The 72,089-nt window shown below is 36.1% G+C and overlaps 1 protein-coding gene across 2 annotated transcripts; it reads left to right on the top strand.

The window, feature by feature from the left end:
• Positions 1–6,900: 6,900 nt before the first annotated feature.
• LOC149575758 (uncharacterized) lies at positions 6,901–53,298 on the top strand. Of its 2 annotated transcripts, none has more exons than XM_089815546.1 (4): positions 6,901–7,068; positions 7,182–7,275; positions 17,776–17,991; positions 52,738–53,298. In XM_089815546.1, the coding sequence occupies exons 3-4, from the start codon at positions 17,804–17,806 to the stop codon at positions 53,267–53,269; spliced, it is 720 nt and encodes a 239-aa protein (XP_089671672.1). In that variant the 5' UTR covers positions 6,901–7,068; positions 7,182–7,275; positions 17,776–17,803; the 3' UTR covers positions 53,270–53,298. The 2 variants fall into 2 exon arrangements, with proteins under 2 accessions (XP_089671672.1, XP_089671673.1); XM_089815547.1 differs by having other exon boundaries at positions 17,788–17,991.
• The last annotated feature ends 18,791 nt before the right edge of the window (positions 53,299–72,089 follow it).

The raw sequence follows: 72,089 nt of genomic DNA on the forward strand, positions 1-72,089 counted from the left end.
ATCTCTCATCTAGGCAAACTAGATCAGAAGAGATAGGAGGAGGAATACCCTCCTCTAGAACCATACTATCCAGCACCTCAAAGCGGTTAAAAACTGAATCAGATAATCTTTCTTTCAAAGGCCTCTTTTGACCACGTCCCTTAGCTCGAGGGCGAACAGGGTAAATCCATCCTTATCCTGCATTTGAGCCTTACCCTTACCTGTAGCATCTTGCGGATTCATCCCCTTGGTAGTATTAGATATTTGAGATTGTCCTTTCCCTGTAGTATCTGCCAAACCACCAGCATTGCCAGCTGTAGAACCATCCACTCCTTTGAAACTCGAGTTACGGGGGCACTGACGCTGTAAATGACCATACTCATGACAAATCCGACAACGGAAAGGGAGGGATTCATAATCTAACTGTTGCACCCAAGAAGAATCCCCCATACAAATTTCCAAAGAATCTGGTAATGGGTTATTCAAATTAATTTCAACACAAATTCTAGCATAAGAAATAACCTTTTTATCGAGGGATTGATGTGCGATCGCAGCCGGCTTTTCCAACAAAGCAGCAATTTGTCAAAGGATGTCTTCACGCCAAAATTCCAAGGGAAGACGAGGCAAGCGAACCCAAACTGGCACTATTGAAGGGAGATCCTTAGCAGAATTAAAACCTGAATGCCAAGGTTTGACAAATAACCACACATGGTTGTAGAAATAAGGGCCTCCTTCAAAAACGCGATCCCGATCAGACATGCAAGAGAATACAACAAAAAAAAAACTATTCCCTGCCAACATAATCTCCATATCGCCTTCCACCTGCCATGAGTGGCAGATCCATGCCTCAAGAGCGGATAGAGAAATCCAGATTCCAAGAAATTTGCATATCAAAGCATGCTTGGTCCAATAATCAATGTCCTCCATTACAGCCGTTGGAGGAATAACCAGAACAGGGCAATCATGGCTACGCGGAAAACAACCATTAACTTTTTTCAGCTTGGAGCTCTCCCCTGAATAAAATGATTCAGATCGCATTGCATGCATAGTTGGAGAAGAACCATTTGTTCTCACCAACGGAGAAGAAATCCCAGGCCCTGCCATGCAAACAATAAAACCCGAATCCAAAATTGACTGCAGAAGATTTCCAAAAACACCGACACAAATTATGTCTAGTAGCTAGCAATCCAAACAGAATAGAAAAATAGTAAAGATCAAACACCAAGAACAGGCTAGGAGAAAAACCCTAGCCCAGCCGGTAGCCAACCCAACAAGATTTTCATATTTCTTATTTTAAATACATTTATTATTTAAGATAGTTTATGGAGAACAAGTCATATGAATTTATAGAGTTAAATATTTTTAAAGTTGTATAATTTAGATATTTTAATCAAATATAGAGTTAAATGTTTTATATTTCTTATTTTAAATATATTTATTATTAATTTTACATTGATGTTTATATATATATATATATATATATATATATATATATATATATATATATATATTTCTTATTAGTTTTACATTGATGTTTATTTTTGACAATTGTAAATTGTTATTTTAAAAATGTTTACACTATGTTTTACTAGCTACTATTTTACAATTTGCTTAAATTTTTTTTTTTTTTTATACCATTAATACTACCCCTCAAACTTTTTTTTTTTTGATCTGTAAATGGCCAAGGCCTTGATAAATTTTATTAATTAAAAGAATAAATTACAATAGCTTTACTCCGTTCAAACGGGCATTGGTAGGAAAGAACGGAGAAGAAAACCTCCAGTCTAGCCCGGGATAAATGTCCTATACTATTACATTTTTAAAAGGGGCATACCCCAACAAACTCATTAACTTTTTTTTATTATAATCAAAACAGGGGCATACCCCTGATTATTACATCATCTCAGTATATTTCATAACCTCTGCCAAATAATGCATGTTCAAGAGTCAAAAACCATCTACTAGTTGACAATTCTTCCTTGTTGACGACTTCCATCCATTAAACTTATCACTCAAAGAGGTTAGTAAACATAAAGAACATGAAAACATAGGCCATCCAACCATGGGTCTTAGAATGATTATAATTCCATGCTTAATAATTTAATTAAATAATATTAACGAAATCCAGATGTAATAAACTAAAATGATAGAAGTCCTTAATTAATCCTAAGAGAATCGAAGGAAAATGCCAATTGGATAATTAACTAAGATATCCTTAAATTAGCTAAACCACTAAAACTCCATCTTGAAATAATAGGAGCACTTATAAAATACTAAACAACGTCAATTACACCTAGCTTGCTAAAAATGCATAAAACATAAAGAAATTGGCAGCGAGAAATATAATTAATAGGGTAAATCACCAGAAAAACCATTCTAATAGAGCTATATTGCTATAAAATTTTTTGAATAGAAGATCCCAAAAACAACTCTAGACATGTTCAACTACTGAAAACTGCTCATCAATGCCTTTTAAACGACGACCATATGATAACAGAACAAAGGAAAAACCTACATTAAAAATCAGTACTATATTCCGTCAGAACCCTAGGAACATAGAGATCAATCTTGATCCAAATAAGTAATTTGCTTGAACTCTCATAAAGGGGAAGCGGTAACCATTACGAATCATTATAGAAAACAAAACCATTGAAACCAAATAACTTAAACCTAATCTATAGAAACCAAAAGAAACGGGCCCAAAACCACATACAAAATCTTCCAAGGCCATACCAACTTATAAAAAGACATAACACATATTTTAAGCACGGTCAATCTGATCCAAACCAAAATCATTAATATTAATCAGATTATATTATATTATAATTTCATTGAAACTAGAACAGAGTAGATAATAGTCTAGACTTACAAAAACTAAATAAGTGCACTATATCCATCCCGATCCTACCTATATATCAAATGTTTAATCAAAATTTACAATTATACATTCAAGATAGCCTAGTATATACATAATAAACACTATACTAGAACTATAGTAAATAAGCCTTGAACCCTAATTACAAAGGCTTATAGTAAATAAGCCTCGAACCAAAACAACATATCTGGCCCATTCTTCCAATTGCGCAATAGAAAACACCAAAAACGAAGACTGCTAACTGACCAACCTTGTAGGAGCTACCTTCACTTTTTCCAGTAAATCATGATTACTTCAGCGATATCACTAGGACTTTCTGCCTTAAAGAGCAGGGGAAACTCAAAAGAAGACATCTCTCTGTCGGTCTTCTCAATGTTTGGAGTGCAAAAATTCACTTTGTCAATATCTTCGAAGGTAACCCTGAGGTGAACATATGCCTTATGTATTTTAAGGTAATTTGTCAGTCACCCTTGCCCTATCATCGGAGCTATCTTCCTCCATCCCATTAGAAAATGGAATCATGGTTCCATCTTGGGCCAGGCCATATTAAAGGCAAACCTATCCCGAATGACTAAGGCAAGGCGGCTAGGAATTTTTGCAATGCTCAAACTCCCGGGTGCATACTCCATGTACATTTATGGTAGTGACAAACACAAGTTCTCATCCAATCCCATAACAACCTCCTCAATGCCCTTGCACCAATTCTTGCCATGCAGCCTATAAAAATCCCAATAACGTTACTGTTAGTACGCCATGAGTGATCGTATTTAAAAACTCCTTCTCCTATTGCTTGGTTGACATCAATTCTTGTCATGCCATCAACTTTTCTAAGAATGTTGTTCTACTGTTCTGGCTTAACATTCCCAATGAAGGCCATTGTTCTTACTTCCGAAGTGTGGAATACACAAATATTGGTATCCATAATCACAGAAGCAAACCCTACTAGAAAGAGGCCGAGTGAGTAGAAGGAGACAAAAAATTGGATTGGAAGTATCTCGAAAACACTCGAAGCTAGGTTAAAACAACACTTTCCATCAACGCCTAATAATGAGGCGACAGGCTATCATTAGCTTAGACTTAATGCACACTAAAGCTAATGAGTACTCTGTAATGGGTCATGGATGTGAGTCCACTTATAGCAGATTAATAAGGAGGGTGAGGATTCCTAATACCAAACTCAAAATGAAACATCTTCGACACCCACCTATCTTATCACAACAAATAGATAAAAACATAAGCACTAGCTAAACTAAAACTCCAAGAGTATTATGAAATCGAGATTAGAATATGAGAGTAGCTATGATTCCCCCTAGGATATTTTGCTTAAAATATTCAAATATGAAAAACTTAAAAGAAATATAAACCTAAGAACGAAACTTGGATAAATACAAACCATTAGCCCCATAATTTGCTAAAGAATTAGCCTTCGAGTTACCTTCTCTAAATATGTGACAAAATCTTAACTCTTCGAATTTTTCAAGTAGGAGGATTACTTCTTGTAATCTAGAGTTAAGAACCCAATTAGGAGTAGAACGCTTCCTAATGGAGTTAAGAATGATTTGTGAATCACCCTCAATAATAAGTTTAGAGATGCCCATCTATAGACAAGTACACGATCCTTCTTCCAGTGCTAAAAATTTTGCCATGTTATTTGAGGTAGGATTAATGGGTTTAGCCTTCTTGGCTAGCCAATATCCTGAATCATTGTTAACAATACATCCAATGCCAGCCTTCCCTGGGTTGCCTTTGGCAGCTCCATTAAAATTTAGCTTAGTCCATCCTTTCGGAGGTGGAGACCACTTGCAATTTCTTCGAGCCTCCTTATTTTCTTTAGAGTATACTAGTGGAGGATTAATCAATTTAGGCCAGAGCTTCTTGATAGAACCATCCCAATAGGAAAAGGATCCTTCTACCATCCTTGATTTCCCGAGGAAGGAGTTAACATTCTCAACGATGCTGGCTTCTATCTTAAGGATCAATTCTTCAGCTTTTGACTCTTTATTGCAGAAAATTCTTCTATTCCTCTGTTTCCAAATCTCCCACATGAGAACAAATAGACTTATATTCTAGATTTTTCTATAAACACTCTTTCAGATGTTTGTAGGCCATCTAATGAGAAAATCCTTAAAATTCCCAAGGAATGGAGAAGACCATCCAAGTTTATGGATGAGCCATTCCCAACATTTACGTGCGTAGGGGCACTTATAAAGGAGATGTTCCACATCCTTGTTATCGCTTTTACAAGGAAAACATCTAGATGGACCTATTATACCAATTCTCTTAAGTCTATTTGCCGTAATAATCTTATTTTGGGATGCTAGCCATAAGAAAAAACTTGCTTTTGGTAAGCCGACATAATCTCAACACAGACAGAGGGGGATCTCCACTTCCTTCCACCTTTTGGAGTTGATAAGAGCTTTGTATCCATTTTTTACATTATGTTTGCCATCACCATATGCAGCCCAATCAGCTTATCCTCCCTCTCCGATTGTTTAATCACCCTTGTTGAGATAATCTTTTTGTATGCCATTACCTCCTCATGGTCCAAGTTAATTCCATCCAAGGATTTCCAACTCCAGGTAGAATTGTTATCTGAAAATGACTTCGTCTTATAATCTTTGACTTTCCTACCCCATAAATTGCTAAGTTTTTGTTTGAGACTTGTAGGAATGAGGCAATTGTCAATTGGAGGAAGTCCATCCCAAGAGTCATCCCAAAAAAGAGCATCTTCCCCATTTTCGACATCCCAAGTTAAAAATTTACATACTAAATGTCGACATTTAATCATAAAGTTCCAGCTCTCTGAACCCTTCGAAAGAGACTTCATTCTGAAAATCGAACTTGGATCTTTTATACAAAATTTTAGCCCATTTGTGATCTCTTTCAGAATATTGGTGCCAAACCAATTTAGCTCCTAGTGCTTCATTTTGCCATAAAAGGTTTTTAATACCTAAACCGCCAAGCTCCTTTGGTATACTACCCCTCAAACTTACTTCATATTTTGATTCTTTGATTTAAGTAATCAATTTTTTTTTAAAATTAAATATTTCAACTTATAATTGAATTAGTAGAAATGAGTAGTTCATTCATATAATATAATTTTATTGTTATTTATATATTTCTTAAAATAATAAAATTATTAATATTTTGCAAATTCTTTTCACCTCTTTCTATTATTCTACCGTTACTTGTCCTTATAATAACATATCATTCTCTCTTTTACCTCTCTCTTCGTATAACATTATATCCCATGGGTCATAGGCATCCTTGATATCAACACTAGCTTAGTTGTACATATACATAAAAATGTTATGAACGTTTCCATTTTAAAAGACACTTCAACATTTTCCATTAGTTCCTCACTAAACACAAGAAACTTATCTTGAGCCATAAGTTTCCATTAGTAAAACATAGAGGCGTTGACAAAATAGAGATCATTGCAAAAGCTACTTCAATCAACCATAAAAACATGAAGGCAGCAACTTTGGCGCATGTGCCCCTTGTTTAATATTAGGTCTAGATTGTTAGTGAAGACATTCAAAATTATAATTGAGTCTCACTAATAGATGATTTTCAAAGAGGTTTGGAAAGAGAAAGAATGAATGCGTACTTTCTATAACAATAAAGTAAAAACTCTGTACTTTCTATAACAATAAAGTAAAAGTAGAAATTAAATGACACTATATCTTTGGAAGTGCTCCCTACCAAGATATTCATTAAGAATTATCTAAGCTGACTTTAACAAGACTTCATAAAATTGTGGGTTGAAATTATGTAATGAAAAAAATTAACATTAACATCAAATCATAAAGATAATTTAGAATTTAATTCTCCATTCTATAAACATTTGTTCTTATAGACACCATTAAAATTCATTTACTCATCGAATTTTTATTATTTATTTAAGAAACAGATATTATAGAGATCTTTTAAATTCATTCATTTATGAAAGAAATTTTCAAAAAAAAATTATATTTTGAAAATCAAAAGCTCCTCCAATCATACCGTCATTACATAATGCAATTTTTGTTAATAATTAGAAATTTGAGTGATTCGTATAGAAAGGCTATCCATCGTTTCGTCAGGGGGAAGTCGAAGGTCCAATTTCAATTCAATTTTTTTCGCCCTCGTAGAATTTGGGGCAATTTATTATTTCTTCGTCCCCTTAAAAAATTAGAAAATCAGGGCTGCCATGGCCGTTGGCTGTTACTCAGGTCTGTTCTTTTCCATCACATCTACCAGGACTGCGTTTCAACTACGATCAATTTAGGGATGGTGAAAATAAAAATTGTATGCGGTTTAATAACCTACAGTTTTGTGTTTCTAGCGGCATCCAAGTGAAAAGATCGGTGGGATTTTCTCTCTCCTAGAAGCAGCATTTGTTAGTAGGCCATGTGCTTGAGTTCCTAAAATTGTGTCTGGTAAGATGCAGTTTCTAAGCTGACTTTAATCACACCATTGCCACATTTTAATTGGAGGAGGCTTGTTTGTATAGTGGATTTTCAATTGTCAAAATCTGCACCGCTGTTTTCTTTATACCGCCATTATCTTGTTTGTTTGTTTGTTTGTTTCAATCTTAATGTTTTGGAGACGAGAAGTTACTTTTCTGGCATTGAGTAATGCTGAAACTAATTAAAATGTCAGAAACTTATATGTTCAGAAATAGTTTATTCCTGTTACACGTCCATTTGATATGAATACTGTAAAACTCAGGATGTCAGATGTTATTTGAAGGAATTTTTTTCCATGTGTGAAACATCCAGCTTGCTTGTTTTAAGGAAATGCACTCCGATGTTGTGCAACAAATCCACAGCTTTAACTCCTAGGATTTAATTTTCAAGACAGTTTTTGGCGGCATCCTTAACTACAATACGTTATGGTGTTATTTTCTGCAATTTTATTGACATTTGGTAATGAGTAAAGAAAGGCAGATAAGGAGTGCTTCTTTCTTGAATAAAAATTTCTGGGAAGGTAAATCTTTCTAACTTTATTCATCTCATTTGTATTGTATGCTGCTATTTCAAGATTTACGATAGGGTAAAATTGCAGCTTGAATTTGGTCATTTGGAGGCTTTTATTCAGGTAATCATTGCACAGTGCGTTGTTTCTTTGTACCATTTGTGTTTGTTAAAGTTTAAGTACAACCCATCATTTTGTGCCACTGCTGAACTTCAAGCAATAAAATCAAATCTCAGTTGGATACTGCAACATATCAAGATAAATGCAAGAGTTCTATCATTATGCCATAGCTGTCAATCCTATCTGGTCTCAAAGTCATTATGAACGTTATGAACGTGTAAATTATTATCTATAACCTTTGGCATTTTTAATTTGCAATTTTTTTGATAATTTAAGTACAACCCATCATTTTGTGCCGCTGCTGAACTTCAAGCAATAAAATCAAATCTCACTTGGATACTGCAACAAATCAAGATAAATGCAAGAGTTCTATCATTATGCCACAGTTGTCAATCCTATCTGGTCTCAAAGTCATTATGAACTTGTAAATTATTATCTAGAACCTTTGACATTTTTAATTTGCAATTTATTTGATAAATCGTTCGCCATATAGAAGTTAAAAGAACATGCCAGGTATATAGTGTAATTCAAGTGAGCTACTGCACAAATCTGTTTTTCCATCATTTGTGTAAAATGGGTTATTACTTAGGAAAGTGGAAACCTAATTAACAAGAGGTTTCCTGTACAGGTTTTGTGTGCGAATCTGTTTTACCTTGATCAGATAGTGTCTTTACTGTCAAACCTTTATTATGTTTGGAAAATTGGAACTGTGATTTCAAAAGACCATTAAATCACAAACCAGTAGCCAAATTGAAAATGAGGCTTTATAATGCCAACAGTACACATGGTAAAATAGCTGCATAATGTCATGATATGCACATCAGAAACAGAGAAGACTGAAAAACTGAACACAATGAAAACCCTCTACCTCTCTCTATTAGGCTCCATATTGAGATGCAGAACTTATATATTAAGTTGAACGCATGGATGGATGAGATGGACTGGAGGTACTTTGTAGAAGTTGAGTGGAAGTGGGTTTTCTTCTTGATGGCTAAATACGGGGCATATCAGTGCTTCAAGAGTTTCAACTCAAGGGCACAGTGGAGAACGAGACTGGACATTGCATGGAACTTGTAAATTAAATTGAACATATCGATGGATGAGGATGGCTGCAGGTACTTCGAATAAATGGAGTGGACATGGAAGTGGAAGTGGGTCTTCTTCTTGATGACATATTAACATTCCTAGAATTTCAATGGTACATTGGAGAATGAGACTCTGCTTTGCATTGAAATAATCCTCATGAAATTGTTGGAGATTGTGTGGGGTATCTCAAAATATTTTTTGCAGTTTCACTCAAAAGTTGGTGAAGTGACCACTGATTCTTACAATCTGCAACAAAATGTGTCACAAAAGGGAGATTGTTAATATACTTAAGGTCCAAGATTACTTGGGGGGGTGTGAATCATTAATCTGTCAGATTCAAAACTTTCACCAACTTATCAAATAAACATCAACCAAAACAGATCTTAACCATTTAACCGTTCACCACATGCATGCAATGTAAACTTTTGAAACTATCATTAAGACAACTAATAAAACATCCACACAAGTAACACAAAGACACCAATATTTTTCACGTGGAAACCCTTGGTCAGAGGGAAAAACCACAGTGGGAATTAGTACCCACAAGTATTTTGCACTCTTTTGAAATGTGCTTAGTTAAAGGCTTAGCCCTGTTAGGAGCTTGCAATAATGCCCTGCTAAGAGCAAACCCTATTAGGAGTCACATGGTTAAGGGATTTGCCTCTAGCCCTTTTAGGAGCTTTACGTTGTTAGGATTAACCTCGTAGGAGGATTTCTAACTCAAGCTAATGAGCCACCAGGTTAAAGGAATTAATCTTCATACCTGTTAGAATCCTGCTCACCACCTAGTTAAGAGATTCAGACATGATAACTTGTTAGGATTCAACAAGGTAAGTGATCTGGGAATAACATGTCTAAATTGATTGTACAGATCCAATTCAGCTCAACATTTGCCTCTGACTGCAAGAATTCATCCACTGGCTTGATCTCACACACCATTCACGATCATTACGCTTGCAACTAAAACATTGTGTCATATAAATACACGCCTCAATCTCCATGGCGATCATTGCCTTAACCAAAACGTGTTACATTTGAATTTTGCCTCAGGCCTGCCAATGTTACTAAACCCTAATTTGTCTTTTACCAGATAATTTCAATCACCAATTTGAACTGCACAATGATTCAACAAAGAACATATGGTTTTATACATATTTTCCAATGAACATGCATAAATTCAAGAATTTCGATCACAATGACCAATGTATGACCAATTCAACATAACCCATTAGTGCCAAATCATAACTTAACTTTACATCACGGAAGATCTACTAGAGTTGGCCTTAATCCTACTGGTTGAGGATCAAATATAAATTGTACTAAGTGTTTCTACTTTTTCTCGTGAACATGCTTGAATTGATCCAAAACATGTCTTTTTGTAAATCAAATCATACAAAACTGTACCAATGATCACATAACAGAGTATAGATCATAAATCTTGAATAACAACATCTAGATCATTATAGATTTGATACACCAATCAAATTATTCTCTATCTGTCACAAACTATTGAACCCGGTAAAGCTGTGACACTTCAGTCAATCATAACTTTCTCCATACTTGTGTGCAGTACATGAAATTGCACATTATAATCTTGAGACATCTCTGAGCCTCCATATCAACCTAACTCAACACACAAATCAACCATACACTGGATTTGTATTTTGTAGAGTCTAGAATAATGCTCCCCAGTAAACAGTTAGTAGACAACCTTCAAGTTGACATCAATGACAACAAAAACACTGATCAATTGACCATCAAACATGCACTATATCATCTAGTTATGCCAACAAATAGATATATTAGCAAGCTCACATAGTGAATGGACTTGCAGTAGTGGGTGTAAGCAATAAATACAACTTTCCTTTTGTTAATTTGAGCATCAAATAAATTTTTGGATGGTTTAAGCCCTGAAGAAGCTTGATCTGGAAGCTTGATCTGGTTAGAATGGCATTGTGAAGAAATTGAGAATGTTTATGATCAATTCATATGTTTGTGTTCTCAAACTGAAGTAGCAGAAGTCCGATGCCAAGACATGAGGTGTATGTTGAAGAAGCAATTAAAATAACTCTTGGAAATGGCTTGAACAAATTTGATTTGAGATCTTCAACAGTTTAAGAAATCATAGGTATAGCTGAAATACACTTCATGTCAGAGCTTTTGTGTTTGCTTGAACATATCACAGAATTCAGTGGTTTGAAAGCCCACCAAACCCCTGACACTATTCTTAATAAACACTTTTACAAGTTGAAGAACAATTAAATATCTTGAAACACACTTTGTTGGAGCGTTTTTGGTTTTTTGTAGCTCCAAATCCCCAAAATGACATTTTGTAGGCATTTTCTACAAGTTTTGAATTTTTTGAGGAATTAGATGGTTCATGAACTCCTTGAACCCTAAAAAGAGTTTACGTGGAAAATCATTGCAACTTCGTGCCCTTGTGAGTATTCTCCTTTTGCACATGTAGGGCAATTTAAACTTTGAAGCAACATATAATGATCACACACCAATTAACACAATACCTTGAAGAAATGCAATCTTAGGTCAGCATGATTGAAGGATATGCAGGCAAATGATTCAGTGGACAAGCATTAGAAATTTTAAAGCAAGTGCGATCAGCAAGTATAAAGTTGAGCTCCAGAACCATTGTCATCATCTTTGTAACTTGTTAAAACAAGAGCTTTGCAATGGTGTTTGGGCATCCATCAGACCATAATGGAAATGAGGATCTTTATCAAAATTATGCTTGTAAATGCTCTGGTTAGCATGTATACAACATGTGTAATCATAGACAAGGAACGTTAGATGTTTGATCAAATATCTCTTAATTAACGTGGTTGATATAAATGGTTGCAAGTTACATACAAATTGGGATTTGTTGAGAACACTTAAGAATTCTTTGAATAAATGCAACTGATAGGCTTAAAGCCCAATTCACTACTTATAGCCCATCCCAATATCCTCCTAGTCCATGCCAAAGCATTGTAGCAATAAGAATGCATGTCATGAAAGTGTAGACTAAGCCTTAGTTTGTTAAATTCCTTAATGAGATGCGATTTCATGGAATGTGATGGTTACATGATATAGATACCATGTCATTATATTATTGCACTTAATATGCTCGAACAAATGAAAAGGATAGGCACATAGCATATTGATAGCACTAGACAGTAGATAGTAATGTAACAATGTATGATCTGCTATGAATTTTGTAAAGCTAATCTTGCTCACTATGAGATTCATGGTCTTGATTTTGCAGTCTGTGCTTTCATTTACCTAGTAGAGACATGGAGTGTCACAAATTTCTTCCTAAGTTTGAAACCCAAGATTATGGATACAAATTTGGCCTAAACATGTGTTGAGGTTTTGGTTAGAAAATAAAAAACTTATAGAGAGAGAAAAGGTTTTTGTTCAGCTTTTTGACATTTTTCTTAAACATAACTACACAAGTTATGAATCATTGCTAGTCATTCCTCAAACGGAGTTTTTTAAGAGAGATGACTTCAATTAGTAAACTTTTGAAAATGGATGTTTTCTATAGGGGATATTGAAAGGTGATCACCAATGCAAAGAGGAAGCCTTTCAAATTGAACATATTCATGCATGATTCAGACACATTCGAGTGTGTTGATAAAACCACGAAATTAATTGAACTCCACATGTCAGATTTATAGTTGTGAATCATTGATCTCTTAGTTACTGAGTTTGGACCTTGCTGCCCAGATTTGGGTTTGGGTTCACGTGGGTTCGGCTTTGCGCCCGAGTTTGCTATGGGCTCAGGTAGGGTCCTTATTTTGGACTGTGGGTCCGCCCGGGTTCATGCCCACCGGGTGGACCCATAGTCCAAAACAAGGACCTTGCTTGGACCCACCCAGGAGGACATGTGGTGAACCCAGGAGGACTTGTGGCCAACTCGAAAGGACTTGTAGCAAACTTGGGAGGACCCACGATGAATCTAGGACTTGCGGGTTTCTTTTATATATATACTCACGAACCCACCCACGAACCCAAATGGGAATTTTTTTTTGCACGAACCCACGAACTCGAACTCGCACTCGAATCCGTCCTTGAACCCAAATCGGTAACTTAGATTGATTTCATTTTCTAATCTTAAGACTACAATGAATTTGTTTAGAGTGGACTCACAGTCCAAAGTAAGGATCTTGCCCAAACTTGTAGCAAAATCGGGAGGACCCATGGCGAACCCAGGAGGACCCGTGGCGAACCCGAGAGGACCCACGATGAACCCAGGAGGACCCATGGGTTTCTTTTATTTTTTTGTATATATATATATTCACGAATCCACCCACGAACCCAAATGGGAAAAAAAATTGCTTGAACCCACGAACCCGAACTCGAACTCGAATCCGTCCCCGAACCCGAATTAGTAACTTAGATTGATTTCATTTTCTAATGTTAAGACTACAATGAATTTGTTTAGGATCTCTTTTCACTTGGGCAACTTATATCTTCACAAAAGATCACTCAATATAGGCTCTTTCAATTAAAGAGGATTGCACTTTATATTTATAATGGGTCAGCCTGACATTCAATTGAAAGTTTGTTCTCAACCTTATTTGAAGACCACAAAAAGTATAAAATTCCATTCTTTTATCTCCATGAGCTGCTAAAAAGAGCACTTCTTGATGCACAACAACATAAGGGAAGAGGTAGTGAATGCTAGAAGAATAAAGTTGAATATGGAAATATTAGCTATAGACAACTAGTTTCTGAGAACTTAGCTATTTCAGAGACCATTAGGATGCAACATCAAACCAATGAAAGTGATTGATTTATTAAACACCACAAAGCAACCCAATTATATGTGTTGAAGTAGGGTTGAGTTGAAATAATCCACTATTCTCAAATATCAGCAGAAGTTAAGCAGTCATAGATAATCTTCTGAAGCAGATTTGGAATTGATGAAAATCAAGATCTGATGTCTCAAAAGGGGTTTCAAAGTGAGGAGAAATTAATATTGTTTTTAGAAATGAATACATACAACCCACAAATCCAAATTTTTTGACATAATGTCTTGACATTTGAATTCTTATGGGCTTAACCGTGGAGGTTGCAAATGCAAATGGGGTTGCAACCAAAGTGGGCTTGAACTTGGAGGAAACTTCGTGGTTAACCATGCTAGAGCTGGAATAGCACTGAGATGGGTGACTTGGTGGGAAGTCATGGTGCTTTATCTCTGCAAGTATCACCAAGATGCAATGAGTGCTAGTGTTCCATTCATTCTCATGAGAGATGGGTTTTTGTGAACCACTACTCATGAAACATGGGTTGATGAGTTTGACTCAAAAAATTACATAGTAGAATTCTGATAGTGATATCACAAGTTGACTTGGCATGGAAAATATCTCCTACTTATCATTTGAATACTTGTCAATGTTGAGAGGCAGCTAACATTTTATTGTGTCAATTAATTAATATTTTAACTCATTTTGTATTAATGAGTAACATATACATTTATTAAAAGGGCTTTGTAAAATTATGTTAGAGGGTTTAATAGGTCTGAAATATAAGTCAAATATGGGAGAGTTACAAGGGATAAATCATAAAACTATAAATGAAATTATTACCAAATAAAAGGTTTATTTCTGTTTTTTATGGAAATAAGGGATTCTCATGCAGTGTACATAAGCAAAGGAGTTGGGGAGGCCTCCTTTTTGGATTGATTAAAGAATAATGGGCTGGCCATAGAGCCAGCATACTGTTCCTTTATATTGTAAGATTACTTGTGTGTCTATCATGTAGCCTTTTCCTATATATTTTCTGTTTTGTTTGACATTCAGTTGTTTTCCTTTATACAATTGCCATAAAATTATACGCAGGTTTTTAATAAACGAGTCTGAAACTTCTGGTAAATGTGTCTTTCGCATGTTAGATGTCATTTCTTATTTGAAACCCTAGTTGTATCTTTCATTATTAATCAGAATCATATTCGAGTGTTCCTCCTTGAAGTTGGATCATGGTATTGGTTCCCTTTCCTAGTTTAACCTTAAATTCTCCTTTTATTCATTTATATATCAATTTTTATTAGTTTCCTTTTCTACCATTGCTAAAAGCATACCTTGAAAGACCTAAAACCATGAAGGAGCTGTCTTTTTTAAGTGTAGAAGAAAGTCAATCCCTAACAACTTCTCCAACTGTTGGAAGTTCTTCCTATCTCTTGTTTGTGTTCTCTTAATATGATGAATGCTGCTCCTTACCCTGAATGGTGTCCATCTAAATTGAACATAAGAACAGATATGCTCCTCTGATAAATTCTTTGTATTATCCATGGCTTAATTCATGTTTGATATACTCTATATGACAAACTCTTTTAGTGGAGTTGTGAACACCAAATTAGACATTGTCACCACTGATTTGGATATGTATATATGGCATGTTTTGATCTCCTCCCAATCGCTATTTAGTACTTCTGTGTGAACTGTTTTTCCTGTTATGTTATGTACTCCTCCCTTTCATATAAGAACATGATACATGGTTTTTATATAGGTGGTGACAGAGTTTGAAGGGTTGCGACTAGGGTCACGACCTTTGTTCATTGCTTGGTTTAATAAAATGTATTCTTTCTTTTATTTATTATTATTATCACTAACAGTGTTATAAATTGTTATTTCTCTGACCATTTTTTTATTAATTTAACAAGATCTTTATAATACATTATTACTTTATCATATTGATAAGAGATTAGATTATGTTATTTATCAATTATAGTATTTTTCTAATATTATTATTCATAATCATTACATTCCTATATAATATTAATACCTTATATTGTTATTATAATGATTTAGATTATAATATACTAAATTATTTATTTAATTTAATCAACGTAATTGTAATAAATATAATTATTCTATTATTTTATTTGTTTAATTCTATATTTAAACTCTATTGTTATTAAAAGTTCATCTGGGAAGTGGGGACATTACAATCATTGACTTCATTTAGACACCAATCACAATTAACCTTTAGTTGTACCGGTAATTGATGTGTAATGTGTTCACTGTCTATGCAAAGTCTCACACGGCATTGTGATCAAGAATCTGCAAAAGCTTCTTAAATACTTAAAATATAGAATGCAAATAGATACACAAATGGATACTTTTACACAGCTTGGGTTTATAGTGGATTTTTTATCTGTTTATTGAATAATTTCTGCGGACCTCTAAAGATTAAATTCCAAAAGGCAGTAATATTATACAGTGTACAATATACAATATATTATCTGTACGCTATCAGTATAATTTTCAACAGTAAATTTAGACTGACAATATATATAATAACGATGCAGGACAATAGATTTTTTTTAGTTTTAGAGCTATTTTATTTTAATATAAATTTTTAACAGTATAATATACAGTTTAACATTAAATTACATTTCTTTCTCTTATCAGCATTATCTACAGTTTATTGTATATTACACAGTATAATATACTATATATTATATATTATTAGGATTCAGTATAATATATATTATCAGGATTCAGTATGATGTACAGTTGTTGTATATTATCAGTATAATATACAATATAAAGAGTAGTAAGTTGCTAAATTATACTCAAGGGACAACAATTATTTTACAAAATACAGAAAACATCGCTCTATACAAACATTATATACAGAAGAATCACAATATCAACATAAAGAAGCTGTTTTTAGTAAATGGATATCAACTTAAGAAAGCTGGATACAAACACAATATACATGCAGGATCTATCTACTATCGACTATACTGAAGAATTGAAGATCAATATAGAAGCAAATTTTTAAACAGATGTAAAAACTTGGACTTCTCAACTCTTTGTAATCCTCTTTTTATTCCTGCGCCGGCGAATCCTCTGCTCTGCAAGCCATTCTCTGTAAATCGTTGCCACTTTTATAAGAAATGATTGCCTGAAGTCATCTTATAAGAAAAAGTTGTGCATTTTAGGGTTTTATGGTGCATTTTTTTGCAGATTAATCCTGTTTTTTTGCGATTTCTAACCAGTTTAATCATGTTTTTTTTGGAAAAATTGTTGACTAACGATTGACTGATTTTATGTAATTTTTGGGGGAAAACATCGGGGCAGGACCTGATTCCTGATTAATTGGATATATTCGGGATTTTTTCCCCAATTTCTGCTTCTATGGGAATTTCAAAATAGTGTCTTTGTCCTGTACCATTGCTTCTTAAGCCTAAATATGTTGGCATTTTAAATTTTAATAATTTAAGATTGCATCAATGAATTAGACATTATTAATGATTTAAGATTACATATGAATTAGATGACCAAAAGTCAAATGCAAGACATTTCTAGATTTGCTGTTGTGCAATCATAGCTTTCATTGAATTATGCAATGTAAGATTTCTATTGTTGAATAGAATGTGATCTGGAGTATTCTCAGATATGCTAAGTGCCTGTTTACGTCTTGGATTATCTTCTAGTTTTCCAGCTTTCTGGGTTGCTAATTGTGTTTCTAGTTTTTTTCTCTTGGTTAAAACATTCATCCTTTTTGGCCAGTCAGGTTCATATAATGAGATGGCATTGGAACTCTTTTTCACAATAAAACTTAATGTCGATTACTGTTATGAAGGGACCATGGTGTGAAATATTGTTTTTCCATATAACTGTTACTGATTTTAGTTTTCTTGTATTGTATTTGACTTACGTGATTTGCAAAGGCTTTTTGGTTTCCATTCAGGGAAGAAATTGTGCATTTTTGCACTTTTCATTGTACTTAACATTCCAAATTTGTAGCTCTACTTTCAGGTGTACTTATCTTGACATGGCATTGAAGGGGATGCACGTTCAATCTTCACCAAAGGAGATTTTGGCCATAAGTTCAAAGATTTCAGCAACAGTTGACTTTGCTGCACCATATAAATGTATAAGTTTTAAATTTGGTCAAGGGATGCATGTGCATGTCATTAATGCCAGAACCGTGTCTTCATCCCCAAGTATCAAAGAAAGATGGTATGCCTCCACTTGAATCTTTTTCTTATCATTATCCTTCATTGTTTTAGAAGAGGAAAACAAAAACAAATCTTGAGGAAGCATGCACTCAACAGCACATGCCTTAATCATTTTATTACTTTGTTACCTTATTTAAGAAATGACAATGCTGATTTCTGCTTTTCACTGCCATTTCTAGGTGTTTTTAGATGTTTTCCTCCTGCGCAATATTGTAAACTTTTAGAAAAGTCACATCATTCGTTTTTGGATAGCTAACTTCAATTTTTATTAATATTTTGATTTTTACTAAAGAATTTGATTTTTTTGAAAAATCACTATTTTCCTCCAAATGTAGTGAATTTTTTCAAATTTAATTAAAATAGGGGCTGACATGTTTGGATATACCATAAAGTACAATTTTAAATATTTAGAATAATTATTTTGATGATTATTTTTATTACGCTTTCAACTATGATACTGCTATAAAGATTCAATGAGTCAAACTCACTGACCCATGTTACATGAGTTGTAGTTGAAGTATTTTGATTTTTTCCCTTTATAATTGTTATCAAGGAAACTTTTTTTAATTATATAAATGCATTTAACCTACATTATTGAATTATATCTCTATTATGTATAAATAATTATAGAGGAAATTCACAACATATTCACAAAAGGAAAGATTGACGAGTCATTGATTGGTTATGATAATCATCTCCTCCATCCAACCAACACCATGGAGAGTTTGGGAAATATGAGAAGTTCTTTTAAAGGATTAGATATCAAGCCTGTTTGCATCTATTATCCGCAATCCAATACTAAATTCAGATATTTTGACAATAGTTCTTTCAAAGTTTTACAAGTAAAGTGTACACGCAATAATTGTCATATAGACCTCACTTCAATTTTAAAGTTAACAAAAGAAACAATTGAAGAGGCATTGTGCGGTTATAATAATAATGTCCTCCTTCAACTAACACCATGGAGCATTTCGAAGATATGAGAAATGCTCTCAAAGAATTAGACACCAGGCCACTTCACATATTTTGTCAACCACCCAATTCTAAGTTCAGATGTTGACAATAATTCTTTCGAAGTCTTACAAGCAAAGTATAGATGCAATTGTCGTGATAGAGACCTCACTTTAGGTGGGAGGCAATATGCTATTGACACTTGGAGCAATTTAACTTTTACATCTAAAGAGCAAGATACAAGATCAAATCCTCTTATTCTCGAGGATTCAAAGAATTCACAACATGTATTAGAGAAATAAAGAATAAGAGGATTAGACAATGTTCGCTAAATATTTTGTAAGCCATTGTGACCACAGCTTGCAAAATGGGAACTTTAGGCAACAGTGTAGTGAGATAAATCTCTCCTCTCAGCAATAGGGGATGCTCCCTTCTTACTGTAGGTGGCTACAACAAAGACCTAATTGAAATTGACAAAAGGATGGTTCACTAAATCAATTCCTCTTTTTTCAGGAATGATTTTCTATTACCAACTACTACTCGTAATTAAACAAAAGGAATCTATTGCTACAGTAATACCGGTGACTTAAGTATCGATGTAAGAACGACCTTAAGACAGCAGTTATACTTGACTTATGTGGTTGATAGCAAGAACCCAAATTCTCCTACGCGCAACCTTCTTGAAACAAAAAAGTGAACAGCTAACAAAGCTCAAAGTCTTTGTTCAACTATCTAGATATGAAATAATATACTAAGGAATCAAGCTCAAAGTCTTCAAATCTTAGTACTTGCTGCCACTAACAAACTATATAAAATCTTGTTCAAGAAAGCTCAAAGTCTACCAAAAACAACATCAAACATTCAAATGCCTTAAAGGAGAGAAGTAACAAAGATGAATGAATGAAAGTAAGATAAGAAACAATGATCAGTTCCAAGTATCTCAACACAAAGTTTGGGAATAACTTGCTTCTTTATTCACTTCAAAGATTTGCACAAAGAAATACAAAGACTTCAAGTTACAAGCCCAACCTTCTCTAATAAAGAAAAAGATGATTATTTTCAATGAACTCTCTCCTTTATATAGGAAAAATGAAGAGAGAAAGGTGGAGGAAAAAGTGGAACAACCTCAACCACCAATACTTATCCTAACTAATTGCTTTGACTTGATTCAAAGTTGCATGCCTAATGCAGTTGTAACTTACATGAGCTGATTGTACATGTACATGTTATCCTGTATTCACAACATAGATGCTCTTTACACGTAGCTCTCCTATCACTAATCTGATTAAAGCATTTAAAATATGATTTGGAGTTTTCAAATGGTATCAACCAGCTCTCCAAATTTCCATAGGGACTCCCGTACAATCGCAGCATCTAGTTCTCCAGTGTGTTGTAAGATCATGATAACTTTCCTGAGTGCGCTTGCTGCCCGATATGTTTCCTTGTTACAATCCTCCACTTGATTATGCAAATTCTTCGATGAAAACTTCCAATTTGCAAATGTGTCGAACACACTAATGTTAAAGTCATCCAACTCAAACTGTAAGCTAATAGCTTCTACAAACTCTGTGAGAATTTCTTGTTGACATCTTACTATGTTGTCCTCATTGATGATTTCACATGGCAACTCTTTAAAAGCTTCTTTGATCTTATCTTCTTGAGTAGATACCATGAGTACTGCTGCCTTTATCTCTTCAATGAGCTTTTGGAGAACTTGTTTCTTGTTTTCCATCACATGCATGAAATCATGTTACATTTCAATAGACGTAATGACATCATACTCACATAAGAAGTCTAAATCAACTTCTATCATGTTATTCCAAGCACCAAGATCCCTGTCCAACAACTCAAATTAGCGGTTAAGTGATTTCAACATGTCATCCATTTTAGCAGAGATTTCTCTTCCTTTCCTCAACTCCCGGTATACTTCTCGAATCACTTGGATTCCTTCTTTTTCAATATTGCTGCTCCATTCGCAGTATGTGCCTTTTGCTTCTCCCTTTCTGTGCGTACAACTGAAACAGGATCGCTACTTGCAGAAGACCTTTTCATCTCTTCGATGATTCCCAACAAATGAGCATTCTTCTCTTTGAGTTTCACTTTCTTTTCCCACAATTCATCATTCTTTCGAGAAAGAAAGTTTACTGCCTCATGCACATCTTGTTGATAACTTAGCCTTGTTTGCTTACCAAGTTCGACCCTTGTGATTCTATAATCAGCAGGCTGCATGTCTTTGGTAGATTTCTCCACAAGAGGTTTGGCCACTTCAGCATACTTGATGTGATTATCATCAACCACCACTCGAGAAACTGTTTTAGCTTTCTTATTCTTTGAAACCCTTGGCTTGCTTACTTGTCTATCATCTTCTTCAAGTGAAATTTCTTTTTTCTTTCTTTCTTTTCTGTGTAACAATGCTCAACCATGGAGGAAGACTGAAAGAAGATGCACTAGCTGAAGTAGTAGTTACCATAGTTAACTCAGGATTACCTTGCATAACAGTAGTAACTCTAGCTAGTGTCTCAGTCTGAATGGCCATAGGAGGAGTGCTATGTGTGACCTCAGTAATAAATTAACTGATCTGAAGTTATAACAAGCAATGTTGTAGACCAAACAATGGCAGAAGGAATAGACAAGGAATATGCATCAAAAACATTTTCAAAATCATACTAATCTCCTTGTGCTTCTAATGCAGGTGTGGCTGGCGATATAGGCAGTGCTGGTGTAATAGTCACAGAATCTTAAAAAGATGGATGCTTAATGGAGAATGCACCCATAGCAACACCTAAAGGCGAATCATGAGATTCATCTGAGACTGGAGTTGGATCCGGAAAAGAGTTTGCAGTAAGAACTTCCAGAGGACATGAAGCAAGAGTTGATGACTCCTTTGATTTCTTTGCTTCATTGTCACTTGAGTCAACTTGAATTGATTGAGATTCAATCTCTGTCACCTCAAGTACTCTTGAATCCTTTCCTCCTTTGATAGACAACTTGGGAAAACTTTGAACAAGAGATTCAAATGTAGATGAGGACGTACCATCTTTAGCTTTACCTTTTATTTCTGACCTCAAACCAATCAGACCAGCAGGATCAAAATCTTTGCTAGGCTTTATCTTTATGCATTTAAGACACCTTCTCTTCATCCATGTGTTGGTATTAGCAACGATAGATTGGAATCTATCCCAGATGGACGTGTTTTCTTTGCATGACCATGTAGGAGGAAGAATGGGTAACTTCTCCACATCATGCTGAAAACATTCAAGATCTAAAATTTGATCATCATCTTCAAAACCAAGAGGAATTTAAGAAAAGTTGAAATCTACAATTTGTTTCACAATTAATCGAGTATAATCCATACACCATATATCCACCTTGGTACATACATCAATCTAGAGATCTTCTAGACGATGCATGTGCAATAACTGCTTCCTCATCTTGTCATGCAATCCCCTCCAATCAAAACGACTCTTGGCTGCAAACTTTTTCAGTGTGATCCTTTGGAGTTCAAACTCCATATTCTTGGCCTTAGGTACAATATCTATTGAGTATCCTCCAATCTTCGATGGGTTTCGAGATGAGATCCCCACTCCGGGCTGGTGCAAACTAGATTGATAAGCCTAGACTTCCATAAGTTGTCTTGCTAACTGCATCAGTCTAATTCTATCTATGGGATGCCTTGGTAGTGTGTATGGCTCTCCCTTGAAACACCCAACTCACAAATATGTAAAGTTGGGGAATTGTAAAAACATGCAACGATACTCATTAACCTTGTTCCATGCCTCATTAGATACTTATTAGGAATCTTTTGATCAAACAAGCACATAAAATGCCCAAAGAAGGCATCCTGAACTCTTTTGAAGTGTATCCGACTTTACTTCAAAGGCAATTGCTCATAAAATTCCCACACCTAAACTATAGACCTGTCATGTTTGGTTGATAAACTAGAAAAGGTGCCTAGAGCAGCAGCAATGTACACCATGTAGGAGTTCATGTTGAACACACCAGTTGACAGAACACGCACCAATTGTTCGCATATTGAGTCACTCACCAATTCAGCCCAAATCACATTCTTTTTTGACCGTATTATGAGTGAGATGTACTTATACATCTAGGGTTCGAAGGTGTTTGAATGCTTGAGCCCTGCCAAGTGATTGAGAAGTGTGATGAGGTCATTGATTTCTTCTTTGAAATCACATGTGCGTACTCCCTTAACCAGCCATCTAACAAGATTTAGTCTCTTAGTAATCAGCCAATTGTCATTCACAAACTTGGTAGAAGATGGAGTATCTTCATTCCACCTCTCCATAGTCTTCTTTCTTGTGATATTTGTAACAACTGGAGTGTGAGGGACATGAAATATATGATTAATAGTCTCGGGATCAAGACTAATGATAGTATTGTCATCTTGATCTTTGATGGTTCTTGAAGCCGCATCAAAATGTCTTGCACATGCAAGGATGAATTTCGGTTTATGAGCTGCTAAGGGGAAAGTGGACATATGATGAATATGATTCCGCTTGATCCACAACATATCTTCGGTAGCTGCAACCTCAACTCTTGCAAGAAAGTCTTCCTTGTTCATATGAGAAATATCAGTATCATAGTATGTGGTTACTTGTGATGAAGGGATGGAGTTATGATACTGATCATATTGGTACTTCATCTTCTTTTTGTTTTTTCCCTTTGCTGGAGTAGATTCTCTTGACATTGCAAAATAGTACGCCTGCACAATTGTTACATGAAAATTCCATAAAATGAGAACATCTTCATGTGAAGGATCGATAGCAAGATTTTGATGGATTTTGAACAAGATATAAGTGGAGAAAATGAATGGAATCAATGAGGATAGATAATGAACAAATGGATCAAGCTCAAAATGGCTAAATTGTGAGTAAAATAGCCTAAAACATTTTTTTTAGGATGAATTACATATGTGACCAGGAAGCTTGGATCTAAATGAGCAAGGACAAAAATGAATAACACATCAAGCACCTCATGTTTAAATTAAAATAAGTACAAAATATGAGATTCTATCCGGCAAGCATGTGGGAAAGGCTCCAACCATAGAGTAGCCATATAGAGGGACATGAAATGCGTAATGGTGGGGTTATATCTTGCATTTGCATGTAAGGGAAAGACAAACTTATCTCTCTTTTCAGAACGAGATTTTACACCCAACTGCATATGCAAGTAAAACGAGACCTTGCATGCGCAACTTGGAGAAGAAGATGGAAGATAGAAGAAACAACTTCAAGAATGGAAATCATACAAATCTGAAATTGGAAATGTCAATGACTTGCAAAAACATTTAAACAAATATATACAAATGCCTTCGAGAAAATAAGCAAGGAAAATTACCTCAATTGAGAAAGACAAAACCTTGTTCAAATCTTGAGCAAATCTGAAAAGAATCCAAGAGATTTTCGGATTTTAGATTTGTCCAAAGCCAAGACAAAAATAGATTTCGAAATCCTCATAACATGGTTTGAATTTAGACATGTGGGTATGGTTAGAGAAATGCAATGCCCAAAATGTGCAACAAATTTTGACTTAGCAACTCCAAATGCAAAGACATAAAAAAGATGTCTAGGGCAAGAAAATAGCTTGCAAAATGATGAAAAAAAGCTTAAATGCAAAAACCCTTACCTTAGAACTTTCCTTGCAAAGATTCAATGCCAAAATGCGTAGGTATGAGCCATTAGTGATGGAGAATATGCCCTAGACGGGCTGTTTCATACAAAACACATATGTTATAACATATGCAAATCCTCTAAAAATCGCCGCCCAGCTCTTAATAGGAAAAATGCAGATTTAAAACGCCTTTTGGAGAGGCATTTTCATGTTACAAGATGTATGCACTTCCTCTAAAAATTGCCGCTAAAAGAGATTTAGGCGTTTTCAAGCCAAAACTCACATTTTGGGAGCCATAATATGCTTTTAAAAACATATGTAATCTCTTTATAAATCGCCATTTAGAGTCTTGAGAGGAAAAACGCTTTATGAAATGTCAAAATCATGTTATTTTGACACATGCCAAAGTACCAAAATTGCCACCCATGACTTGGTAAGGGAAAAGACATTTTTTAGAGGCAAAGACATGTATTTAAAAACATGTAAAACCACAAAAAATCGCCACCATAAGAAATGGAAGAGCAACTAGAACGCGTTTTAAGAAGGTATATGCATATTTTTAAAAAAATTTATGTAATAGGGTAGAAAATCGCCACCCTTGACTCTTTCCTCTATGACCAAAAGCATAACACGTTTTTGAGATGCATTGACATATTTAAAATGACATGCTTTTGAGCAAGAAATCGCCACTTATGATTGATCATTTTATTTGGTAATGGGAAACGTGTTTTTTGGAAAGGCATTTATGTGTTCATAACATATGCAATTGGCTTTAAAATCACCACTTTTGCCTTAAGCTTTAAAGGAAAACATATGTATTTGGGTTCAAAATCACCACTTTGAATTATAATGAATAAAGGACTCATTTCAATTTAAAATTTACATTTAATGAGTTTCAAAAATCCCCTTTAAATGGTGATTAAAAACACATGCATTTAATTATTAAAAATGGACTTTAAATACAATCACATATGCAATTACATTTAAAAAGCACTTTTAATAATGCTGGGACTTGGAATTTATTGGAAGTCGATTTTCATGAAGTATTTTGCATGTGGATATATGCAATATAAATTGAAAATTCCACTTATGCACTTAAGTTATCTCATGTAATTATATTTAATATTTAACTATAGTTTTTAATAAAGTAACATGAAAAATAGTCTTGAAAAAGACTATTTTCATAAAACATAAAAGTCTATGGTCAAAACAACTTAGAATGAGCGAAATTTTTAATATGGACCACAAAATCCATTTTAAATATCAAATATAACTTTATATCATGCAATTGCCAATAAAGAACTCACTTTTATGAGGTTTTTTATAAAGATATGCAATTGTCCTGAAAAACCCAATTTTTCCTTTATAACTTGGGCTAGACAACTCCGATTTCGACCTAACTTAGCTCAAATCGAGCGGAATTCCAAGGGCTCTTCATCTAAAGCAAAAACTATTTACAACACAAAGAAAAAACATGAATGTTTGCCAAAAATCAAGTGTTTGTAATGCAAGAAGGAAAACTCTTAGCTACAAACTGTAGAAGTTGATGAAAGCCAACTTCACAGTGCACCAAGATCACCTGCTGATACCAACTATCACAAACCTTTGGGAAGTGCCCGTGCGGCACTGGCTATTCTATGTGAAATTAAGCAAAAGAGCTCAAATAGAACACCAGACTACGCCTCCCCTTATGCGCAAGTGCGAAATACATGCATTGTACAAATTTGATTGTCCCAAAGTTAAAAGTGTGCAAGTGGATTAAACAGCCATGGCATGCGCAATGATGCCTAATGCAAGATAACACGGACCAAATATGTATGGTGGGGCGAGTTCCCCAAGTATCCAATATAAACGATGCAAACCAGATTACAAGGCAACACTGGATAGGATGCTATGTTCAAAAACATAGATTGCCCCCAAGTATGGTTGTGCCAAAAGAGCTTGACAAGAACCGTTATTACAAAGTGAGCTTCCAACTCGATAGCAAAATACCTCTAAGAACAAGAAGACCAAACGACTAAGTGCCAAGACCAACTCTTGCACTTTAGTTGCTTGGTGCCGCTCCTCACTCCTAAAGACTCCAAAGTTCGCTTCCTTATGATCTTTCGATCCATGGCTGATGAAATGAGCAATGCATGAGGCCACCTTAAATAGTAGATCACCTCGGGTGAAACTCCAAGAACTAGCCATTACAAAGATAGGTCTTGCCATGTGCAGCGGCAAACTCCAATGTAAGCAGGCATAATGGCTAAGGGTCCGTCCTATACTAAACCCATTCATAAAAATAGGGCCCAACTATGAGACCGATGCATTTTAACAACTTGCATGGCCCAAGTGGTTACAACATTGCCCAATGGAATTAAAAACGCCCAACCCAATGCATTCTCTAGCCATTTGAGATAAAGAACAACATTAAAATGTCCAGTTTGCCATCTCTAAACAAGCCAAGTAAATGGCCAAGTTGGCCCAACTGCAGGTTCGTTACATCCTCCCCCACTTAACTCATGGCAACGTCCTGACGCCTGTGCTGCCTGCTCGTATTGGGAGGTTTAGTGTGGTGTGAATCAACTCAGTTTGTTGGGGTTCCTTTCCCGAGGAAGCTTGTCTCTATCCTTGAGAATGTCGCCAAGAGTTGACTCGTCCTCTCTTGGTTCCAATGATGCTGAAGGTTCCAATTCTTCCCAAAGCTGTACTACTTGTCGACACCTTTCCAGTGTGTCGTGCATATGGGCATAGAGATCGTTTGACATGGTATCATCGTCCGAGAGATCCGGTTGCATAGAAGAGGGTTCACCCCGAGTGTCCACAATTTGATTTCGATGCCAATCTTCACCAAAATTGATATAATCAGGATAATACTCGTTCGTTTGGTGAGCCGAATCACCATTTGCTGGGAGGTGACTGGGTGCCATAGATCTTAGAGGTGGAGTTTTCCAAACCATGTCACTGAGGGCTGTTGTGTCGGTTTGCTCGGCTACCCTAACCGGAGGTGAGGCCTCTTGCCGATCCCTATCAAGAACAAATCCTGTGGCTCTGTCTCAAATCCTACTGCATTTGACCGTAGTGCCGTGCCATGAACTACCAAGGCTAGATATGCCATTTTGTCACGAAGGTAATCGTTCGGTGCCTCCTCTAAGTTCTCCCATTGCCATCTGTCAAGTGCCGAGGAACACTAACTGAAAATATATGAAACATCTTTCCCCTCACCAGGATACACCAAATCGATGCTATCACCAAGATAGAACAGATCGCCGTAAGAGATTTCTCCTCTAGTTTCCCAATCGTCTAGAATTCGGTCCATAAGAAAGGGTTCACCCAATTCACGAAATTCTGGTACCTTGACGATCTTGAACTTGAGTTCTGTTGTGTCATCTTCATGCGTTAGAACACGATGGGGCTAAGGTAAGGATCCACAGGGATGATGCTTTGAGACGTGCTATGATATGAATCCCACACCACAGTCTCACCACGTTTCTTTGTTTCCTCTCCATAGTCCTCATTTTCGTCCCTCAACAGTCTTATAAAGTTCAGCTCCATCCTTGGTCTTATTGGAGGTAAGTTGAGTTCTCCAGGTACTTCATCCAGAACTTCTTCACTTTCCACGTGAGTCACTGTTGAAGAAAACTCAAATTAGAGGGTCAATTGGGTTTTGATTATATTCAAGCTGGATAGAAAGATTGGGTGATTTTCCCCCGAAAGATTCGAGAAATTGCAATTTGATAGGAGACAGAGGATACTGAGATCCACACCACACCAAGAAGAGGATTTACTTGTGTTGGAATTTCACAAGAAATCAAGGAACCTTTGGGTAGCTGATACCTCAAATTGAGCTAGTCCCTCAAGTAGTCAACCAGTTCAAGCTCAAGTCAATCAACCAACGATGGCTCAACCACCATGGATTCAAAACAATGCCTTACCTATTTCATTCCAACAATACCACGATCTACCGAAGAATTCGGCCGTATTTTGCTCCAAGTTCTTTGTTAATGACCCTAATCGTACAACGAAGGAGCATATCAAAGTGTTTGACGATGCATTGTGCAACAGAAAAATTCAACATGAAGATGTAGCGTGCAGGCTTTTCCCTTATTCATTGGGGGAAGAACCTTATTACTGGTTTGTCAATTTGCCAACATCATCTATAACGGGATGGGTTCAGCTCAGAGAAGCCTTTATTGCAAAGTTTGGCATGCCCACCACACCACTAGAGTTACATAGAATGTTTGTGGACATTAGGAGACATGATAGGGAGTCTATAAGCTCCTTCAACGATTGTTTCCGTAAGGCTTACACAAGATTGTGAGCCTCTTATATAATGACGAAGGTAGGTGCATTGGGAGCATGTTACAGTGCCTTAGACAACCAGACGGCTATGTTCACGAGGATGGCGAATCTTGCTCCCACAATGTTGACTGAGGCCTACACTAAAGCAATTGAAATAGGGAAGCAATTGGGCCAACAAGGAATGGAACCCCCAAGTGCTAGGTGTCCGAACAATCCAGTTCCACAACTTACATACCAGACACCTACAAATTAGTTGATGGTACATCCGGGGCCTCCATTGTCTCAGGCACCATCATCAATGCTAGTTTATCTGCAAAGTGCAACTTCATCCACAAGAACTCAAGAAGAAAAGGATGAGATGAAGGAATTGATTGATCAAGTCAAGAAGCTGTCTACGAAAGTCACCTATTTGAGAAACCAGAACAATCAACTCCAAAGTTCCCATAGAAATAATCAAGGAAATAATTACTAGAATCAAGGTGGAGGTTATCAAGCAGGGTATCAAGTCATCAAGGAGGATACCAGAGGAACTATCAAGATAGACATTACCAAAGAAACAACCAAGGTGGTGGTTATCAAAGGAACTATCAAAACAATAACTATCAAGGTAACAACCAGTCACAAGACCAAGGATACAACAATCAATCTAACCAGAAGAGGTCTTGGAACAGAGGCCCAAACAATGGAAATCTGGTGTCGCCACTTGATAATCAAACCTCAACGGATAGTAGGCCGGTGGACAGGATATTCTTAGCTGAGTCCGCCATGTCTAAATATTGCAGATTCCATGAGACTGATCAACATTCGGAGTTAGGATGTGCAGAATTCAAGAGGGCATCTAACCTGTTTCAAAACATAATAGATGAGTCGAATAATCGGGAAGATGTTAAGGTTACAGGGTATGAGATTGTCCCATCCTCGGTATATGATCAGTGTTTGACTTTTGAAGATTTTTCATTTCCGCCAGAATTTGAAGCATATGGAGAACACCAAGGGAGATTTCCTCTTGAGTCAGCAAACAAGCCAGTTGATGAGGTAATGGATCAAAAGGGGTATAACAATGGGTCGGATTTTTCTTTCCCACCTTTGGGAGACACTATTCTAGTTCAAGGAACAGGTGGGAACCAAAAATTTAAACAACCAACTAGCAATGCAAGGTTTTATCAGAGGAACAAGAGAAATGATGGACCCATACCCCAAATAATTTCAATACGCCTCCACACCCCAATGCGAGTAATGTACCAAATTCCTCAAGGGATGCACCCAAATACAGACATGGGGGTCATAACAATGGAAATGGACAGTAGAATTTTCAACAAAGCACCCAACAAAACAATCAAGGTACTCAAGGATCGTAGAATGTCTAGTCGACAGAAGAGGCAAATAGAGGAAGAATTGGAAACAATGCCATGAACAATGAGGAGTTGAAAAGATTAGGACAAAGTGTGACAGAGGAGATGAAGAAGGTCAAAATCAATCTCCCTTTGTTATTAGAGATACATTCCTTAACAGTTTGAAAAATAATAAATCACAAGGGTCTCACACTCAAGGTGCAGTAACACATACTGAAGGGAGGCCTCCTAACTCGGTACATGTGATCCAAGACATTCCAGGAGCAAACATGACAAACTCACCACAAGAAGTTTCATATGGAAAGATAGGAAGCTCTACACAAGAGATTGCATGTGGCGATATCAGTGAATTCAACAGACAACCCAGGCCTCAACCAGTTTATGTGGCTTAAGGAGCAATGTCAATGGAACAAGTTCAAAGGAGTCAAGACCCGGTAAACAATAAGGAAAAGGTAAAGAGAGAAGAGGCAGCTCAACCAACAGATTTTTGAGTGAAATTGAAGCAAGTACATAAGACATCTGTGGTGTATTATCAAGGGAAAGATGAGCCAGCCCCATTCCTACTATCAGTTAGGATATTCGGGAAGTTGCTTCACAATTGTTTGATAGATTCAGGGGCATCAAGTAACATCACACCTTTGAACATTTGCAGAAGTTTAGGAATCATGCCTTTGGGGTCAAACATAAAGGTTACCCAATTGGATAAGACAAAAGTGCCGGTAGTGGGTGAATTACACAACATACACATGCAGTTGGCATTTGATCCGAGGATGGAACACATGATAGATATTTCAGTGGTAGATCTGGCCGATACCTATGGATTAATCCTAGGTAGGGATTGGGTCAGAAGGTTGAATGGATACATGGCAACTAACTTCTCTCACATGTGGCTTTCGTTGAAAGGACTTGCCAACCAAATTAGAATTGATAGCACCCCAAGGTTGAGATTGATAGTTACAGAATATGGGAACCAAATGAAATATTGTTTGTGGAGACAAATATGAGCACCTATAGACCAAAGAAGGCGGAAGTGTTGACAATGAATATCATAAGTGAAGGAAGGGATTCTAGTGAGATCCTGATTGAGTCAGATCCAAATGCTTCACCCGACGAGGTTGAAGGCATGCTTGAGACCTTTAAGAACTTTGTGACCAAAACTGTGCAGCAAGGAATAGAGTTGGGCAACCGAATATCAGTGAGAGACTTATTATCACCCAATTGGTGCAGAATTCACGATGCATTCCATTCAGAGTTATCTTGTTCCTTGTGTACCGTTTGTTATGACCCCTCCTAAAAAGGGAATCTTACAATTATAACTAAATAAAATTATAATAGTTCACTATATGATTAAAATATATATATGTTTATCGCAAAAGATAAATATTTATAGTTTATTTATTCTACTTAATTACTTAATAATAATACAAGTTTATAATAATAAATAACATTATTAGTAATATGAATTAATGTCTATATATATAGACATTTAAATACAAATCCAAATACATACTAACTTTAAAATCTTTACATAAATCTATACACATATAACTAAATCATACACGGACCTACCGATAATGCATAATCAAAGGCCACGTCCTTTAAAAAATAGAGGTAGCGGTATAAAAGATGGTAAAGAGGGATCACAATGAAGGCAGCAGAATATTATGACAGAGTTCTAAACAACAAAGAACTGGATTTCAACACAACGGATGTGCAACAGAAGATTGAAGACCACCAGCGTGTAAGTTGCAATAAATACATTCAGACAAGTACCTTTAGATTAGTATCCTTGTTACTGTCAATAGAAGGACGCGGAACACAGTTAAAGGATCACCATTTTGAAACTGTGGGAAAGTAAGACTGATTGAATCACGTGGACGAGCAGGGGATACATATAATACTGAAGTCGCAGTTTCATCATTACTCACAGAGGGGATATATAATACCGAAGTTGTAGTGTATACGGAAGATCACATAGGATACATAAAGTCAGAGTCTTATATTATTGCAGAGAATAATTAATATTGCATTATATATATTATCACAATTGATAAAGATCACAGCATACATATATTACCGCATGGAATAACTTATTCAGATTGCAGAGGATATTCGTATATTTTCAGTATATATAAATCTATAAATGGGAGGGTAGTACGACTGATATATATTATTAGGAGAAATTCCTAATTGCAAATATATTTTATCTTATAAAAGTTATCATCTCTTTGTATATATGTTACTCAAGAGATTGGAAATCCTTACAAATTTCATATATTTTCAAATATAGAATAAATATCCGAAGCTATCCATAGACCCTTAATTGGAAATTAAGAGTGTTTGAAAGTAAATCAAAAGGGTTCATTACAATTGGTATCAGAGCCTGATCCTGCCATCTTGAAAGATAGTAAATGAAAAAAGGAGCAAAAATGAGCGAACAACTATCTAATGAAATTAGGAATGTTATGGAACAAACAAACCAAACTCTAGCAGAGCAGATAGAGAAATCAAACCAAGCACTCCTTCAAGCATTGCAAAACAGGGGAAATTCCATAAACAATCTAAGAAACCATAATGTTAGTGGAAGAGACGTAAGTTCAAACCACTCAGAAAATAATGGAGCTTCATCATCTCGGGTGCCCAAACCCCCTTTCTTACCTCAGGAGGACCCCTCGATGGAAGGAGAGGGACAAACAACCAATAATGCTATTGAGAATGCAAGAGCTTATGCTAGCCTTGAACCAGAAATTAGAGAGCTAGTAACATTTAGAGAATTCTGTGAAGCCAATAGGCAAGAAACTCCTAGGAGAGAAAGAAGACCGCAAAATCGAGATCTTAAAAGCAAAGTAACTAAAGTAACATTTCCAAATTTTGTTGGATTGGAAAAGACCACTGCACGTGCTTGGCTACAAAAATTGAACACTTATCTTACCCTTAGCCCGATGACAGAAGAGGATGCACTCCAATTTGCGATCCTTCACTTAGAAGGCACAACACATGATTGGTGGCATCATGGCCTTGTTACTCAAGGACACCAAAATATTATTTCATATGAAGAATTCTCTCAACAACTCATTAAAAGGTTTGATAGAAAACACCCTCAAGAAGACTTTAGAAAGCTGACTCAAATCAAGCAACAAGGATCAGTTGAAGGTTATATAGCCGAATTCCAAAAACTCTCAGTCAGAGTTACAGGAGTAGATAACGACAAACTCACTTACTTGTTCGTGGAAGGATTAAAAGATTCACTAAGAGGGTTGGTCAGTGTTCTTAAACCAACATCTCTTGACGATGCCATTGAAACAGCTTTGAGATTAGAAATTTCATCATCAAGTTGTAGACCTTCAAGCAACCATAGCAAACCATTCCATGATATGAGTGAAAAGCACAAGCAAGAACTCCCAAAAAGAAAATGTTTTCACTATGGTGAGGACTTTGAAAAGGGTCACCTATGCCAAGATGAGAAAGCTCGAAAACAACGAGAAGACTTAAGAAGGAAGAAATTATGCTTCAAATGCAAGGAATCATGGGAACCAGGACATAAATGCGGGAAGAAAAGTCGAGTTCATAGAATAGAGGAAATACTCGACCTAGAATTAGAAGGGACAACACCGAAGAAGATGAGATATGATCAAGGGAACATCAATAACATTCAGTCAATGAACAGAGAGGGAAGCCAATGGAGCTTCGAAGAAGTTCAACCATAGTTAAAAATAGGAAATTGTAAGTTTTTTTAATTAATGTAATCATAAAGGTGTAAAATTGATTATTTGAGAAATGATTTAGGGATTTCAAGTAGCTTTCCTATGGAGTCTACAATCAAGGAAGGTCTATAAGACGCCTTATTGTAGTACTAGTTAAAGGAAAGTCTATATAGAAATCCTACCGTATATAACTTTCCTATGGAGTCTGCAATTAAGGGAGGTCTATTAAGACACCTTATTGTAGTACTAGTTAAGCGAAAGGCCATATTTAACTTTCCTATGGAGTTTGCAATTAAGAGAGGTCTGTTAAGACAACTTATTGTAGTACTAGTTAAGGGAAAGGCCATATTTAACTTTCCTATGGAGTTTGCAATTAAGGGAGGTTTGTTAAGACACCTTATTGTAGTACTAGTTAAGGGAAAGACTATAAGGGCATCTATCCTTCCTATGGAGTCTACAATCAGGGAAGAACTGCTATGATACCCTATTGCAGTACTAGTTAAGGGGAAGATAGTAAGGGAACCCTATCAACTTTCCTATGGAGTCTGCAATCAAGGGAGAGCGGTTAGGACACCCTATTGTAGTGCTAGTTAAGGGAAAGATAGTAATGACTCTTTTTCACAAGAACCTTTCTAGCCAAACAAGCTATCCGCTAAGTAGACCACCTTGTGTGGATGCCTAACACCTGCCACCGGGGCCAAGGGGGCCAAAGTTCCGCTCTTGGGCTTAGTATGGAACTGGCTTGGATTGACTTATTATTATTTGAATTTCTTGAAGTTTATATATAGCATGTACTGATGCTTATTTTGTGGTTGCAAGGTTCATAAACCTAATGAAGAAGTATAGTCATTGCGCATTGTTAATTTTAGGATCTAATCAAGGTTATGTATGATGTGTCTACATCGTGTCTACTTTGTGTCTTCATGCATCAATGTGTATGCCTCGTGTTTTCTTTGTGTCTTCATACATTCTTATGTATACTTTGCATTCAAATGCATGCTACATGCATGGCTCTTATATAGAATAGAATGAAGTAATATTATAAGTAAAAATTTGAATGGGATCTAGTAGTCAATTTCGTTATTTAAGGTGAAACAAATATGAAAATGTTTATTGCTTGAGGACAAGCAAATTCGAGAGGGGTGGACTGTCATGACCCCTCCTAAAAAGGGAATCTTACAATTATAACTAAATAAAATTATAATAGCTCACTATATGATTAAAATATATATATGTTTATCGCAAAAGATAAATATTTATAGTTTATTTATTCTACTTAATTACTTAATAATAATACAAGTTTATAATAATAAATAACATTATTAGTAATATGAATTAATGTCTATATATATAGACATTTAAATATAAATCCAAATACATACTAACTTTAAAATCTTTACATAAATCTATACACATATAACTAAATCATACACGAACCTACCGATAATGCATAATCAGAGGCCACGTCCTTTCAAAAATAGAGGTAGCGGTATAAAAGATGGTAAAGAGGGATCACAATGAAGGCAGCAGAATATTATGACAGTTCTAAACAACAAAGAACCGGATTTCAACACAACGGATGTGCAACAGAAGATTGAAGACCACTAGCGTGTAAGTTGCAATAAATACATTCAGACAAGTACCTTTAGAGTAGAATCCTTGTTACTATCAATAGAAGGACGCGGAACACACTTAAAGGATCACCATCTTGAAAGTGTGGGAAAGTAAGACTGATTGAATCACGTGGACGATCAGGGGATACGTATAATACTGGAGTCGCAGTTTCATCATTACTCACAGAGGGGATATATAATACCGAAGTTGCAGTGTATATGTAAGATCACATAGGATACATAAAGTCAGAGTCTTATATTATTGCAGAGAATAATTAAGATTGCATTATATATATTATCACAATTGATAAAGATCACAGCACACATATATTACCGCATAGAATAACTTATTCAGATTGCAGAGGATATTCATATATTTTCAGTATATATAAATCTATAAATGGGAGGGTAGTACGACTGATATATATTATTAGGAGAAATTCCTAATTGCAAATATATTTTATCTTATAAAAGTTATCATCTCTTTGTATATATGTTACTCAAGAGATTGGAAATCCTTACAAATTTCATATATTTTCAAATATAGAATAAATATCCGAAGCTATCCATAGACCCTTAATTGGAAATTAAGAGTGTTTGAAAGTAAATCAAAAGGGTTCATTACACAGTTGCCTTAGAACAAGTGGAAAAGAGAATCCTAGGGGCTCTAAAACAAGATGATCAACACGGCAAATAGAGGGTTGAGACTCTGCAAGTTGATGAAGCAAAAAGTAGCATGATAGGTGAAACAAAGAACCAAAATACGCCACCCAACATGGAAATGAAGAGAGGTGATGAAACAGATGAGTCGAAGAATTCCCAAAGGGAGAAGTATCAAGAAAGCAATGGAGTATGGACTCTAATGTTCGATGGTTCCAAAACTAAGCAAGGAGCTAGAGTCGGATTTGAGTTAGTCAGCCCTAAAGGGGCAACACATCTGGAGGCGCATAGATTGCAATTCCCATCCACCAACAATATGGCAGAATATGAAGCTTTGATTTTAGGCTTCTTGTGTGCTATCAAGAAAGTTGCCAAGATACTACATGTACTTGGAGACTCATATTTAGTAATTGAGTAGATAAAGTAGAAGTATGAGAAGAGATTGAAGAGATATAGAAATAGAGTTTGGGATTTGATAGAGGACTTCAATGCCTTCAATATCATGTTTAGCAATAGAGCAAATAATCAAGTGGCAAATGCCCTCGCACAAACTGCAAGCTCACTATCACCAATTAAGTTGGATGGCTTGAACAAATTTAGAGTTGAGTTGGCATCGGTCCCATCAGTACTAGACAATGTCAAGAATTTTTAAGTGTTTGAAGATGATAGACATATCCTCAAGTTCTTGACTAAGTCAGATGTCTTCACAACACAAATCATTGATGGTGAAGTGGATGAATAAGTAGAGATCGACGGAGGAGTTATGAGCATAAAGACAAATACTATTCCAAAGGGAATGATTGAATTAGAAAGAATATTCGACATGGACCAATTCAACAAGGTACAATATCAACCCACAAGAGGTGATGAATGCGAAAAGGTTAATTTGGGAACAGAGGATCGTCCCAAAATTATCCACATTGGGAAAGTTTGTACACCTAAAGAGAAGGTGGATATACCGAGTTTTATGAGAGAATTCCTTGATGTAATTGCTTGGGGATACGAAGATTTGAAAACATATGCTCCTTCCATCATTACACACACGATTCCACTGAAGGAAGGCAGTAAGCCATTTAGGCAGTGACAAAGGCCAGTCAACCCTTTGTTAGAACCATTGATATTTCAAGAAGTGAAGAAGTTGCTGGATGCACGGATCATCTTCCCAGTAAGGCATTCAACGTGGGTCGCCAATCTTGTCTCAGTCAGGAAGAAAAATGGAGAAATAAGGCTATGTATTGATTTCAGAAATTTGAACAAAGCATCAGAAACGGACAATTATCCATTGCCATCACTAGATGAGGTCTTGCAAATCGTAAATGGAGCACAAATGATGTCGTTTATGGATGGATACTTAGGGTACAATCAGGTAATTGTTGAAGAAGAAGATAGATTGAAAACGACCTTCACCACAAAGTGGGGAACATTTGCATACAGGAGGATGCCTTTTGGTCTGATCAATGCAGGTGCAACATTTCAAAGGGCCATGGATTATGCTTTCAAGGACTTAAAAGACAAGTGCATTATCATTTACATGGATGACATAACAATGTTTTCAAGGAACAAAGAGGATCACATTATGGATTTGAGGAAAGTTTTCACGAGATGTAAAAGGTTCGAAGTTTCTTTGAATCCGAAGAAATGTATGTTTGGGGTTACTGAAGGAAAACTTTTGGGAATGTGATTTCAGAAAAAGGTATCATGATAGATCCAGAGAGAGTGGAAGCAATTTCCAAACTTGGCATACCTGCTAGCAAGATAGAGCTCAAATCATTCTTTGGAAAAATCAACTTCATGAGAAATTTCATATTTGCATTTGCTGAGATTGTAAAGCCAACGAATGACATGTTAAAGAAGGATGCAAAAATGGATTGGACTCCAGCAGCGAAAAGGGCATTTGAAGAGATAAAATATGCTATCATCAATGCACCAGTTCTAGTAAGCCCAGATTATGAAAGGCCATTCAATATATATTCTTTCGCCTTGGATCACGCCTGTGCAGCCATTTTAACACAAAAGAATAAGGAAGGTGAAGAGCATCTGATTGCTTTCATGAGTGCACCTTTCAGGGAGGCTGAATTAAACTACTGAAATGTGGAAAAACAGGCTTATGCCTTGGTGAAGGCGGTAAAGAAGTTCAGGCATTACATCTTGAGAAGCAAAGTACATGCAATTGTGCCTAACATAGCAGTGAAGACTCTTTTGATGCAAAACGAGCTTGGAGAAAGAAGAGGCAAGTGGGTCGCCACTATCCAAGAATATGACATAGAGATTCAACTGATGAAATTGGTTAGTGGGCAACAATTGGCCTAAACCATGACATCAGAGGGGCTTGGACTTATTATCATCAATGCCCTTCATATTTGAATCTAGTACAAAAGCGAGCATTGAGATTCAAGAGTAGGAGATATATGCTACAAGGAGTAGTGTTATACAAGCAAAATCATGAGGGGATATATTTGAGATGCATTGGAAAAGAAGAAGCCAAGAACATTTTGGGACATTTTCATGATAAATGGGGAACAGGACTTGGATCAAGTTTGGCTACAACACATTGGATACCAAGAGCTGGATACTACTGGCCAACTTTTTTCAAAGACACGAGCATGTAAAGACTTGTCATGTTTGCCAAACTGCGGCAAAGAGAGAGGAATCTAGCAATGCCTTTGCGGTCAATTATTGAGGTGAGAGCTTTCATGATGTGGGGACTTGACTTCATTGGTCCTATCAATCCACCTTCCTTAGCGCAACATAGGTATATTCTAACTACAACTAACTACTGTACTTGGTGGTCAAAAGCTCAAGCTTTCAAGAATTGCACTTCTGAGACTGTCATTAAAATCCTTAGAGGAAAAGATCACTACCAGGTTTGGGTGTCCTGCTTTTGTGTGTGATAATGGTTCTGCTTTCGCTTCTTTGAAATTTCATACTTGGGCATTTGACCACAGGATCATATTAAAATTTTCATCAGGTTACTATCCCCAGGGAAATGGCCTAGTAGAATCCATAGATAAGAACCTTTTGACTGTAATTTAAAAACTTTAAGACAAGAACCCAAGAGATTGGTACACACAACTGAGATATGCTTTGTGGGTAGATAGAACAAGAGTTAAAGAGTCCACAGGAATCACTCCTTATCATTTGGTTTATGGACAGGACCCTGTATTCCCTATTCAATTAAAAATTCCAACTTTAAGGTTCATACAGGAGTACTATGATGAGAGCGAAGACAGAGTCCAAGTTAGGTTGGCTCTATTGATGCAATTAGACGAGAAAAGAGACGAAGCCCTAGAAAGTTTTGCAAAACATCAAGGGGTAGTTAAGCGTTGGTTTGATAGAAAAGCACAAAATAAGGCCTTCAGGATCTCTGACTTGGTCTTATATTGGGACAAAGCTCATGAAAAGAAATGACAACATGACAAATTCTATAAACTATGGAAGGGTCCTTTCCAGATTTTCGAGATTATCGGAGATAATGCATTTAGACTTAAGACACTGGTGAGGATGTCCCATTGCTTGTCAATGGGCAATTCCTCAAGCATTATTTCCAAGCCTAGGACTCCATCCAGAGCCCTTTTTGTACATAGTTAGAATAGCTTTGCTTTCGGTTAGTAGTTAGTTTGTTTTTTCGTTCTTTAGAATAGAGTTTTTTTTGGACCATTTGGCCCAAAGGTTAGAGTAGTTTCCCTTTCAATTGTTTAGGGTAGTTTCTTTTAGTTGTTTAGTTTAGGTTTGTGGGGGAGCTCGAATTTGATTTGCATCAAGTCATTTGACTTGGGATAGTTTAGCTTCCCTTAGTCGAAAGTAGATTTTGGTTTTGGGCCTTTACAGGTGCAAAGGGGGTCCATCTTATCACTCGTGGGCAGGGTGTGTAGATTTTACACTTTGGTGACAAAACGAAGCCCGTTTGGTTCATTTCTTGAATATATTTGATGAGGTTCAGAGGTTTAAGGATGTGCTTAGTTGTTGGTCTATGGTAGGACTTGTACTAAATTTGGGTCAAACTCGATGAGGTTCTTAAGTTATCTTTGACATGGTTACAACATTCTACTTACACTTAATTGCTCTGAGTTCTTGATGTCTTGAAGTGAAATTGGACTTAGTAAAATCATACACTTGCTTCAACGCCACTGTTGTCTTCCAAACCCTCCGCAAGCTTCATTGCCTGCAAACCAAACAAAAGATTGAAAAGAAAAGAAAAAAAGAGAAAATATCATGAGAAAAGAGAAATGCAGTATCAAAGTGAAAATAAAGTTAAAATTTGGTTCAAGGGTGTGCAATCATCTCTATCGGTGCTATAAAAATAATCACTAAAGGTAGAACCATGATTGTGGTGCCACAACGATAACTTCGTCGGGGCTATAGATACCTGATTGGCAGCAAGGCTCTGTCCAGGTTGCTTTTGAAGTAAAGATATTATAATAAGCTAAGTTTGATGGATCTGAGAGATTATCAAGTTCTTGTCGAGCGGGGAATAAATCATTTGCACCCATGTGAGTAACTTATGGTCAGGGTGCTTAAGGTCAACTTGAGAGTTCTTTCCCTTGTTGAGTGCTCATCCTTAAGTAGGTTTTCGGGTAAGCCATCTTGAGAGTTTTGTTTTGAGTTATTTTATTCTTGAAATGTTTAGGAACATTTCACTCGTGGAGTTGCCAGATGTTGCGAGGTTCTCACACCACCCCAAAATTTTGGGGAACCCCTTTTTTTGGTTGCCTCGCCAAATTTTTTGAAGTTGTCCAAAAAAATTTGATTTGATTTTTGAAAATTTTAAGTCTTGGACGCCTTCTGGGCTAGAGGGGAGAAGGTTAGATTTATTTTCACTCGGTTTCAACTTGATTTTCCAAAACAACCAATTTCATCCTTAGGCCGAACAAATTTCAAAGAACAACTGTTGGCAGGATAAAATTGTAAATCTTGTACTTAGACAATTTTTTTGAAGATGTAGATATAAGTGTATAAATTTGAATAATTTTCAATTTTTTTTTTTTTGGTTAGATTTAAGTTTTTTGGAAAGTTTTGAATTTTTTTTTCGGTGGGAAAATTAATTTTGTGATGATGAAATCAAATAGGAAATTCGATTTTAGACTCTGGAGAAATGATTTATTTTTGTCAAAAAAATTAAAATTGCATAGCAAAATCGATTTGGATTAAAATGCAAAAAATTGGCTTTAAATGGATTAAATATGCCTTGAAGATTTTAAAATAATTAAAGGAATTAGTAATTTAAAATTGAAAAAATTAAATTTGGTTTGCTAAAATTCGATTTTTAATGATATATTAATTACTAAATCATCATTAAATGGAAACGTTTAATGTCTACAAGGTTTTTTTTTTTTTTTTTTTTGGCAATCTTGGTCTAACCAGCAATTTAAAAAAAGTAAATTTCATCTTGACAAAATTAATTTTTGGCTAAGCATTTAATCGGGGGCTAGATTTGCGTTCAAGTTAATTTTGTTCCCAGGGTCCCAATCAGCCAGCTAAGGAGGGCAAGCAAATGGAGTATAAGAGGAAGCCCTTTCCCCTTATCTCCTCACTTCTCATTCCTCCTCTTCATGGTGCTTGGCGATTTTGACTTGGAGCAGATTTCCTCTTTGTTGGACGATTTTGAAGGAGCAAATTGGCATTTTTCTTTGGGCGATTTTCTTGCAAAGGCAACTTTTCATTTTGTTTGGCAGTTTTAGAAAGGGCAGATTGGCATTATTTTTGGCGATTTTCTTCATGATAGAGATCTCCAATGCTTTGCGATTTTCTTTGTAGGGCAGATTTGCACTCTATATTGGCAATTTTCCATGTTAGAGTTCTCTAAGGAAAATCAGATTTTCCATTTTGGCAATTTATTTTTGGCGAAGGAGAACATTTTCAGAATTGCAAAGTTGGAGGGCAGATTTGCTATTGTTTAAGTCTGATCTGACATCTTCTAGAGGCTGCGATTTCTCCCAAGGTTGGATGATTTTTGGTTGAAGAAGAAAACAAGTGATAAAAGTCTGATTTTTTTGGCACATGCATGGGCAATTTCAAGTGGACAAAATTCTGATTTCTTCAGCTAGGGCGTCATTTTTGCAAAGGATTTGAAATTCTTAAGTCTGATCCTAAATTCCAAAAAAAGACCCGGCCATTGGTAAAGGTATGTTCAATTCATTTAGAGTTGAAAGGGGTTCTTAAGTGGATTTCGCTCTTTTGCTCTTGTCTAGTTTTGTTTCCCTTGGTTCTTCTTGCATTCATCATCCACCACTTCATCATCCCATCTTAGGTTGAAGATTGGAGATTGATAAGGGTAGAATCCATGATATTACATTTGAAGAGGCAGAAATAAGCTAGACCACCCTAGGTTGAAGTTGGGAGATATAAGCGTAGTCCATCCTAAAGTAAAGGCGAGACCAATGTCGGTACAGTAAATATGATACAAATAAAGGACAGACTAAAGGAAGGACAATCCCCCATGGCAAAGAAGATATACAGAAGTGGAATTGTACACGCAACAACTTTTCCTTCTACCTTGCCTTGTCCAGAATTGGTTATCGAGTGCGCATCTAGGTTTGATTTGATCAGTAAATCCATCATTTTTGATGAAGGGAAGAGAGTGTTGGCCAACATTGGCGGACATGCAATCAAAGAAGCATTTAACATGCCCAAGTACAAGAGCATGACAGTGGTGATGATGGATCAGGCAGCCAAATCATTTCAGGATTACCAGGAAGCTTATTTCATACATCTAAAACAGGATTGGCTACACCAAGGAAAGAAAGGAGTAACCAGATCATCAAGGCTCACTGTGGCAGACTTCAAATCAGAGTATGGAGATCTCATTGTACTTCTCAGCCGGAGCATAGGCCTAGCTCAAGGTATGCAATTCGAAAACTGGATTTACTTCTTTATTGATGAAATTGAAAAAGGAAAAAGAAGATTTGATTGGGCTAGAATCATAAGTGAGAATCTAGAGTTTCAACTTAGAATTGTACAAAACCAAAAGCAATTCTACATGAGATCCTATTTGTTTTCCCTAATTGCTAGATTGTATAAAAGTCTAGGACTTAAGGCCTTAAGAGAAGTTGGCAATGGGCTGGGGCAATATTTGGTGCATGAATGCTATCCACAACTTCATTTGCACAACAACAAGGAGCACAAAATGTTTTGTGATGTCTTTGCCATGAAGACAATAAGGGTATTACAAGGGATACCTACTAGGAGACTCTCATCGGAAGCAGAAGCAAAAATAAAAAAGTATGGGGGTTGGTTCATCCAATTTTCGCAATTACATTAGAGTAGCAGGAAGCACAGTTTGTCCCAAGAGGCTTCCAAGATACCCACCCGACAAGGTAGTTTTGATGGAATTGGCTAGGCAACTTGAGCATTATGATAGAATAATGAGACTCGAAAGTAAGACAGGGATTACCTTCTCATTTGGAATTGGCAATGATAATTGCCCCAATCGTATCGCCTTTGCAACTGCGAAGAAGGAATTGGAATGGTATCATCTAGAATGGTACAGAGCAAGGCAAGGAGTCAATCCTAATGGTCTTATCAAGGTATCTCATGGAAATATATTTAAACATGTTCCCACTATAGAGGACTTTTGGGCCAATGCCAAGGATGACTTTCATGTGAGAAAGCTAGCTTTCTCAAGATTGTCGACGAACATTATGAGAGATATCAAATGGAGAGGCCTTGATGTTCCCGATCAACTGGAAGGTGATGGAAATGCGTTGAGAGAAGATTATGATACAATAGAAGGAACAGAGTTGAATCCAGTAGATTGGGATGATCATCAAGATCCCTCCTTGGAGGCAGTTACAAGAGCAGTTGATTTGTATACTGAGTCGTGGTATAATGAAAGATTAAGGAAGCTGCAAAGTCAAAGGATTTCCCTTATGAGAAGATGAAGCCAAAAGAGGGTCCAGCGGAATCAGTCGAACAAAAGGGTGAAGGAAGTAGCCGGCAACAAGAAATAGTTAGAAGCAAGAAGAGAGCTTTGGAGGTTGAGAAAAATAAAGAACATCCGGAACCTCCAGCGAAGAGATAGCACACAATGCCATCAAGGGAAAGTATAATTGAGGCTAGAGGCTGAGAAGATAACACAAGTGAACAAAGGGCCGCGATAGGAGTGAGCTTTGATTCGGAGTCAAGTGGTTACATTGATAGCACTGAGTACTCTCCTCTCTCAGAAAATCAACGTGGAGATGACATGGCAGATACTAGTGAAGATGGAGATGGGCTAATTGATATTGAGGCAATAAGTCAGGCACTCGAGGCTATTGGTGATGCTTTGTTAGTTGAACCAAATCTAGATTTGGGGAGATACAACGCACCACTATGGTTAAGGAAAATGCTTATGCCAAGATTCGAGGTAGTAACTGCCCAAACAATGGAAGACATCCAAGGATTAATAGATAAGGGTGATAGCAAGAACCAAAAACAAATGGCAAAAACGGTGGCAAAAGTAATCAGGAGCGACAATGATGGTCATCGAAAGGTTCAAATTGCTATACCAACAATCAACAAGGCATTGGATGAGATTGCGGCCCAAAAATATGAGATAATGGAGCATAATTTGGGAAGAAACACATATGATATGGAATGTGAAGAGATCTAGGAGGGTATAGCTTTAATCAGAGAAAAGGTTGAGGAAGGCAAATGAAAGGATCATAAAGTTGGAGGCCGAGAACAAATATTGGAGAGATTGCCAACCTATTCAATAGTTGCACCAGGTAGCCCTTCCTTAAGACAGTGGGAGCAACCTAGAAGAGATATCGGCTCAGCAACATGAATTCAGGGATTGGATCCATGATACAATCCAAGATGGGTGAAATTTCTTGCCTTCCTTTGTCTTGACATTCTGGTCATTAGTGATTGTTAGAAACAAATTCAAATTATTTGAAGGGGAGTGGAAGGATTTCCTTCCAGTCAAGGATTTAGCTATTCCCAGGCTACAGGCATTCATTGGGCTACCAGAGGCATATTTGGAAAGGGCCAGGTTGGTTGATGAAAGAGGATTGAGTATGGTTGAGTCTTGGTTTGTTGCCTTGACTACCAGATTGAGAACACTCGAGGAGATACAAAATGCAGTTGCACAACACAGCCCAAGCGTCGACACTTCCATTTTGACCATGATGAGCGACGTTGGGGTGGCACTTGATTTCGAAGACATCAGAGAAGAGAACATTGATGAGACAAGACTTGGATCAAGATTGGATGAGTTAGGAAAGGTTGCTATCGAGAAGAAACATTTGGGCACCCTTTTCTCCCTTAATGCCTTTATCAGATTCGCAAAAGAGTATGAGAAGGACCATGAGAAGACACTACAAGCAGAAAGCAACATGATGAAATCAACTAAGCTCAAGATAAAACATACACTTTGCCCTCCCATGGAGGAAGTCAACGAAAGGCTAGCTAAGTTCATTGCCTTAGCTAAAAGAATGAAAGAAAAAAGGAGATTTATATTAGAAGATCATTTGATGTAAGCCGAAGTGGCAATTTTTCTTTCTTCTAGGATAGGACAAGTGTCTAATTCTGATTGCCCACCATTTTGGCGCCTTCTCATTGGTTGCTATTTTTTCACTTTTTTCATTGGTTCATTGACGAGATGGTGTCTTCTCATTGGCCGATGGGGTGGCAACACTAATTAGGGTTTCTAGGATTCAATTTGGATTGTCGGTTTTGCCTCTTTATCTCTACCGTCGGTTGTACATTTTGGCCTCTATATAAGGCCATTTGCTCATTTGTAATGGGCGGAGAAAATTGTTGCAAAGATAATGCCAAAAAATTGCTTTTCTTTCTCATTGTTGTTACTAGCATGGTGAAGAAGAGCTTTTCGTATTGTTGCATGGTTTCTACTTCCAAATAGTTAGAGTAAAATTTCTTTTCAAGTTGTTAAAGTGGATTGCATTTCGAGTAAAGTAGGTGAATAGTTGCATGGTAGCATTGGTGGATGTTTGATAGGGATTTATAACTAGGCCACTAGCATCCTAGAGGCTTGTTGGGAAGCCTTGTGTGGTAAACTAGTTTATTTTCCTTTGAATCATTGCATCTATGGAGGTGGAGCCGCCAGTTAACTTTCATCAGATTCGATCCCCGTCCATTTGCTAATCTTCCATTTGTTGGAGTATGAGTAGAATAGCAAGTAGTTTATGAGTTGGAACTTTGAAGAAGAGAGTTAGACACAAGTCATAAGAACCATTTACCCTCTCCATCAACATCATCTTGCATTCACACCGAATCACCATCACTATCATTTCGTCAAAACGCAAGTCATCCTCAAACAAACAGCATAAGGCCGCCTACGTGATTACCAACAAATCACATCGATATACTGAGTTAGTATCCACAGATGTAAGGAACATTGGAGTTATTCTCATGTCCCATGAGTATTAACTTTTCAAGAGAGGAATTGAGTGTTTGATACTCTGTATCAGATATTGAATTGCTAATATGTTATGTGGTATAAAAACTGACATCAACAGTCACCTCGGCCAACTCTGACTCAGGTTGGCTAGCTTCAGTTCCGTGATGAGGTGAATCTGCCATGTTAGGGAGTTCGCTGTTTGGTGAGACTTTTTTCTCTCATTGTAACTAGTTGCGTTGCGATTTTACCCTTCGGATATCTTCCCAAACTCTCAAATTCGCACCATAGGAATTCGCCTACTCCAATAATGAGATCGTCCTGATCTCCCTCCATTCCTTAAGTATGGCTCTTTTCCACAAAGTGTTAGCTAAGTTGGCCATAAAGTGATATATTTGTATGCCTTTCTCTTGATTCGAGCGGACCTCGGTACATCTGCCAATGTAGTCGTCGAGTTACTGCCCTCAAGGATTCATGGCCTGTTCGAGTAACATTGGACCCATTGTCCTTGTTTTGTTGATCTCACTCAATCCTAACACTACTGCTTTGAGATGGTGGTCTTCTACTTCCTCAGTTCCAAAGGCTACAGGATGTCCAACTTGAATTAGAACCCCGCCTCTAGCAAAATCCGACGCATCGGTTTGAACTTCAAAAGGCGGTCTATCCCATCTCCTATTTTTGAAAACGTTATATTTTTGGAAAGCTGGTTCTGTCTACTTTTCAAAAATGTTGTAATTTCCTTCAGATTTTGCCCTATGCTCTTTCTATCATTTTTTGGCATTTTTGCTCTGTGGTGGATATCTTGGGTGTTCCAGGTCTGAGGATCGTTTTCATGGCATGAGATCTTTTGTTTTGGGCTATACTATCTTTTATATCAGCTTTTTTCTCTTTCTAATCACTGTTGATATCATTTGTAAGTATCTTTATGCGAACACACTAAGATAAAGTGCCACTCTTGCATTTTAGGATCTGAATGTTATTTTGAGACAGTTGTATTCGCACTATATTATAAAGTGCCATGGGGGGGAGGGGGGGTTACTTGTTGCCCTTTTTGTGCCCTCTTCCTTTGTCAAGTGAGTGTCCCTTCCATGACATTAGCCCCATGATGTGTCGGTGACACATGCCTTTATAGGTGTTTGTACCTCTTACTCTCTCTCGCTGTTCTTGGTTCTTTCTGCAGAGGATTTTGGCCCACTTTTTCAGTTGCCTATCATCTCACTCCGTTTGCATTAAGGGGGGTTATTCTTTTGTTTCTAATGCTTCCTTGGTTCGATGGTTTGATAGTGTGAGCTATGTATTTAGTATTTGATCCTATATATTAGGCAATTGCAGTGGTTGGCTACATATACATTTTGGTGAGATGGATCATCTACCATACAGACACTCTCAGTTCGTGCCTTCTATTTTCTGTGGAGGTTCTTCAGATCAACAATTTCTTTCTGACAGAGTTTGCTGCTTCTTCATGCTTCAGTGATGCTCTTCATGATCTTCTCTTTGTTCTTATTTTCTAGGACATTCCTCTAATTGGAGGCTTCTTCAGTCCTTCACTAGATTTTCAGCTATCTCTTTTTGGAGAGGGGTTTTTCCCACTGGATTTTCTCCTTTGTCTCTGGTTTACAGAGATTTCTTTGCATTTATACATGGGTACCTAACATGGCCTTGTTGCCGGGACCCATTCTGCATTTTCATCTTAGCTTTTGTGAGCGTAAGTGCATTCCCCTAAGTTGCACTTAAGGGTGGGTGTTAGAGTAAATAATTATTATTTACACTTTAGTTAAGTTTACTTAGGTTAATGCATTTATTTAATAATAGTCATTTAGGAGTTGTTGACAACACGGGAGTTTGTTCCTCTCTAAGTCATACTTATCCTCTCACTTTGATCGAGGATAATCCACCTTTTGTGGACATATGCTTCTTGTCAATCTTATCTCCTAGAGCTTTCTAGCTTGTTCTACAAGCTTCCTAGAGGCCTTTATATTCGGGCTCTCGTATTGTAATTTCATATCTTTTTAAGTCATATTGTATAGCAATTCTTTTTTCATTGTTGCATTATCTTCTCTCAGTCCGTTTAGTTTCTCCAAGCTCCACCCTTCCTTCTTTGGTTTCTCTTCAGTAGGTTATTTGCATGCAGGTGATCTTGGTGCACCGTGAAGTTGGCTTTCATCAACTTCTACACAAACAATTGGGGATAATATCAACGGAAAAATTTCAAAAGAACACATAAATAAGACTACACAAAGATTAATTCGAGAATAATAAATCGTTTTCATGATGTCTCATTAATGCATTGAAACAAAGAGGATGCACCTACGAATCCATGAGAATATTGCATAGGGTTGCCTCAATTTTGTGAGGTCAATATTGAGGACAACAGACAATAGCCTTAATCAAGACACTTCTCCTCAATGTCAATGCTCACAAAATTTGCAACATGTCTATGATTCCTCTATTCCAAATGAAGATTATATGACTAGCTTCCAGCATAAAAATAATAATATTGACTCCAATATTATTGATTTTCCTTTGAGAATGCTTCCACTTCAAGATAATTGTAGGTTAACTATGAATGGAGAATTGCATCTTTGAACTTCTGATATATAATCTCTTCTTTACTAAATGGTGTACAAAAAGGAAATGGAGATTTGTCCTATTTCCTATCATACATTTGGAGGATGACCTAGTAGCCTCAAGTAAGCTTTAGCACCGAGTGAGTTCAATGATCCTTTTCTGTAACTAAGGGTTGATTAGGAAACTGTAATTGGGCAGTGCAAGCTAAAAGGCTAGAAAGAGAGAAAAAACGAGTTTTAGAATGCATTGATTGATAGAAAGTATAGATACCAACTCTTTAACTAGAAGCAAAACTCAGAGGCTATAGTTGACTTGTGAAATTGATTTGAAGAGGATTTGGAGGGACTTTGGTGACTTGGTCAACTTGTTTCCAAGACTAGATTGATTGGGTCGACTCGTTCCTTGCACTTCCAACTATTTTCAGTTGCAATTTTTTTTCAAGGTCTTCAACTTTCCAGATTTGATATGGCACGAGCATCCTCTGTTCTTGCACATATAAAAGAGAGGAAATGTTGTGTAGAAAGGGGTTTGACTGATGTTGTGTAGAAAGGGGTTTGCTCAGTCGAACTCTGGATGAGGAATCGACTTTGAAATAGAAATGAAATATGCATGAAAGGAAAGTAGATGCTAGATTTCAAAAATAAATGCTTATACCTTCACAAACGGACTTGATGCGTAATGTTTATGAAAATGCTTGTAGGATGCTTGAATGTAGTTTTATGTAGTTGTTGGATGTTGGAATGTAGAGAAGGATCAAGGACACCCTAAAAAAGTGCACATATATACAAATACTCTTTAAATCTCCAATGTTGTTATGCTTGTTTGGCTCTTGCCTTGAAGAGGAACTATTTTCACATCGATATTCGTGTATTTGAAAGAAGGATCTCCTTGCTTAAGTGAGGTCCCCTTTGCTTGGCCTTCATGAGAGAGAGAGGCTTGCTACAATGATAATATTGCCTTCAATGATGCCTTGGATTCTTGAAATCTGCTTGGGAATGCTTGGTTGATATCTGAGTGAAAGGTAGGTTGCTTATATAACCTTCACAAGCATTTCAAAGCTCAGAACTCGAAGGAAGGTGATAAGGGTTTTATATTTCCTACTTAATTGTTGAGATGGACCTCTGATTTGAATACTGGGGAAAACCTTGGGGGAATAGGTTGACCTAGTTGGCTTATTCCCCCAAAAAATTCTCAAAATTTGGTTTGGGGGTGGGAATACAAAGTAGATGCCATAATGAACAATAGAATGCTGGCTGGATCAAGCATAATGGAAATGGAAATCCAAGAACACTAAAATGAGGCCTAATTGAGCATCTAATTGTAGGTGCTTACAATTTAGGACAGTACAAATGGTACCACAAATGTTAATGTCTTCTACCTACTATTGGAACAACATGACCTCTTGTGAGCTATATAATTGTTTGATTTTCTCACTAAGGAGAAATCATGACAAGGGACATGTTGATCTTTCCCCAACAAGAAGACCTCATAACAAGGGACCTATTGGTGACATTAACTTTGCATAGTATGCAAGTAATGTCACTAAAATAAAAAGAAACTCATGCAATGAAAATGAGGTTTATTACAATTAAGAATAATAAATTTGAAAGTTATTTTACATAATCTGAAGAAACATTTTGATCTTTGGGCACTACCTTAAAAGGAAGGATTAGTTAAAAGTTTTCTTAGGATTATGAAAGCTAAACTTTTCTCAGGACTGTAGTGTGACCTTCAATTTATCATTTTCTTTGTGATGAACCTACTTTTCATTGGGTGATCTTTTCATTTTAGTGACATTTCTTACATACTTTGCAATGTTTATTTCATCAACATTAACATCAAGTCCCTTGTCGTTAGGTCTCCTTGTTGGAGGAGGACCAAGATGCCCCTTGTTAAGAGTTCTCTTTGGTGAGGTAGCATCAAACAATGGTAGCTTGCAAAAGTTCGAGGCATTGATACATTTGTGTTGATTAACATTTATTTTAATATTTAGTAAAGAAAAGATTATATATTAAAAGTTTAATCATGTAATTTCTCCAATCATAGTTAGCCTATGGTTATCTTGAGAGGATTAAGCGACATCAAAGGAAAATCAATAATACTGTGGTCAATATTATCTATTTCTATGCTAGAAGCTAGTATATCCTCTCCATTTGGTGTGGTGTGATCATATACATGCGATAAAAATTGTGGACTTCAACATTGACAATAAGCAAATTCAGTAATTCATTGATTCAAGCACTCTTCTAGTTCTTGTATCCGAATCTCAGGTTGTAACAGTTTTGTGTGTTAATAGCATATCATCTATTTCTATCGTCAATATTATCTATTTCTATGCAAGAAGCTAGTATATTCTCTCAAATTGGAGTGGTGGGATCATAGACACGACAAAAATTGTGGGCTTTGACATTGACAAGAAGAAAATTCAGTAATTCTTTGATTCAAGCACTCTTTTAGTTCTTGTATATGGATCTCGGGTTGTAACACTTACCATGCTTTGAATGTTGATAGCATATCACCTTCCACCTAAAATGAAGTCTTTATAAACTTTTCCTGTAAAAACTATGGAAGAATTATTGTGAAATTATTGAACTTATTTTTGGGTTGTTGATAATAGATGCAAAGCAGAGTAGCCAGAAACTCCTCTGCCCCTCCTTGGGCGCACGTATCCCTGTGTCCTTATACCTAGCAGATACAGATACAATATGGCATGGATATACATCGAATTCCCTACCCACATGTCCGAAAAGTCCTTAATGTTATTGCAATTATATGTCTATATTGCTTTTGAAGCAATGAAAATATCCTATAACTAAGAAAATTGTGTTAAATATGTGTATTTTTTTATGAATGTCGTATCCAGTCTTATCCATATTGGGGGTCTTACAAAAAGGTTGTATTCCTATCCCATAGCGTACCCGTATTTGTATCCATATCCATATCCGTGCAACTTTGCTGCATAGTGATCTGATTTATGATTCTTTGAGAGCATTTCTAAGATTTTGGAATTTCTCCATGGTGTTGGTGGGATGAAAGAAGTGAAGCTTATAATTGAGTGACTCCTTCAGTATGCTTTGAATTTTCAGTACAATTGTTTCATGCATTAGATAGATATATGATATAATAATTTAACTTGAAATCATGCATATACTGCTTCTTTTGTTTATTTTTCCTAACAATTAGAGAGGAAAAAAGTTAATTAATATACTTTAAAGCTGTTAAAAAGTGTTAAAATTACTTGAAAATTTTGTTGAAACATATTCCAAACTAAAAATTTATTGAAGTCTAGTTTTCAGAATATTAAAAAATTACAATTAATTAATATTGAAAATTACCAGCACTTATTTTCGTCAACTTAAAAAATCAAATTCTTTTGTAAAAATCAATAAATTAGTAGACACATGAAGTTAAACATAAAAAAAAAAGATTAATTTTTTTTTAATACAGTATTAAGGAAGGAATAAGTGTTAGCTAATACTGAAATATGGCAGTTAAAAGAAAATAACTGCATTTTGTCCATTTTAATGGGAAATGCTCTCCTCCCATAACAGGTTTTTATGATCAATCTTTTAATGGAGCCTCACTTCTTTCTTGGGTTCCTGTGTTTCTGTCAAATTTCAGTTCTAGTGATAAGAATTTTGATTATTCCTGCAGGAAGCAAAACCATTTGGTCATGAAGTGTAGAGGAAGTAATGGAACTTCTGATGGTAGTGAGAAGCCACAAAATGAAACATCTGATAGGAACGGTGACCTGCAAGGTAACGGGCCTTTTAGACAGTCTGGGTTCGGAAGAACACGTCTCGCCAGAATTGTTCAAGAGGTTCAGAATAAACTATTAGGAAATATCAAAGAACTTCAAAAGAACTTTCCAATGAAAGTGTTTTCCCTACTTCTAGGATTTTACTGCTCTACTCTTTTCGCTACAAGTATAGGTCAAACAGGGGACTGGGATATTTTGTCAGCAGGTCTGGCAGTCGTTATAGTAGAAGGTATTGGTGCACTAATGTATCGGGCATATCCATTAATAGAGAGGCTACATTCTCTTGTGACACTCTTCAATTATTGGAAGGCTGGACTTTCATTAGGTCTGTTTTTGGATGCATTCAAATATGAAATGGATGCAATTTCAGTGTTTTTTGATACATTTTCCTTTGGAATAGATCTGATTTCTCTGCTTTGGCGGTAAGACTTACTAATTGTTAATATGGTTTTGCACTTTTGCCTTCTTATCTGTTTTGTGGAGTGAAAACTGAGCTAATAGAGTTAAAAGCAATTTTCAGAGGCATGTGGGAACAAATGCACTTGTGTCATCAATTTTTTTATATACCCATATTCATGAGGTGAAAGTGCTTTCTCTTTCTCAGGCACAGGACTTTAAAAGAAAAATTATTTTGATTTCTGTTTAGCCTGTCTGTCCTCTAGGCTTGACTTGTCCAGAGGTTTTATGTTCTTGTAGGTTTAAATTTTCAATTCTATTAACATAGGAGCAGCCAAATCATGGTAACACTAACAAGCTGCTTTTCAATGCTATCTTCCAATAACAAGGTAAGAGAAACATGGATGTCATAGAACATGGTTTGGATTTTCATTCAGATTGAATTTGGGTTATTGAAAGGATTACCAAATTTTAGCATTAGTTTGCTTGCAATAGTTTGAATGTCAGCTGTCAAATACGAGGGCCTTTTGTTTGGGTTGTCCACTGTGCAATTTTTTGCACCTTTGTTGGCATTTGGTTATGTTATATTGGAATGTAGAAAAGAGTCTGTGCTCCTTTCTTGTAGCATATTGTCTGGGAAAGTAAATCAGTTTAACTTTATTCTTTTCAGGGTTCTCCGTGTGCAATTTTTCACACCTTTGTTGACATTTGGTAATGTTTATATTGTAATGTAGATAAGAGTCCGCTCCTTTCTTGGAACACATTATTTGGGAAAGTAAATCATTTTAACTTCTTCCATTTCATTTGTATTCTATGTGATTAAGTATCAATGTTAATGATAGTATGGAATTGCCGCCTGCGTTTTGCCATTTAGAAGCCTTCATCCAGGCAATCATTGTAGAGTGAGTTGTTTCTTCCTACCATTGTGTTTACTCTTGAGTCTTTTGTAATAATTCAAGTACAACCGATCATTTTGCTTCACTTCTGAAATGTAAGGACAAAAATATTATTTCTCACTTGGATATGGAAACAAGTCAAGATAAATGCAAGATATATCACTATGCCCTTCTTGTCAATACTGTCTGGTCTCAAAGCCATTGTTATAAAACTTCATATTTCAATTTCCAATTTATTTGACAAGTTTTTAACCAATAGGAGTTAAAAAGATTCAAGTGAACTGCATAAATCTGTTTTTCCATCATTTGTGTAAAATAGTTTATTATCAAGTGGAAACTTAATTAATGAGAGGTTTCTTTTACAGGATTTGTGTGCAAATCAGAGTAGTGGATTTGACTACCTTCATCATTTAGTTTCTGTTTATTTACTGTCAAATATTTATTATGTTCCACAAATTGAAAGACTCACGATTTCAAAGGATCATCAAATCACAAGCTAGCTGCCAAGATGAAAATAAGGCTATAGCATGCCAATGGTCACATTGCAAAATAACTGTATAATATTATAATACATATCAGAAACAGAAAAGTTTGAAAAACTGAATACCATTAAAACCCATTAGCCCTATCTATGGGAAAGATTGGAGCTACTTTGAAGAGCTGAAGTGGAGGTGGATGACAAATGTCCTCGTACTATGGAGCTCAACGGTTTAACCCGGTATACACAATGGGAAAAATGCATGTCCAATTTGTTGCCAACTAGTGGCTGCAAGTATCAATTCTTAGAAAGCGTCAGGCCAACAAGTTAGATTGCTGTTTAAAGTTCAATGCTGACAATCGTACTATCCATCTTGGAGATGATTGTTCTCCATGGATCGAAGAGAAACATATTGTCCTCAACTTTATAATAAGAACTTATTCCTTTTGGGCTTTGAGATGATGACTTTTTTAAATTCCAGTTGGCCAGATGGTTGACAAGAATTTGAAAGTTGAGTTTGGTGTAAAGTTAGACCAAGAATGATGTTTTGTAAAGGATAAGTCCAAACAGTACAATATTGTAGCACAAGGGCTAGAAAAAGGGGAAACGCTTATGATGGTACACGATTCAATTGTGTAAAAATTCTGGACGTCAACATTTTGGATCACACTATATGATCCATCATTAGGCTGCAAGAGAACATAAGGAAACAAATTGATGGATCACGGAGTGGGATCCAAAACGTTCATATTTAAAAAGTTTACACAATCAAATCTAGAAACAATCATTAGCATTCATACCAATTGTGGAAATTTAATACCTTTAAAAGGGCAAATATTCATCTTTGTTGACTTGCTTACCCTTACTACCCTAGCACCCGTTTCTTCTTGTTAATGAGTAGTATTTATTTGGCTCCAACAACTTGGTCATTTTAATATTAGAACAAGTAGATTTTTGCAATCCATGAGATATTTGCAGCTTCTTGTTTCTGGATTTGATTGTGTAAAAGTTCTTGCATCAACGCTTTAGATCACTCCTTATGCTCTCTTTTATGTTCATCTTAATGATGTTGTTTTTCTGAGGATTGCTGCAAATGTAATAGCACTGCTATAATATTTGGTATGTGTGTTTTTAAATGGCAGTGATCTCTTTGTATTTGTATGTGATAGACCTGCATTTCATTCCAACTCTGTCTCTGCTTCTAATCTCTTTCACCTCTGTACTTGACTTTGATCCATTCCTCGCTTTAATACCTCCTTCAACAATACTTCTCCAACAAAAGTCTGACCATCAACAACTTTAAATTTATTCTCAACTGCTCATTTTATAGTTTTCTTTTGCTGTTTTGCAACTTGACCTAATAAGGTTTTTAGAACTTTCAAGAATTGATATTTGATCGCAGTCAATGGTTCTAGAATCATGTATCTTTTCCTTCCTTTAAATCTTTATTTTCATTGGTTCTTCCAACCTTATAATCATGCACAATCAATTTACATTCTTTAATAATATCTTTTCAAATCTTAACCTTGATTCATGTAAACCGTTTTTCTTGCTCGGTAGAGTCGTGTTGCATTAGAATATGTGCCAGTTGGAACTTTGAGGCCATCTCTGTGTCACTCGTTAAATACAATGTTCTTACTTACGGACACTCGCTAAACATTTACTCGGCGTCCTCCGTGCTTGGTCATCTTTGGTGTCTTTTAGCTCAGTATAAGTTGAATTGCTCGATGAATACTCGAGCTTCGGTATACATAACAGTATTCACTTATCTCCTCCAGGATAGCTCAGTTAATATAATAGTTCAGTTGCTATACACATTTTGACACTAATAGGCAACATGATTCCTTGTAGAAATAACATTCTACCCCTTTGACATTAGTGTCAAAAACATTATGTACATAGATGACTTAAATACAAAATTCTCTAACTCATAAAACGCCCCTATACATATGCTTCTCCTTGTTATAGCTTTTGTTTTGCAAAATCTTTTTCAAAATCTTTTTTGTTTGTAGTATACATATAATATCTCCTTATAATTTTGAAATACATACAAAAAAAAAAAAAAAAAAAAAAAAAAAATTATATATATATATATATATATAAAGAATTCTTAAAATAGAAAAATACTTACTTCGGGGATAATCCAAAATGTTCCAAGAAATCTTTGTGATTCTTCAATATTATCTCCAAAGTATTATCCCAATTTGACCTTATCAACTGTAAACTCTTCTTTTCAATTTTCAACTTGACCGCAAGATCAATCATATGAACAACAATTGAAAGCCTCAGGGTGAGAGAGCTTTTGCATCTTGGATATGAGTTTGCATAACCTCTAGATGAGGTAGTAGCAAAGATTGAATCTCATTAATTTTTACTCCTAGATTGCTCTCCTCATGTAGCAATTTATGCATTAGTCCTGTGAGGAATCTCACTTGGGTATAGTGCAATGAAGATGTACTCGTGTCTTTGCTCAATTCATTTGCACTAGACTTCATATATTCATCAGTTTTCCTTAGTTTATCTTTGACCTTTCTTGTAATAAATGGAATATCACACAATTTTGGAATAATGATAAAACATTTTGAACAACAACCTCTAATGCTATAACAATAGTGGATAAGCCCACTTGCTCAATAGCAATCTTGGTCGAGACTTTCTCCAACATTCTGTTTTGAAATTTCTTCTCATTCCTCTACATCAATAGGGAGTGTGTATCAATAATTGGATCATTGAGTTCATCAACAATTTGAACAAGTTGATCAAAGATAGGTGCTTTCTCTTTCAAATCCATTCCTAGCGCTGCCTCAAGCAATATATCTTTATAATCATGAAGTACCTGCTTCTTCTTGTGCTCTTTTCTCAGCCTTGTCCGCTCCTTTCTTTCACATAACTCTAGATAAATAGCCATTTGGTCATCATCCAAGGTATTTGGATCCCAACCGATATAATTATCTTTCTTCATCCAAAGTTATCGGGTTTGACCGAAATGAATTTGACTCCTTGCTCTTTAGCTTCTTCCCTCTGTTGGTGCTCGATGAAACTGTTTGGGGCAATGAAACTTGGATCTCCAAATTTTGCAATGTGATTCTTGTTTTTGTTTGTGAAACTTCTTCTTGTTTGACTTGTTCATTAGTAGATAATTGCGGCACAAAAGATACAAGTGCCATGTTGGGTGTTGTGTCTGTTTCTCCATTATTCTTGATCTCGTCACTCAATATTTCCTTTACTTTAACTTCAGGCCATGCCCAATTATTCCCTCACTCAAAGGTCCATGGGTTGGTGTTAGATCACATGCAGTAGAAATCTCTACATTATGCTCCATGGAGTCTCCTCCAATTAGAGCATGTTCATTTCCACTGTTCTCATCTCCAATATTACTTGTATTTCCCCCTTGAGTCTATTGCTTGGTATTCTAATTCAGTTGTTGTCCCTTGGTTTGTACTGTGGTATTTGCTAGCATATGTAAGGAACCATCTGGTATGCCATTAATATATTGTTGCTTTGGCTTCAAAAAACCTCTTATTTGTTGAATGACTAATTGAAATCCAGGTATGTGCAAGTGTACGTGCTCGGTTGTTACTATTATAGTTATATCTTCATTTGTCTTTAGTGGCTCGGTTGAGACTACATCTGTCAAATCTTCAATTGTTACACTGTCTTACTTTCCAATAATGTCTCCCACCATTTGATGTGCAAAATCAGAAAAATCTTGTGGGGTGATGTTGATATACTCGCCGTCTTCACTTTTAGGCTCAACATCTTGCTTAGTTTGTGTGTCATTCACATCAATTGTTTTATTAGGATCCTTTCTGTTGTAAACTTGTCTCCTTATCATTTCTAAGTCTTCATAAACTAATTGCAAATTTGCATATAGAACATATATAGCTCTTTGTTTTTGTACAAATCGGATCTTGTGCTTCTCTAGAGCTTGGGTAATATCTTTCAAACGAAATACGGGCGTAATGTTTTCCAATACTCTGCTTCTTATTTCTTTTTCTGTTCTCTAAGCACATTGCCACTGACTGTGAATTCTTTGATGAAGTTCATTAGAAATTTGATCTTCCATTTCCAATGGTGGTGCATATTTAAATTTTGTCACCATGACAAGTGATGCGTCTTCTATTCTCTTCTTGTCTTCCTTACTCATTGTTTCATATTTGTAATATTTAAAATTTCCTAGGCCACTATTCTCACTAAGAGCTTGTACACTTTTGACTATAGTTTTGGTCCTTTTTATAAGAAACAACTTGGGTACGACTGACCTCATTAGATTTTGTTCTCTCACTATCATCTGCATCATTATCATCACCATCTTTAACTATGAGCTCTTCCTATGCGAGACAATTCATGATTTGAAGCAGCACGTAGACAACTCTCTCACTAGTATACAGACGGATTTGAAGGAACAACTTGATTGCTGCCTACAACAGAACCCAACCACTGACCTCGATAGAATTCAAGAAACAATCTAGCGCACCACACTTTAAATGATAGATATCTAGGATTTGAAGTTGAAGCAAGAGGAACTCGATAAAAAACAATGCTCCTTATAGACCGATAGAAAACATGAATTGAAATCATGGGCATCTATTTTCAGCAACCCCATTTCTTCCTCCCCTACTGCTACTCTCTCCGGCGTAGAGAAACTAGTCCAGACTAAGTTAGCAGATGAAAGGGTCAGGCGTGCTCGTGAAGTAAACTTGAGGGTTCGCGGTCTCCCTCTTCCTTGCCCCAAGCCTCTTGCAGTAGGCTACTCATTCCTTAAAGACCAACTGGATATCACTGACATCTCACTAGATTGTGCCTAGGTTGGGCATGACAATACCCTTTTTATTAGGTTTTGTTCACTTGTTGATTGCCTTTGGACTCTTAGGGCAAAGAGGAAACTCTTCTCTCTCCCCATCAAGATTTATCTTGATGAGGATCTCACGAGATCGCAGGTAGCAGAACTTAAGGAGGCTCAGGCTCTTGTTGTGGTTGCCAGACAAGAGGGTAAATGGGTAGTGATCAAAAACCTCAAGGCTGTGATTCAAGACACTTTCCCTGCTGGTTGGGAGTCGAGATCGAAGTAGGTCCTAAATGCTACAAGTATTTCTTTGGTGGAAGCACTTTTTGCCATTCCTCTCTCTCTCTCTCTCTCTCTCTGAGCTTGGATCCCTACTCCTTGTCAGGGTGGTTCTCGCTCACTGCTTCTTTTGGTTTTTGTTCTTGTTCTTTCTCGGACACCGTTTGGCGTTGTCCTGTTTGTTGCTTTCATGGTTGTAAGTTCTCAGTCCCATAGGCCTATGTTGGTCTTTCGTTGGACATTAATACATTTATCTTATCTTATCTCCTTTTCATAGATATCTTGACCTCTTTGCTAGATGACTTAGTAATATTCTTTCTCTTCTGATGTCTTCACTTGTGGTGGTGCATACTTTGTAATTTTGACAACACCCTTCCTCAATGGTGGAGCTTGTTGTGTTGCTCGAGTTCTTGACCTTGTAGCCTTGGGGCTTGTAGGGGTAGCCGTGGGTCTTTTTTTGCCTTTTTATGACCATGGCTCGACAATAACTATTGCTTTGCCCTTCCCCTCTTCTCCTTTTCCCTTGATGATCATTAAGGTTTATTCAATTTCATCACCACCAAATGTACTCTCTAGTGTACTCAACATTTTCTTTGATTTCTTCTTAGGATACCACGACTAAGATGTCTCTTCTTGCCTCCTTGGTCAAGCCGACTGTCCTCTATGGCTCTATTGTTTGGGGCCCCTCCCTCTTGGAGTTTGATTGGGCCTCTGTTGAGAGAGTCCAAACTCTTTTCCTTCAGCGCATTATCAGATGTCACCAGTTCACACCACACGACATCGTTCTGGCTGAGTTTGGTGCTCACCCTTTCAGATTGGGGACCATCTTTGATTTAGTTTGGCTCCTTCATTAGCTCCGAAGCTTTGTTGATTCGTCTAACGATCGCTACAGATATTCCTACTTGGCTTATTGTTCCTCTATGGAGGTTGCGGGTTCAGACTCTGGTCACGAGTCTTGTTGTCACCTAGGTTTCTACTCTCTTAGGCTCAATTGTTATTAGTTTGGATCATCTTCCCCCCTTCCAGTTTTCTCTGGACGCTCTTGCCCATCTTCTTCTACCTTAGCGGGAGTTAGATGAGCATGTTAGACTTGACATCTACAGACAATATGTTATCACGACCTGGAGGAATCCCCCAGGTGGGCTTCGTTCACGCATGGCCTTCTATGTTGAGCACTTTCTTAATATTCAAAATGAGATAATCTTATGTCCCTGGTACCTCACAAGTTGTTGGACTCACACTCTTCGCATCTCCATGGGATCTTTTAGGGTGGGTTCTCACCGGCTACGTATTCAGATTGATCACCAGATTGGTAGGGAGGATAGGATCTGTCGGCTTTGTCACCTCGGGGAGGTCGAGACCAACTCTCACTTTATTTTTCATTGTCCCATTTACAATGAGATCCGAGGGAGATTCTACTGTTTATTTAGAGAGTGCCGGTCTCTTCCCTCATTCTTCAGATATATTGACCAACACTGTCTTGCACTCTATCTTTAGGAGACCATAAAGCTTCATGAGCATGCTATACAACTCCAGCCTTGCTCAACATCGACCCCTACGTAACTTATCACCTCTTTTTTCAGTCCTACAGTTCCTGCCCGAGGATTGAAGCAACCTCTGCACTATCTCAGTTCACACTAGATCTGTGAGACCTCGTAGAGATCACACTCGGCAACGTCCCTCTAGTAGACCTCAGAGGCGACCTTCCAGAGTACCTGATTTCCCTAATGTACATCTTTCTATTCTGGACTACTTCTCACCTATGAGGAGTTTTAGCTATTGTTATTCCTTTCTCTTGGTTCTTTTGTTTGTTTTACGTTCATGTTCTTTTTCTGACACCATTTGGTGCTCCCTCTATTGACGTTTGCCCTTTGCATTGTTTCTAGTCCCTTAGACCCTTGTTGGTCTCTTGTTGGACATTAATAAATTTATCTTATCTTATCTCAACTTTGGTAACAACAGTATTAGTCTTTATCCTTTCTTTTGCCTCCTCATAAGTACCTAATCTTGGAGCATCCTTATTCACAAGCTCATTCAATAAATCTTCAATGGGCTTTGTAGTTTGATCAATATTCACTTCATAGTCCTTTGGTTTCAACCATGCAACTCTTGGTAAAACAACTTTAACAAGTGTATTGTTAGTATCAACAAGAAAAAATACATCATCATGATACTTTTCAACTAGAGTAGGGGGAATCCTGAACCTTTGGTTCATCCTGATCTTGAAAATTTCAAAATACTCATCCACAATACTCTCAAAATTATTTCCTAGTGCCTAAATGTATTCATTGATTTGGTAAATGACTGGAGTATCAGATTTCCAGTTGACTTGACTGACTAATGGGAAATAGTTTTGCATGTAAAATAAAATACCTATCAAAAGTGATCCAAACTTGCAAGTATTTATTCTTGCAACTTGGATGGTCTTCAGATTATTTGCCAGTTGCTTGAGTTGAAGCTCAACAATATCATATTTATGACCTTTCTTAACAATTTGTAACCAATATCAACAACCATGCACATAACATTATTCAATCTGCTAGATTGAAATATCTTGTATGCCATTGCATACACACCACATTTAATCTCCAAATCTATAATGGTATCTACCTTCATACCTCTATTATCCCTTTGAGTCTTTGTGTTTTCCTCAATTTCATTGTGGTTTAAAAACTTTTTTCGTGATAGGATATCTGGTTACCATATGTATAACATCCTTTGTGATTTTGATAGGCGCATCTTACCATATGTGCATATCATGCACTCTGCTCAGAACTACCCTAATCCAACTTGCTTTGAACTCCTTTGGGAAATGTAGGGCATGTGTGAGACCAATTGCCTCCAAATGTTTGAAATCATCTTTCAACTTACCATCAACACACATTTGACCATATACTTCACGAAGTTCATGATCTTTGGCTTCTCCAATTTTACAATGGTAAAATGAATAGATATCATTAACTAGCAAAACCCTAGGTGGAATTGGAGATGGGGCACCCACATTGTTTGTTTGTGTTGCGATTTCTACGTACAATTTATACTTTGGCTCTTCACAAGCATTGTTTCAAATCAATTTTACTGGGTTCACCTTTGCCTTGGTCTGTTGCTTTGCACTGGGAGAGCTTGAAACCATTTTTATCAATAGGGTTTCGAAAAATACTTGACTGATATCTTGGTTAGCTTACAATTCACTTGGCTATCGAATTCACTAATAGAATCTCACTTCAAAAGCCTCGACCAAAGATTCTTTTCTCACCTCACTCTTAGCTCTTATAAATGTAGGGTAAACAATGAAAGTTGAAAACTCAATATTTATGTCGTAAATTACCTTTTTCGACCATTAGGGTGCATTAAATGCATTGTAGTCCACGTTCTCACTTCTTTAATGAGCTCGCTTACCATTAGTTGTCTGATCCCTACACACTTTCATCACTTCTCGGTTAACACAATAGACTTGACTCATGCTCGGGTAAAGCGTCACTATACCTCCAATATTACTAACTTGGTTGACTATGCTGGCATGTAGTTACTGCCATACTTGATAAAACTAAGTAATTTCAATATTTCCATACTTCGTATATTTTCCTTGTGCATCAAATATAATGTAGATGTGGACTTTCTTCCATTTCAATCTAGGAATTGGTGTAGGATAAATCATTAGTCATGCAATTCCTTGCCTCCTCCTAAGGCTTAAGTGGAGTCTGTGGCTACACCTAATCCATTGGATGAGGTGTCCCCATTGGTTGCACTTGATGTCTCATTTTCTTTAGACTTCCTTCTCCATGTCTTATTCATTTGCTCACAAACTTCATCTACACTTACCTTGCCTTTGCCTTTTAGATCTCCTTCATTTGGTGCTGACACTTGGTTTCTATAGTTCTTGCTTAGATGTTTGACCTTGTGACAATGATAACATGCCATGCCATGCTAGTGTTTCTCCAATTACTAGATCTTCCTCCAAAATATAATCTCATACAATTTCCAACAATATGACCATACTTCCTACATGCAGTACATTAATAGCATGTGTTATGATCTGAATTGATTGCATTGTCTTTCTTTTTTGGGTTCTAGCTAGTCTTCATTAGTGATATGCATTCTTGTGACTTATGTCCAAACTTATTGCAAGTATAATAGTAACCATTGAATGCATACTTCTTAGGTGATTGGCTAAACTTGGATCTACACTCAAATGCTTGATGTCCATACCTATAACAATGATAACAATAACCATAATTTTTTTAGTATTTTGGACCAAGGGTTAATATTTTTAACTATTTTTTGCCACTGATTATTTTTGTGTTGATGGCGCCCGCGTCCATTTTGCCGCCCAAGTCTGCGGCCCTCTTTGCTTTTGGGCCTAATCCTAATTCGACTTCCGTCTTTGCATCAGTGGCCGTAGTTGTTCAGGCTGGGGGACCCAGGTCGATTTTTCCATCAATTGCCCTAGACCTTGACTTTGGTAGGGTCCATTCCGCCCTCCCTAACTCGTCCAGTGGGGTTGGGTTATGGCCAGTTGGTGGTCTCTCCATGGTGTCTCTGCCTCATGGTGTTGGCAGATCTGCAATATCTTACGCTGATGTTGCCACTTATGAGGCAGGCATTAGAGGGCAGCTTGTGTGTTTGAGGTTCCAAGATGCTATGCTAGTTGCAGTTAGTAACTCGATAATGATTGATTTAGAGCCAGATATTGTTGATGAGATTTCTGTTTATGTGGATGATCTCTCCTCCAATGTTGCTATCTTTCATTTTAAGGGTTTCTAGCCCTCTCTGCCAAAGCTGCACACCTGGATCACTCGTGTTTGGAAGCCATTCATTTCAAGTACAACTCAACTATACCCTGTTACAAGGGGTTTGTTTCATTGTGAAATTTGAAACTACTGAAGACAGAAATGCCATCCTGCGCTGTGGTTTCTCATGGGGGGAGAAGTTTTCCTTGATGGCTAAACCTTGGTATAAGGAGTTTGACCCATTGACATAATCTTTCAATAAGATCCCTCCGTGGGTCAGGTTGCCGAATCTCCCCCTTCACCTTTGGGTGGATTCTATTTGGGAGGTGGTGGGGGAAGCCCTTGGGGACTTCTTGTTTGGTAGATATTGCATCTTCCAATGTGTTTAGGACGACATATGCCCATATCCTGGTTGAGATCAACATCTCCAAGGGACTCCCTCAAATGATTAAGTTGAAATCTCCACATGGCCCTTGGAACCAGCTTCTTGATTATGAGGGTATCCCTTTCCAATGTAGGATATGCCACAAGATTGGCCACCTTGCTACCCATTGCTCTTCTAAAAAATCTAGACCGAAGAAGTCTCCTTCTTGGTGGAAGGGTGTTTCAGATGATCACTACATGGTTTAGAAAGATTCCTTTGTTGGGAATGGTGACTTTTCTTAGGACACTTTGCTGGCAGACTCGACTGATGTTTCTGATGGCACGACTATCCCTACGGTGGAGACATCTTCTGATCACCCTTGTCCGAATTTTTGTAGCGATTCAACCGTTGTCCCACCTACGGCTTCGTCTCTGGATATTGCTGCCCCATCTTTGGATGTTATTGATCATTCTTCTGCTGCGGTCCGTTCCTCGGCTATAGGGGTTTTAGTGGATGTTTGTGGTGTTGCTGACTTTGCTTGGCAGAAGGCAGCTAGTTTGGTGGAGGACGGATGGACCATAGTCAAAGGAAAAAAGGTCAAGCCCTCCACTCCTTTTGATATGACTTTATGTTCTCAAAAGTTGGGACCAAAAGGGAAAGCTTGAGTTGTGGTTGTCCCTTTCGTTGGTTTTCCTAGCTCTTTTGGCTTATTGTTTCTTTGTTGTCTGACATGGTAAGGGACTTATTGTCTATTCCTCTTTTTTTTACCATGGGGCTTCAGGTGCCCATTCAAAACCTGTTTGTGTGGTTGATGAGTACTGTATTATCTGCAATGCCACCTTGGTCATTGTGTCTTGCTGGGTGACTTGTTTCGCCTTTGGTCTGTAGTTTTGTTTGGTTTGGGCTTCATTGAAAATTTTATGATTTGTAAAGGGTTTCAAGCTTCCTTCAAAATGTGTTTTCCTTTTGGGAGTAACATTGCTTTTACCATTTTTGCTCCTGCATACATTTGTTGTGTGTCTAGGCTTTCCACAAAGATAACATGTTGGTTTCTTTGGCTTTGGATTGGTGTACACATTTCTTTGTTTTGTTTTCTTTGACGATTCACCTTGTTCAGTTGTAGAGTGCTCGGTATACCCTAAGCCAGATGTATCTCTTTGTCTCCTTTGCCTTCTGATTTGTTCATCCAACAATTTGACACTTTCTTGTGATCTGTTCATTTTGTCAATCAGTTCTTTCTTTTAGTCAGTTCTTTCTTAGACTTTAGTTTTCTCTTCAATTTTTCATTTTCAATCCTGAACTCAACAATTTCTTCAATCTGCCTTCCAATTTCATGATTTGCACCGAGTAGATGGTTTGTCATGTCATAGTGGTTCTGTGTCAATTTTGAAATCTCTTCATCTTTAACATCCTTTCTTGCAACAATTTGTCTCTTGTCTTCTTCCATCATTTGTTTGTCACCCTAAGCTTTTCTCTTTTGTTCCATTACTTCACACATTCTTGTAGATTGCATTTGTTGTTCCCTTTTTAATGATTTGACTAGATTGGTAAGACTGATTTTTTTTTTCCCAGTAGATCAACTATAACAACATCATATTCATCAAACATGTTTCTATCAGACAATTCTTCAATGACTTGCTCCTGGTAGGTTATCTCATTGGTTTGTTGGGCAATTTATTTTCTCCTATTGAAGGACTGCTCCAGGTTGTTCTTCAGTTCATTCATTTGATTCATGGCCATCCTCATCTCTAGTATATGATTCTCAATAGTCCTATCCAGCCTATATTTATCCACGATTCTGATCTTTTACTCTCATTGCAGTGAAACCTTCAATCAAGAGAACATTTCTCTAATACCAATTGTTGGAATAATAAGGATAGATATGATGCTAAGAGGGGAGAGCGGGGGTGAATCAGTATCCTCTAAATCCTTTCACACTCAAACAAATTTAGTCATTTCCCTTTTCACCCACTATAACTTGGTAATCACTAATCTTTCATCACATTACTTTGTAAATGAAAATAATATATCTAATTTAACATTCACAATTCAAAACATGTAAGCTCATGAAACATAACCCATAACACAAATATTTGGCATCGCATAAACCCTTGGTCAGTAGGAATATTGCGGTGGGTATGGTACCCACAAATCTATCACTATTGCAGTAAGAGCTTGCCTTGTTAGGAGTATACAATAGAACTTGTATAGATCTACTTGCACTGTTTGTCACTTTTGATGACTTACTCAGTTAGGAGTATATAATAAGACTTGTATAGATCTACATTTTCAAGGATTTTTTATAACACTCTTCAAGTGTGTCTCCAGTTATGAGTTTACATAAAAGACTAGTAAGTCCACCTTTTAAAAGGATTTATGAAATTGGTACAACGTTCAAACAATAACAACAATGATCTTTACAATAGCAACTAACTTTGCTTGACTAGAACCCTCTTTTGCTATGTAATTATCACCTTGTTGTGATAGATCTGCAATTCATTCCAACTCTATCTTTGCCTATGATCTCTTTGGCTTTTGTACTTGACCTTGATCTCTTCCTCACTTTAATACTTCAACAATACTTCTCCAACAAAATTCTGACCATCAACAACTTTAAAATTGTTCTCAATTGCTCATTTTCTAGTATTCTTTTTCAGTTTTGCAGCTTGACCTAGTTAGGGTTTTAGAATTTTCTAGAATTGATCTATAATCGCAATCAACAGTTCTAGAATCATCTATCTTTTCCTTCCTTTAAATCTTTATTTTTATTGGTCCTTCCAACCTTGTAATCATGCACAATCAATTCACATTCCTCAATAAAATCTTTTCAAAACTTAACTTCGATTCATGTAAAGTGTTTTTCTTGTTCGATAGAGTCGTGTTGCATCAGAATCTATGCTTATTGGAACTCTAACGTCATATCCATGTCACTCGGTAAATGCAATATTTTGACTTACTGACGGTAAACATTTGCTTGACATCCTCTGTGTAGCGCAACGAACTCTGTGCTCGGTCAGCTTTGACATGTCTTTAGCTTAGTATAAGTTGAAATGATCAATGAATACTTGAGCTTGGGTATACTTAACAATATTCACTTATCTCCTCCTTCACTCCTTGGGTAATATAGTAACTCAGTTTCTATACACATTTTGACACTAATAGGTAACATGATTCCTTGTAGAAATAACAAGGTGCAAGGTGTCTCTAAAAGGTGGTATAGGCATCATAAAGGTATGTGTATAATGTATGTTGTATATTCAAAGTTTCTTTACATTGTTTTATGATATCTTAATATATACATGATTTTCTATATAAATATATTTACGTGTATGTGTGTGTGAGCATGTGGGAGTGTGTGTATAAGTATATATACATAAAATTTATATTAATTCAAAATAATGATATTTAATAATTATTTGATATTGCATTCATTAAATGAATATAAAGAAGGAATTTATCCAAACTCCCATAATGCCACTATAGGGAATGAGCTCATCTTTACATGAATGCCTAAGTGTCATTATAGGGATTGGGGTTGTCTCTATATGAATGACTAAACTGGGACCAATGGAACCTAATCTTGCCAATGCAAGAGGTTAGCACACCGTTCATATGAATGGCTAATGGTATTAATGCATGTTAATATTTGAGATTGATCTCCATTTGAACAACACGATCGAGATTGATATAATCCTTATGTGCTATAATATTTAGATGAGTCAACATATGCATATGTAATGAGCCTTGGTTAGGGGATGTCATACTCCGAAGAAGATAATGAAATACCTAAGGGTTAGGAAACCTGAATTAGAGAGGTCCTTAAGATCTAGGGTTAGATTTGGGGTAGCATTTGTAGCTAGAATATTACAATTAAACTTGTTATGATATAAATCTAACATATATTTGGAGGTTCTACCTGTCTAAAGCTAACACTAGTACTGGGGACATTGTAGTGGTATCAGGACATGATTCTGTCATCTTGCAAGGTAAAAGAGGACATAGGAAAATAATTCATATGAAAGAATAATGTGGAAAGTCAATGGAGATCTAGAAGAGGCTCAATCATAGCCACAAAAATAGCTTAAGATTTTGGATTAAAAGGCGTCCATCTTTTAGATCATAAAAAGAAATTATATAATTGCTCGAGGACAAACAATTTGAGCAAGGGTGGATGTCATTTCCCCATTTTAAGATAGAATTTTAATTATAGTTAAATAATAAAAATTATTGAATAAATAATAATAAATTATATATTAAAATCTAAAAAATAGAAAATAATAAAAAATCTTATTATAATAATATAATTAATAACATATGATATCTATGATTAACAAAATAATATTTAAAAATAACAACAGTTAAATAATAATAAAATTATAATGAATGAATAAATTGAAAAAATATTATATTGTAAAAAGTATTTTAGCTTTCTAAATAGGATGTAATAATAAACGCTATCAAACATAAAATAAATTTGTAAATAAATAATATAATATAAAATAAAACAAATTTAATAAATCTAATGAAATGTCAAGAGATATTGAATAAAGAGTTGTGACTCCTTCAAAATAAAATATAAAAGGGAGGAGAGTTCATTTGAAAGAGGAAGGAAGGAAGAGGAGAACATAAGATTTAAAGAAATATTAATAGGAGAGGAAACTGAATTTTTTCAAAAGATTGAATGATGAAATAATATGATTCTTCAAAAAGATTGTAATTATGAATGATTGTGGCTCTTTGAAAAAGTTGTAACTATGAAGTGTTGTGACTTTTCAAAATGATTGTGATTATTGAGGGTTGTGACTTTTAGAAAGGGCATAGATGACAAAACAAAACCAAATTTATAAATCACCATTCAATAAGAAAAAAATGAGGAGAATCGTATCACAACAGATATAATTCATACCTCTTGGCATATATTTAATGTGACAAGTAAAACATCTCTAAAAGGATACATGCATCTTAAAGGTATGCGCACAAGATAGGTTATATGTTTAAAGTGTTTTTTACATTATTAAATGATATACCAATAAATACATGATACACGTGTATGTACAAAAGTATATATACATGAAAATTTACATTATTTAATAAATTATTTTATATTGCATTCATTAAAGGAATATAAAAAGTAATTGATCAAAACTTCCATAGTGCTAGTGTAGGGAAAACACTCATCTCTATACGAATGGCTAAATTGGGATTAATGGAACGTAATAGTGCCAATGCAAGAGGTTAGTACACCTTTCTTATTAATGACTAATAGTGTCAATATGAGAGGTTAATATAACCCTCGTATGAATCACTAACGAGATTGATGTAATCTCTATAATGTTGGTATATTGAGATTGATCTCCATTTGACCAACATGACCAAGATTGATATAATCTCCATGTGTTAGATTATTTAGAGGAAATCTTAAGGGGTGCACTCTAGAAAGACAATAAAATAACTAAGGGTTAGGAAACCTGTAATGGAGACATTTTTAAGGTTTGGGGTAGCATTTGCACCTAGAATATTATACTTAAACTTTTTATTGTTTGAATCTAATAGTTCTTTGGAGGCTCTACTCATTCAAAGCTAAGTCTAACACTAGTAGTAGGGACATTGCAATGGTATTAAATCATGATAATAGACTTAAAATAAATAAGTAAATAAATAATATAATAAAAAATAATGTAACTTAACTAAATCTAATGAAAGGTCAAAAGATATTTAATAAAGAGTTGTGACTCCTTTAAAATAAGATATAAAATGAAGGAGAGTTCATTTGATAGAGGAAGGAAGGAAGATGAGAAGATAGGAGTTAAATAAGAATTAATGGAAGATGAAAAATAACATGTTCAAAAGGTTGCAATGATGAAAGGATGCGAATTTTCAAAATGCTTGTAATTATGAATGGTTTTGACTCTTCGAAAAGGTTGTAACTATGAAGCATTGTGATTTTTCTAAAGGATTGTGATTATGAAGGGTCGTGGTTTTTTGGAAGGATTTAAATGACAAATAAAACTAGATTTATAAATCATCATTGAATAAGAAAAAAATGAGAACAATCGTATCAAAAGGAGAAAATAGAACAAGCTAACAAAAAAGATATAATTGCATACCTATTGGCATATATTTATTGTGAGAAGTAAGACATCTCTAAACTGTGGCAATCACAAAGGTATGCATATAAGGTATGTTATGTATGCAAAGTTTTCTTTACATTATTATATAATATGCCAGTAAATACATGATTCACTATATAATAATTATCCATGTATCTTAGAAATAAATTGTAAATTTTAAAATGTATAATTTATTATTAAAATTCAAAAATGTAATATTAACCATCAATTTTGTTATTTTATATTTTACCAACAATGACTATTTTATTAATTTAAAATTTAGAAATATTTAGAAAATAAAAAATTCAAAGGGGAAAAAGTAAGACTAATTAGTTTTAAAACTTAGAAAGTCAATTTATAGAGAAAAATATATATTATAAATATTTAAATTTAAATTTAAATTTATTAATATAATATTAAAATTTTAAAATATCAAACCCACATCTGGCTCTAGACCATTTGAAATAATTTCTAGCCGAATGCCTTATCAAAATATAGTTGAGAAACAGTTTATAGATTTTTCAATTTAAGAGCTCTCAAACATTTTATTATAGCTAATCGCAGGAAGATATATGTTGCAGAATGGAGTTGTCGAGGGTTTTATCCGAAGTTGAAATCATCAAATCCACCATGCGACTGGAAAAATGGGGTTTGAGGGAAACCTGCAAATTAAGGCTTGAAGGGGGACAAACATGGTTTCTCGCCGCCATGCACTTTGGAAAGGGGCAAAAAAGAAAGAGATTCCCAGGCTAAGATAGCCGCCAAGAATATTGAGTGTCATCCTTAGAAGAACGAAGCAGTAGTGAAAGGAGTGGGTGGTATACTTGTATGTTCATGAAACTATTTCTTCCTCATCTTTCATGCCCTACAGCTCCAATTTCTATAGGAGCCATGATTGGACGATATCCATCCGTATTTAGCCTATTAGATCTAAAAGTCGTATTTATAAAATCCAGAAGTTTCATTGGATCATTTTTATTGAATTTTAGAATAGAAAAAATAATAACCCCAGGAAAATTTGAGTGAGCCAATCAAAAAATTAAAATTTTCTTACAAAAAATGAAAATAAAAATAAATGACGAGTGAAACATTAGTAAACATCGGAAAAGATTAAATTGTAAACTGTAAACTAATCCAAAAGGTGCAATAGAAAACATTAGTTCCCCCTTATAAATAGGCGGGACTAATAACTAATTGATCAAAACTC

Source organism: Cupressus sempervirens, chromosome 2, assembly GCF_028749045.1.
Source record: "Cupressus sempervirens isolate cs-2001-9-10 chromosome 2, ASM2874904v1, whole genome shotgun sequence".
NCBI lineage: Eukaryota > Viridiplantae > Streptophyta > Pinopsida > Cupressales > Cupressaceae > Cupressus > Cupressus sempervirens.

Excerpts from the sequence above, each read along its gene's own strand:
- LOC149575758 (XM_089815546.1), top strand. The coding sequence starts at position 17,804 with ATGGCATTGAAGGGGATGCACGTTCAATCTTCACCAAAGGAGATTTTG. Across the intron at positions 17,992-52,737 it reads CCAAGTATCAAAGAAAGATG|GAAGCAAAACCATTTGGTCA; the intron begins GTATGCCTCCAC and ends TTATTCCTGCAG.